This window comes from Gossypium arboreum, chromosome 8 (genome assembly GCF_025698485.1).
Source record: "Gossypium arboreum isolate Shixiya-1 chromosome 8, ASM2569848v2, whole genome shotgun sequence".
NCBI lineage: Eukaryota > Viridiplantae > Streptophyta > Magnoliopsida > Malvales > Malvaceae > Gossypium > Gossypium arboreum.
Genome location: NC_069077.1, coordinates 107,964,797 through 108,036,885, shown reverse-complemented (window position 1 = coordinate 108,036,885; position 72,089 = coordinate 107,964,797). Strand labels below are relative to the sequence as shown.

At 37.7% G+C, this 72,089-nt stretch overlaps 2 non-coding genes across 2 annotated transcripts; one reads left to right on the top strand and one right to left on the bottom strand.

The window, feature by feature from the left end:
- Positions 1 to 49,611: 49,611 nt before the first annotated feature.
- LOC128280299 (small nucleolar RNA R71) lies at positions 49,612 to 49,718 on the bottom strand. Its single transcript, XR_008270479.1, has one exon. It is a non-coding gene; the product is annotated as a small nucleolar RNA R71 (small nucleolar RNA).
- A 9,372-nt stretch (positions 49,719 to 59,090) lies between these two features.
- LOC128279712 (small nucleolar RNA R71) lies at positions 59,091 to 59,197 on the top strand. The gene has a single exon (XR_008269909.1). It is a non-coding gene; the product is annotated as a small nucleolar RNA R71 (small nucleolar RNA).
- Positions 59,198 to 72,089: the final 12,892 nt, after the last annotated feature.

The window sequence follows — 72,089 nt, the reverse complement described above, 5'->3', positions numbered from 1 at the left end:
CTGTCTCATGTGATTACACCAGAGGTGATAGCAATTCAACCATATTTGACTTATGAAGAAGAACTGATAAAGACACATTCTCAAAAGGTTAAAAAATTGTGAAATAAAAGAGTTCCATTAGTAAAAGGATTATGGAGACATCATAATACAAAAGAGGCTCCTTGGGAAATAGAGGAGACAATGAGACAACAGTATCCATAGTTGTTTATACCAGGTAAAATTTCGAGGAAGAAATTTTTATTAAGAGGGGGAGAGTTATAGCTACCACATTTTATCTTGAAAATAGGTACAGTGATGGATCGGGTCAGAAAATAGTGGAGAAATTTTGCAATTTACTAAATAGGGATTTTTAGTATAAAATTATCGATAGGAGATTAGAAAATATTTCTGAGATAGAAAATATTTAAATAAAAGCTTAGACCAAATTGAAAGTATAAAAATTATTGTGGTGTAAATAGGAATTTAAAAAGTTAGGAGATTAGTGGTAGTAGAAAGGAAGGAAGGATTAAGAAGAAATTTAACTAAGTGAAGTATGAGTCATCCTAGAAATTATAAAAGATGAATTGGGATGAAAAGGTAAATAGCCAAGTAGATATTTTAAAGTGTAATGATGATAGGTAAAAGTGTAAAGATGATGGCTTGATGACTTATTAGCAAATTGACCATTTAATAAAAAAAGGTGAGATATTTTTAGTAAAAGATGTGTAGAAAAGCAACGGAAAGATGAAACATATCATCTTTTCCAACATACCAACCGTTACTCACCCCCCCCAAATTTATCCAACTTTTCTTTTATCTCTTTCCATGTCCTTCTGCCATTGTTGAACCATCAAAGCTTCAAACCTTCATTTGTCTTTGAAATTTCTTTAGTACAAGCTAAAAAGAAGACTAATGAGCAACTTTATTATATGAGGAAACTTCCATAAAAGAGAGAAATACATGAGTTAGGGTTTTGGGTTTTCAAAAAGTTAAGGTAAGAATGATGGAAATTCTCATAACATACATGTTTATTTTCATAATCTAACATAGAAAAGTTATTTGATTTCTAGTTTTAACTTATAAATTTTATATGTTGTTATGAAACTAAAGAAAAAGAGAAGAAGTTTGAGGGCAAAAGTGAAGGGAAAGGGAAATAAGTGACCAAGGAGCAGAGGAGAAGAAAAACTCATCATCCAAATTTTGGTTTTAAGTACTTAGAGTAGTAATTTTGTTTAAGTTTTATTAATTAAATAATTATGTTAACTAAGTAGTTTAATTATTAAATTAATTATATCATAATAAGTATTTAGTAAGGGTAAGTAATGTAAATGTTATGAATTTTAACTTTAATGTACTATTATATGATGTATTGTGGTGATAATGAAAAGGACTAAATTGAAAGAAATTAAAATATTTTATGATATTATGAATATATGGAAAGTGAGTTTAGCTGCAGTGATGTAAAATATTATAGTATTCTAAGTGGTAAAAATGAAGAGAATTTACAGGTTTTAGTGTTATTATTATGATGAGGACTAAATTGTGAAAAATACAAAGTTATATTATTTTTTGTCAAGTGAACGAATAAAAAGATTCCACAATAAGAAAAGCCATGTAGACAAGTCCCAAACTATTGTGATTGTAACACTCCTTACTCGTAACTGAGACCGGGACAAAGTACGAGGCGTTATCGGACACATACTCAGACATTTCGAAAAATATGGGTTATAAAATTTCATTCTAAATTAAAACCACTCAAACAACATCATAGTGTCCCTATAATGGCCCTACAAGGTCCAAAAAATACATTAAAATTGATCTGGGACTAAACCGAGAACTATAGAAGATCTTAGGAAAATTCCTAGGTTTAAGCCTTACACGCCCATGTGGAGGCAATGCACACACCCTTGTGCTTAGGACTCGCCCGTGTTCCTTACCCATGTGGAATTAATTGAATTTATTTTCCATTTTGAATCTATAGGGTTTTCAAACGACTAAGCAGACGCCTGTATCTCTAGCCCGTGTCCTTCACACATCCTAGACATGCCCATGTCGTCGCCCGTGTCCAAAAACCTGAGTATTCTGTTTATGACGTCATCATGCATTTAGGCGCACACGGCCAAGACACATGCCCGTGTACTAGGCCGTGTCCTCCACACAGTTGAAACACATGACTGTGTCTCTGCCCATGTGTTTACTACCATGCATACTGACCTTAAAATTTTAGATGCAGGGGTCACACGGCTGTACCACACACCCACGGAATTGACCGTGTGTCACACATGGCCTAGACACACGCCTGTGTGTCTACTCGGGTGGACCTTTTTAAAGGCTACAATCCAAGCCAATGGTCACCCTGTATCTGTAAACTTCTATGGTATTTAACAGGGCCTAAATATGGCTAATGACTACCTTCAATGGTCTATTGGATGTTAACCTCATCCCATTGGTTTTATACATGCTAGATTATCCTCTTTGTATTAAGGATTACCATATCATTAAACACATTTAGACTTGGCTCATTTTATAACTCATTGGCAATTATGACCTAGCCGTCTCCAAGTCATTTGACCACATTCCACATGTCCATTCATGATATACCACATTTAACCATCTCATGAGCATTTAAACACCAACATGCATAATTAGTAAGTTATAACCTACATCAAAATGAGCCATGTCTTATGGCCATATACAAAAGGAACAGGTCTATCATTCAAGCCCTTACATTGGCTAACCAATGACACGTATAAAAAAATAACCAAATACCTATACATGCCATTGAAACAAAGTAAAGGTATCTACATACTAGAGCAAGATAAGATGATAGTGTTGACAATACTCCAATCATCTTTCAATCTTCACGAGTCCACGAACTCTGCAAAACAGGGAAAGAAAAAGGGGGTAAGCATTAACATGCTTAGTAAGTTCAGATAACAGGGAGGTAAACTTACCAGTTCTTTTGCATACAGCCATAAAAGATATTCATGCCAAACATGCATAGTATAAATCCCCTATCACATACACTCAATCATCACGTTACTTTACTCTCAAGCAATATAACATTAATCTTAAGTTAGCTCATCAATTCAAACATTTCCATTCTTATGTCTTATTATAGTCCCGTTGAGTTTCTCTAAAATCTCGATGGGTATCCCGTTTACCGTCAAGTCATGCTAGTGACCATTTTAAAAATACACTTCCGTAAACCTCACTCTTACGGCGAGATTACCAATTCAGGTTAAATCCCTCATAACATAAATTCAAGGAGTATTGTTGGGATTACCATTCCAAGCTAAATCCCTTACAACGAAAATTACTTCAATACGCTCGAATCTGAAATGCCAGTCCAGGCTAATTTCAGTTCTTAATCGTATTACCCATCCGGCTAAAACCACAATGCACATATATTCATCAGGAGGTTCGACCACTTAAGGAACACCCGTCCAGACTGGATCCTTACTACACTGAGATCATTGAATTACCCATCCGAGCTAAATCTCTTTCTGCAACACTTGCAGGATCTCATGTCATGTAAGCAAGAATTTACCCATCGAATCTCCCTTTTTCATTCAACCGAGACAATTTTCATCTTTTTCATTTTATACTACCACATTTCATGGATTATCATGCAATCAATATCTAAGTTAACATAAATTTAAGAATATGCATTTTCAAGTATATTTAAAGTTTTACTTTGAGTTACACGAACTTACCTGGTAATTGCTTTGGTTTCATATTTTGGTTAATCTGAAACCTTTCGTTTTCCATGGTCAACCTCTGAAATTATTTCTCGGGGTCTATATCAGTAAAAATGAATTATTAATACCTCACATTGTTCATTTCCGGCCTAAAACTCATCCTAGGGCAAATTAACCATTTTGCCCCTGACATTTCACACTTTTACAAATTAGTCCCTAGACTCGTATAATGAAATGCATGAAATTTCTTGAATACCCAAGCCTAGCCAAATATTTTTCAACTTATACTAGCCCATATTTTCTTTTATTTCACATTTCTACCCCACATTTTATGTCTTTTACAATTAGGTCTCTTTTTTGGTGTTTTTATGAGAAACCACTTAGCAAAAGATGTTTTTTTAACATCTAACTTTCATAACCCTCCATAAATCATCAAAGAACAACCATTTCATGCATGGGTCAAATTTCTAACATGAACCCTAGCTTGAAGTACGAGTAGAAATAGAGAGAACATGTTACGAGGATCTCAAAAATACGAGGAATGTTAAAAACGGGGCTAGGGAACACTTACTATTGAGCTTGAAATGTTGGAAAACCCTAGCTATGGAGACCTCTTCAAATTCAACAGCATGGAGAAGAATATGGCTGAATTTTGCTTCTTTTTTCCCCTTTTTATTAATTTTATTTCCAAATGACCAAAATGCCCTTCCTTACTAAACTTTCAAAATTTTCCATGCATGCCCATTTTTGTCCAAAAACTTAGAAATTAGGAAAATTACTCTTTAAGGACCCCTAATTAATATTCCAAAGCAATTTCATATAAATTGCTTCTAGAATCCAAGTTTTGTAATTTATTCAATTTGGTGCCTAATTTCCAATTGGACACCTTATAATTATAATTTCTTCATGAAACTTTAACACATGTTTATTTTCATATTCTAAACCTCATAACAATTATAAAACGAATATTTTTACATCAAATTTATGGTCCCAAAACTACTATTCCGCCTAGGCCCAATTTTGAGATGTTACAGGGATATTGATGGCATGCCATTAAGGAAACTTAGCGTGCTTGTCGTATTATTTTGCACTCCAGTTCTTATCATTGTAAAAATATGCACTTTGGTGCTTATCGTTATTTGTACTTTGTGCTTAGTGATATGTGATATGAATTAACAATGCATTATCAATTTATTTCCGTATATCCTAAGTGTTAAGCTAGTTTACATTGGATACAGTGTTGCAATTTGACTATTATCAATTAATGGGTTACGGTAAGTAATGGTAAGTGTGATTTTTAAGAAAAATATATTAAACTTTAGGGACTAATTTGACGAGAATTATATGTCTATAAAATGAATAAAATTTTATTTTATATTATTAATAACAAAAGATATTAAAAATCTTGAAATACTTACTAAGTCTTCATAGACTTACCGCGTTAATTCTCTAACACGTAGGTGAAGTAGATCTGGTTGGGCTAATATTAAGGTTGCATACATCTCATCTCATCACCATTCCAAGAGGCAAGGTTGTATGTATGAATTTTGGGTTTAGTATGGCATATACATAGGTTCTTTGTATAGGTGAATGTTAGATGGACTAAAATGCAAACTTTGGAAACCTTTTTATTTTGGTGATCTAATGGTATATTTCGTTAGATTTTGAATGAAATTTATAATAGATTAACATATGCATACATATAAGATGTTATTATATAGATTTTGTGGTGAATTTTAATGAGTTTGAGGGTAATTGAATTGGTTTGGAAGTGTTTGAATGCTTTGAATTAGTGCAGGGGGTTTTTTACTAATTTTTCCAAATTGTTTTTGTGTCACCATAACCCAAGGTATCGATACCTTAGGAAAAGGTATCAATGCCTTGACCGAAAAATCAAATTTTTTGAGAAAAAGAGAGCAGTTTTGGTATCTTTTTTGAGGTGGGTATCGATACCTAGGCCTAAAATATCGATGCCTCCATCAAAACTTGAATTTTTGGAGTTCCAGAATGCTATTTTGGTGTCGTTTTGTTTAGCAGTATAAATAATTTTCATAAAATACGGATACATTTTTTTAGTATCAATATGTTGCCCCTATTTTGAGTAAAATCAAATTTTAAATCATCTCCAAACGCAAACAAACATCCATTAATAAACTCGGATATTTATATTAATAATATTTGAGTTAAATAAGTTAAAAAACTATGTATGAATGATTGCATTATAGAATGTCTAGCCAAAATCGCTTTGATACCAATTAATAGTCTTGTACCAGGTCCATATAGTCAGACCAGGTTTAGGGTTGTTACATAATGAGCTTCTAATCAAGAATTTTGATGTTATTCCAATGGTTTTATGATTTATGTGTTATTTATGTTTTTGTTGAATAAAATAAGCTTTGTAGGATAGTTATCGACCAATTAGGCAAACTCGTGCCTAATGAAGTCTAACTAAGAGATTTAGTTGGTGCAGGAAACCACTTGGGCTAAATGGTAAAGATTTTAGGTGATTGCCCAAAAAAATGTTGCGACATCGAGGATGTGGAGTTGCGACATAGTAGCTGAGAATGCACCTGAGAGAAGCTTCTAGCAATATTGATACTACAAGTGGATTGTGGTTGAAGTTGCAACACTAAAGGCTAGAAGTTGCCGCATCAACAATGTAAAGTCGCAACATCTAATAAATAAAGTCACGACATTCACAATAGTAGCTAAAAATGAAAGTCAGTCATAATGTTGCAGTGAAGTCGCGACATTGATGGTAAAGTCGTGACACCCAAATCACCCTACAAAGACTCAAGCAAATTTCCAGGAAAGTCACAACACCAGACCTATGGTGTCATGACATTGAAGCTCAACGAACTTAAAATCTAAAGGGGGGTTTCAATCTGGACAACCTAAATGTTAAGTGTAGCTCAGGGCAGAGTTGTCCAAATTAGGTCAAATCTTAAAAGTAGTATAAAAACTACCTTGTAAACATGATTAAGGAATATTGGACACCCCATTAAAGAAATATTGAACTTTGGAAATTCTTTTGACTCAGCTTAGAAATTAAGTCAACAAAATGGACAGCCTGATAGGGAGATAGGAGGTCAAACTATACATTAAGGAGGGGAAGTCCCAGCCATCCATAGAGGTGCCCAAATCATCTACCCAATACTTGTTAAAATTTTCAAAATCAGCCACAAAAATTCCCAATGTGACCATTCAACTCCCCTCCCATCTCAAGGTTCTCTCCCATGAATCAAGCATTAAACTAACTAAATATAGCAAAGTCATCCACCCACTTTCCTTGAAGCAAAGGTCGACAATGGGAAGAGGGATTTTCAAGGCTCTCAATTGCTAAAAGTAACTAGCCTCTTCAAATATAAATACCCGCTTGCCATTCACTTATTTGACTCATCCCTCACTTACCATTTCTTTTCCCATTCTCTCTTCTTTCATTTCTCATTTGAGAGAGCAACACAAGAGTTGTAAGGAGCATTACAGAAGTTCTTGTAAGCAACAAAAATTTGGCATCTTGAAGGCAATTGTACGAATGAGAAAAGCTGGAGGAAGAAGGAAAAGTCAAACAAGTAGTGCAGTGGAGAAACATTGGATTTGTCTTCTAGTTCCTTTTCCTCAATTCTTTTTATTTTGTTCTAAATTTATGAACATGATTGCTAAATATATTTTTCTTTAAATTTAATTAAAATGGCATAATTTTTTTATGTTAAATTGATTGCATTCTTTTAGCTTAGATTACTAAAATTCTGTTTAATGATGTTAGGTGCCTTGGTTGCTTATTCATTCAGATAAAATTATGAACATGTTATTTGTGCATTATAAATGTAGGGAAGCAATTGAATTAATTATTAAATTAAAAACATATTGTAATTAATTGACACAATATTTGAATGGTGCATGTTTGATCTATTTATGATAAATTAGTCAAATTAATAATAATATCGAAAAAACTTTATTACGTTACATAACCTTAGGATTAATTTGATTAAATTGCTTTAGTATAGAAATATCATTGTTACCTCACATAAGCTGATGTATGCTTATTAAAATTACTAAGTTTATCAAACATAGACATATGCTAGAAAAATTTAATACTTTAATAAGTGTGATTTCTTAAGAACAATGCTTGGAAAGGTAATTTTGAAGTTAGACTCAACATAGACATATGCGAAGAGACTAAGAGGTTAAGCATAGGTCTTCGAGAGAACCCGGGTGCTCATAAAATCAAGTTTAATAATAGCTGAATTGCCACGGAATTCTTTCGTGACATCATTAGCATTGTTTAAGTAATTCTAAGTTAATGAAGACAATTAATCAAACTCGTTTATGCCATAGTAATTAAAACTTGTGAATTATTACTTATTACTCTGTGTTTACATCTTTCATTCATTTTTAGTGTAATGCTTGATTGTCACTAAACTAACTATAAATACGACAAAGGCAAGTGCACCTATCGAACAATAGTATAGCTATGGTGAGTAGGGAATATCGTATCCACGAGGACTAAAAGTACTCGTAATTATCGTCTTCTTATTATTTAGCTAAAAAATTGAAGTGATTGTTTTTAACCTAAATTTACTAATCTAATATAACTAAGAATGCAGCAGAGAATGAAATAGGAAAATGATCAAAGATAACGTATGAGATAGAAAATATCTAGGAAAGAATCCACCTAGACTTCACCTATTATTATAAATCTAAATTAAACGATTTATTTAGTTGTGTCTTGATCCATAAAAATCCCTAAATTATGTTAATTTCTCTTTTGAGAGTAAGAATAATTGACTCTAGGTTAATTAATTGAAATCTCTTTCTAATTAAAACCCCTATCGTTGCATTAACTCGATCTATAAATTCCCGTATTAGATTTGACTCTAATCCGGTAGATTTATGTCATCCAATTTCTAAGATTGCATGCAACTCCACTCAATTGTACTAGATTTACTCTTAAACAAGGCCTTCTGCTCTACTGAATTAAGAACAGTAAACATGAATTAATATCCCAGAACTATTAAAATAAGAAATTAGCACACATAATTGAGAACAAGAATCAAGTATTTATCATGTAAATTAGAAATCAAATAATAGGATTCATCATAGGTTTCATCTTCCTTAGGTATCTAGGGAATTTAGTTCATAATCCTGAAAGAAAATATCTCAAAGTCAGAATAACCATAAGATATAAAGAAACTCAATAAACCTTCGAAATAAATTAAAAGTAGATCTTCAATCTTGAAGGAGATCTGCTTCCGAGTTGATTCCGATCTTCGAGTGTTTTCTTCGATCTTCTCTGATTTTCCCCTTTATGTCCTCTTCTAATTGGTATTTATAGACTTTAGAATGCTTAGAAAGCCTAAAAATTGAGTTTTTTCGCGTATTTGGGAAGCAGGGTGTGATATCAACATGAGCTGGCACATGGGCGTATGGCCAGCCTGTGTGACTCACACGGGAGTGTGGCTTGCCCGTGTGGAAATGCCCAAGCCGTATGGATCCTGAAAATAGCTCTATTTGTCCAATTTTGGCTCATTTTTCTCTCTTTTCGCTCTCGAATGCTCTCCTAAGTATAGAAACATGAATTTAAAAGATTAGCAACATCAAATTCAATAATTTGCATAATTGATCATCCAAAAACGCATGAAGAATTATAGATTATCAAATATCCCCACACTTAAGCGTTTGCTTGTCCTCAAGTAAAACCCTCAACTCACATTAAAATTAATATTTCTCAACTTGTAATTCCCATTAATAATGTCTCAAAATAATTCATAAATAATCATGCATTGGCAATTTAACTAAAAGAGCACTAAAGTCTCAAATAATCCAAGCTAATATTTCTAAACGTGAAAACATAGGTGTCTCCTCTTATATAAGTAATTACTTGTAATTCAAAATCGACAAGAACTGACATCCTCATTAAAGATTCACTCAAATCACTCAAAGTGTTTAAGGTTCAAGTATAAGCACTCAATAGTCAAACAGGAAAAGTCATTACCATAGACTTGCTTGAAAATAAAATCTCCACCACTGTAAAATGATATGATACACAAATCGAAAGGTCTTTAAAAGGTTGTAATGGGGCTTAGGTTAAGGGTGTGGAGAGAGGCTAGCAAAGTATAGGCTAGAAGAGTTGGTTATAATCAAGATCAAATTGATAAATTACCAAACTAGAAAAAAAAACAAGTGCTGAATTAAAAACAATTGCATCAATCGAGAGCTATTCAAGAATAAAAATGAGTTTCTTGTCAAATGTGAATTTAATTGTTTAAGCTCAATCAACATAAACTAGATAATAATCAATATTTTTTTTCTCTTTTTCTTTTATTTAGAACAATCAGAAATAATTCAACAAATCGAACAAAAGAGCATAGTTAAGAAACTAATCAAATCAAATCTTGACAGGGAGTTAATAAAACGAGAAAAATTCTCAACAAATAAAAAATGAGTTATGGGTTAACATTAATGGGTAAATTAAGAAACCGTGTGCTAGGCTCAATGGGGCTCACTAAGGGTTAATTAAAAAGGTAGAATTTATATGGGATAAGTGGGTTAAAACCTAAGTGCCTTTATAATCTCAGTGAATCATATCAAATGTGTGGTCTCGACATGCATAATCGAAGCAAGTTCTAGAATAACAAATCAGGCTGACACACTCATAACCAATAATAAAATGAACAAGAAAAATGTATGCTCTAAAGGCTCAAAATCTCACCAAAAATCATGGTTTTTGATGTTAAACTTGTAAATCTCAAACTTCAAGATAATACTTCAATTTAGGGAAACAACCTAAAAATTTTTAATTACTGAAAATAACTTATGATGCTTGATTCTCTAATGTCTTAAAGTTTAAATCAACCAATATGCAATTATCGACAAATTAATCCAAAACACATCAATAAAAATCTCAAATCGATAAATATTCATTCTAATGAAAATATGAGAAAATTACTCAAACACAAGACATAATTCAGGGATTTTCTAATAATTATAAAAATAACCTCCCCACACTTAAGATGTTTATTACCCACAATTTACAAACAAATATAATCACAATATAAGCAGAATACTATAAGAGAGGGAGAAAATTGAAACTGCCTTGAATGTTGGATGAAATTGCCAAAATGATGAAAAGCGGCATTATAGACAAATTTAGATAGAGTGCATGATTCTGAGCAAACTAATAAGAAAATAAACACAAATAATGAAAAAGATTAAAAGATTACTATCTCAATTAAAAACAACCATAAAGATAAAAATATAGTTCAAAAGATAAGAAACAAAATAAGTCTAAGAAAATAATAAAAAGAAGTAAAAATAACAATAAACATAAACATAAAATAAAAATAAAAATAAAACAAATAAACTCAATGGTCCTTATCGTCAAAGGCACTGGCGCCGTGAGTCATCGACATTGAAGAGGAGATATAGAGATGCTAAAAGATTTGCTGTAATGTCACATCAATACTATCGAACCTCTGAAAGCAATGCTGCTCGAAGTGAGTGAATCACTCGAAGAGGTCCTTTAAGGTAGCAGCAGAAGAAACAAGACGGTGACTCAAAGGTGGAAAATGAGGTGGGTCCTCATGATGGAAAGGGACATCATCAGTGAAGTCCTCAGGCTCATCCTGAGGGTTAGAATGAGATAATCAATACTGAGGAGGATTCACTCCACGAAGTCACTCAATCATCCTCGTATGGGTCATACTTGATATGCCCTATGGTGATATCTGGTCGACAAGTGTAAGCGAGGAGGATTGCTTTGGTGTGTTGAGGAGATCGAAATGTCGAGGAAGTCAAGTCACGTAAGGGCCTAAACAAATAGGACCCTTCCTACTGTGGTCTGTCTGATGGTGGAAGGCGAGGGCAATGAAGTAGGCTAAATAAAAAATATGTCTTATGGACATGCTCCATAAAAAAATGCATCGATGGTACTGACAAATCCCGTGCTCTCCTTCCTATCGATTAATGTGTGAGCTAAAAGGCCATGAATATATTGTAAAGCTAAAGCGAAAGAAGTTGCGTTCGGGCAACCTACGTTTTAAGGTGTCGTACTCACTGTAAGATCTACCCAACAAAAAAATGGCGAGTAGTGGATGTGTTGATGCAGGTGTAGAAAGTTCTTAACATTCATAAACTATTTAGTGTACAATCCCAAAGCAACGCTGAACTTAGGGACACCCATATGTCGCGCCAAGCCACCGAGTCTGAAGGTGATGGTGCCCGGCTCATCATAAGTCATCATCACATGCTAGAGAGTAAATGTAGAGTAGAATTCCAAAGTCAGCTTCGTGATTGTAGGCTGGATAATAGAGAAGAACCGGTCCCACAGGGAGGTGGCAATAAAGGCGCACACATGATTAGCTAATTGGAAACGGCCCAATCAAAACATCGGCCTAAATCGAGTGGTCGCAATCAAAGTAGCTAATATAAATCCTCCTGGGGACCCACTGAAAATCGGATATAAGGGTGGTGGGCCTCAGCGGAAGCGCTCAAGGAAGAGGACGCACCAGGAGTCTTCCATTTTTTCGAAGTGAGGATAACGACCTTGTACTTACTATAGTAGCCCAAATTTGATCAGGTTGTAAGCCAAATAAATAAATAAATAAATAATTGTTTTTAAAATAGTCCATTTACATTGGCCCACCAACCAGTAGACCCAAAACCAATTGGCCTAAACCTTATGCCCGGTTACAACTCAGTAGACCCAAACCTGTTACATTACTGACTCATTTCTAAAATCTTACTCCTAAGACCCATTACAACAGACCCAAATGGACCCAAGACTAAAGTGGCCCAACTGGCCCAAACCATTACACTGAGGCATGAAACCCTAGGGTTTCTACCTCTCTTTTTCCTCGCGCTGCAAGCAGAAGATTCCAGAAGCCATCCCATCAGACATGTCGTTCCAGCTACTCTCCAGCAAGGCCACGATCCTAAGGCTCCAAGTCACGCCGAGATCAATGCCACCAGTGGACCATCGTCAAACTTTTGCCACCGCTGGATTTCTCGCAAATATCTACAAGACAAGACAAAGGACACGAATCAGAAAAGGAAACACAACAGATACATAGAGCAAGAAAAAGGAAACTAAAAAGAATCTCAGCAGATCACGGTCAAAGATACAGTGGACAAAAAATAGAATGAAATCGGAGATTTCTTTCCCAGAAGGGCGAATACAGATAGAGATACAGAGAAAAAGATAGGGAGATAGAGGGCAATTACACATAGATAGAAACAGAGAGAATACACAAAAGAGATAGAGAAACACATCACGAAATCATTGTACACCAAACCTTTGCAATAATATATCAGAAATATTTCGCGAGAAACGAAGGTGAACGATTGTTCTTACTCTACTTTTTATTCTCTTTTACTTTATTGTAAATAACATGCATATAATACATCAAAATAGAGGAAAGAAATATACCTTCTAGATTGTCTGAGAAAAACAAAGTGTTTCAGATCCCGACTGCCGTGTATAACGGAGTAGGCGAAGGCGCGTGAGGATTGGCATGGAGGCCCGATGAACGGAGCAGACCGGCCTAGGGCCGGAGCTCTAAAGGTTGGGGATTTTCAGAGGGTTTCTTTTAGTTTTTTTTTTAAATCACGTTTCTAAATGATTTTTAGGTTAGATTTTAACTTATATAGCCTATGAGGAACGGCGCCGTTTAGGCTTAAGTCAATAAGCCTAAAACGGTGTCATTTTAAAACATAGGATCCGCGCGTTGACCCGTGACCCGGGGAGGATCCGCGTGTTTTTTTGGAAAATGGGCAAATTGCCCAAGTGATCCTCCTGTGTTTCCTAAATTTTCAATTTGGTTCTATTTTATTATTTAATTTGACCCTAATATTTTATAATTGTTACAATTTAGTCCCAACAGTTCTTAGATTACATTATGGGAAACGGCATCGTTTAGGATTAGGGCAATTTGCCCAATGAGTCCTTTGTCATTTTTTTTACTTTTGCAAATTAGGCCCAGAATTTATATTATTTGGTGACTTAGTCTTATAATTTTATTTAAATTCAATTTTAACCCTTTCTTTATTATTTTTAAATTTTATTATTTTATTTTTATAATTTATTTATTATTATTAAAAATACCATTTATACATTTAAATTTTTTATCATATATTATTTTCCTACATATATTATATTTTATTATATAACATTTATTATATATATATATATTTATATATTATCTATCATATTATATATATATTTTATATTACTCATTATATTATTTATAATTTTAAAATTTGTAAGTTATCATTATTAAATTATATTTTAACTCATATTACATATATACTTCATTATTAATTATTTTTATGTGATATTTTTATTTATTATGTAATTATTTTGTAAATTATTTTATATGCTTTCTATTTTATATATTCTTTTTCTTAAAACACATATATTTTATTTTATAATAATTATTCTTTTGTATATTTTTTGTTATTGTATATTATATATTGTAACTAAGATGCTATTTTTAAATTATTAAATACCATATTTTTATTTGTATTATAAGTTTATTTCATTACAATTACTCATTTTATTTTATATTTTCTATATATACTAATTCTTTTATATATTTTATATATATTTTATGTATTAAATGTTATCTTATAATTATTATTTAATGTTATATTTTATGAATATGTATATTGATAGTATATTTCTTTTAATTGTGTAAATGCATCATTTCTTAATTATTACTATGTATGTTTGTATGTTTGGCTTATCCATCTTCAATATAAGCTATGTGTATCTTTGTATATATGATGTACTTTTAAACATGTATGTATCTAGTATATGATATTTGTATTATTGCTATTATATCGTTTAAATGTATGTTTTATTCACTTATTATTCAATATTCTATTCCATAATGATAATGTGATTTCCCATGCATTAATTAAAAACAAAATTCCAAAGTTTTCTAAAAAGTATAAAGGCAATGCTTGGTGTTTGGGAATTTCGAGAAAAGTAGCACCCTAACTTATTGGGTTGTGACTCTTCTCGTTAAGTTCGAATAATCAAGTACCCTTCTAAGTTTTTAAAGGTTTTCTAAATGCAAGCAACTGCCTTGGAATTTCAAAGCAATATGTCCTAACTTATTGGATATGGCATTTTGATGTTTCGAGATAGGTATTTCAAAAAAAGCTAACTTAGTGTCAATACTTTGATACGAGAAAACCCTAATTTTCAAAACCAAAATATTTTAAAGACGACTACATCTTAAAATTGTTGAGTTTCCGACATTAAAGACACTTGATAATCAATTAGGTACCAATTTTTGGGCGTTACGAGGGTGCTAACCCTTCCTCATACGTAACTGGCTCCCGAACCCGTTTTCTGATTTCGTAGACCAAAACTGATGATTTTAAAACAAAATGTTTTAAAGGTGATCCAATCACACCTAAAAAGATTGGTGGCGACTCCTGTTTTCATTTTAAAGTCGATTCCCATTTTCCTAAAACCCGATTTAAAAGTGGTCTCGACAGCTTGGCGACTCCACTGGGGACTAATAAGAGAGTCAAGCCATGTAATTGATTATCTCTTGTCTTAATGTCGAAAATTAAAAATTTTAAAATTTAATCCTCTTTGCATTACATGTGTTTGTATTATTGCATGTGTTGCTATATTCTGAGACGCATTGCATTTGCATGACCGTTGTGGTCACACCCTTAAGTGGGGGTGAGAAGCTACACCTTCGTGAGGTTTTCGCCACCGTGCAGGATAGTGGATCACTTTCGGGATACATCCGTACCTATGGTTTCGTGAGATTTTCATCTCTGTGTAGCCATAGGGAAATGTATTCCCCTAAACTGAACTTGATTCAAATGAGCCTATAATGGGTGAAGATCGAGGAATCTGCTGGTTCAGGTACCTCAAACTTTAAAACCAACCTTATATAGAAAAACCGTAAGAGCCCAACTTGGTTAGAGTTAAACTTTAGATATTACCCTTATAAATTGTCGTTGAAATTTATTGATATCATGTGATAGTAACTATTTCTTTTCTTTTGTTCGCATGTCATTTTGCATTTACAAACGTATCGATTCACGGTCAATTTCTAAGTTAGGAAGTTTTATTATGGAGAACGGACTTCTTGATAGAGTGGAAGGCAACGCCAACGTCCATAGATGGTCTGAGCAAACTCAATTAGAAAAGGGAGATAGTATAGCTGTGGGATACGTGTCGGAGCTGTCAGATTACACTCGTATTAGTGTCATGCAGAATAATCTCCAAGAGCTTAAGGAGATTTGGGATCAGTGGGGAAAAAAGACCAAGCAATTATTCTAAGATAATTACGGAGATTTACCTCACTTGCTCGATGTTCAGATAGATGAGCACTTATTCCGAGCCCTTGCTTAGTTTTGGAACTTGGCGTACAGTTGTTTCACTTTTGGGGAAGTAGACTTGGTACCTACTGTGGAGGAGTACACTGCCTTGCTTCGTTGTCCCAAGTTTCAAAACGATAGGATCAATTCTCGAGCTGCTTGTGTCCTTACCTTTTGGAAGAAACTGATGATTATTACGGGGATGAGCGAGCAGTGGGCCACGGCCCAAATTAAAGAGAAAGGTGAGTGCAAGTGTATTTTGTGGGACGCTTTGAAAGATTTGATTCTGACACACCCTGACGAGACGAAAAAGGTAAATGCTTTTGCCTTAAGTTTGTATGGATTAATGGTTTTCCCTAGGGCTTTTGGATATGTGGATGAGGCAACCACGGATCTTTTTCATCGACTCAGTAAAAAGTCACTTCTGTCCCTGCAATTTTGGCGGAAACATTCAGGTCTTTAGGTACATGTAGGAGGGCTGGTGCCGGCAGGTTTATAGGGTGTGCTCAGTTACTTTTAGCTTGGTTCTACAGTCATTTTTGGTTGATAGATAGGGTGGTTTTTCGGGTCTTCTTCGAGGGTTATTCACCGTTGAAAGACATAGTAGCTTCAACTAGGAGAGTTGATGTTCCAGAAGAGAATTGGATAGTGCTACTTCAGAACCTTCAGTCGAAAGATGTCGAGTGGAGGGCTCCGTGGATGATTCTTGGTGAGGTTCTTTATCGATGCGGCAGTTTTGATTGGGTCCCCCTGTTGGGAATTTGGGGTGCCATTGGTTATGCCCCTTTGCTCTCGCTGAGGCAGCATAGATTAAGACAATTCGTACCAGCAACTCAGGGGTTGGCTTAAAGTGAGTTCGTATATAGAGGAGCCGATTACAAGAGGAGGGTTAGTGAAGTTTCTAGTGCTTGGAAGAAGACTTTTCGGTTGAAAGGAGTAGCTATTAGCCCTGCTACAGTACCAGAATACGTAGAATGGAGAGGTAGAAGGGTTAATGATAATATCCCTAAGCCAAGTGTGGAAGGAGCTCGACCAATAGAGGAATATTTGCAAGTAAGGCCCTCAGAGTTAGAAATTATGAAGCAAGAGTTCGAGAGAAAAAACTTGGAGTTTGAGAAGAGGATAGCAAAGCTTGAAGAAGAAAAGATGTACTTGAGTTTGGACGTCGATGCTCAAAAGATGGAGGTCGAGAAATAGAGGAAAGAAAAGAGGAAGATTGAGGAAGATCGAGATGATCTAAAGGAGCATTACAAAAGGGCACAAGTATCCTTGAGGAGGGCGAGAGTAGGAGGATCTTCAAATCAGTTGCAGAAAGAGGTCCAAGAGGAAAAGGCTAGAGTCGAGTATTGGGAGAGAAAGTTCCAAGAGATGCAGGTGCAGAATTTGGCATTAGAGGAAGAAAGTAAAGGGTTGAAGACTAGGGTAATTGACCTTGGAAGAGCCCTACATTGGCACCAAAACCATAACTCTATGGTCGAGTTAAAGGAGTTAAAAAGTAAGGTTGAGGATTTGGAAGTAGCATTGCACGATGGTGAACTCCAGGTTGAGTAACTCGAGGCGCAAGAAGATTATCTGAAGGGAGAGCTTCATCAGGCTAGGGGACAGGTCAGAGAAAGGGATCATGTTATTGGTGAGGCCATAGCTCAGATTCGAGAGGTCACTGAATATGTACAAGACTTGGCAATTCGAGCTAATGTATTGAGTCTAATGTATTCATCATCGTTGGATATAGGACGAGAGTTAGCCCTTTTATTAGATAGAGTTAAAGCTTTGGGCCTTAGGGCGAAAGCGTATTTGTAATCCTCTTATATGTAAAGATATTCTTTTTATGAATAAAATTTTCTAAATGAAGTTGAACCAGAATCGATACCTTTTTAGCATTCATGCATTGGCATCTCATGGCATTTCATCAAATCGTTTGCATTCAAAGTTATAGAAAGACCCTGATTAGTTAAAGTCTACTTCCAAAGGTAGAAAACAAAAACTGGAAATCACACATCCTTACGACACTCGCACTAAAACTAAGAGTATGGATCAAAGGTTCGAGCAATTACAAAAAGATATGCAAGACCAAATGCAAGAGCAGTTGGCCAAAATGCAGAATGAAATGAGGGAGCAAATGCTAGAGGCTCAGAGGAACATGATGGCTGAAATGGCTCAGCTGCTGAGAGCCACTGATAAAGGAAAAGATCCCATGGCAATCACTGAAGAGGAGAATGAAGGTCCTCCTCCGGGTTTTACTCCACCTCATGTGCCACTGCAAACCGAGGCACCTCCTAGAAGACCATCTATCACCGTGAGGCCTTAACATAGGCCAGTGGATGCTGGAATTCCCGTAAATTTCCCATCTAGGTTGGGAAATACTTTGGGTGATAGCTCGATCAACCCTATCACTCCTGATTTGGATTTGATAGAGAAGGAAAGAATGGCAACTGAATCCACGAAACAATTGGAAGATCGTTGCAGGTGGTTAGAGGAGAAGTTTAGGGTTTTGGAAGGCGCAGGCAATCATCATGGGATTGATGCCAAAGACTTAAGTTTGGTTCCCGATTTGGTGCTTCCTCATAAATTTAAGATGCTGGAGTTTGAAAAGTACAAGGGGACTACTTTTCTAGAGGCACACATAACAATGTTTTGTAGGAGGATGACTGGATATGTGAACGATGATCAATTATTGATCCATTGTTTTCAAGACAGCTTAGTAGGAGCAGCGGCTAGATGGTACAATCAGTTGAGCCGTGCAAGAATCGGTTCATGGAGAGATCTGGCACAGGCCTTCATGCAACAGTACAACCATGTGACTAATATGACGCCAGATAGGATCACACTTCAAAATATGGAGAAAAAGCCTAATGAAAGTTTTAGGCAATATGCACAATGATGGAGGGAGGTGGTGATGCAAGTACAACCACCATTGTTAGAAAAGGAGACCACGATGTTATTTATTAATACTTTGAAGATGCCATTCATCACTCATATGATTGGAAGTACCACGAAAAGTTTCGCTGATATAGTTATGGCAGGTGAGATGATTGAGAATGTCATGAGGGGCGGTAAGATCGATGGGGAAGTGGCTAAAAGGTTGGCCTCAAGGAGAAAGGACAACGAGGTGAATAGCCTCAACTCGAGAGCAGTTACAATTGGTCAACCCAAAGCTAAGCAACAAAGTACTCAAAGACAGGAATCGAGTACAGGACAGAATTCGGAGAGGATACAATTCACGCCTATCCCTGTGACTTATCGTGAGCTTTATCAAAGCTTATACGATGCATATGCCATCACTCCATTTCAGTTGAAACCATTGCAGCCACCGTTCCCCAAATGGTATGATGCAAATGCTAAGTGTTAATATAACGCGGGAATACCGGGGCATTCAATTGAAAACTGCACCGGATTCAAGAATGTCGTGGAGAGGCTTATTAATATGGGGGTTGTGAAATTCGATAGTACCCCTAATACTAAAAATTCGTTACCAGATCATGGCAATCAAGGAGTGAATGCCATCGATAAAACAAGGGAAGGAAAGATCAAGAAAGATGTTGCTAAGGTGAAGACACCTATGAAAATAATACGGGAGGAGATGGTGAAAAGGGGTATGTTGACCTCCGGAAAAGGTAGAAGAGCAATAGAGAATTATTTCAAATTCCATGGAGAGATGGGTCATATGATCCAAAATTGTGAGAAGTTTAAGGCCATGGTGCAAGGCCTTATGGTTAACAAAAAACTACAGATTTTTAAGGGTAGTTCTGGCGAAAGACAAATATATGTACTGGGAAATAAACGACAAGAAACCCACCGGCCGTGAATTATTATTTCCTTACCGGGGAATAATGAAGTGGGGGCGCAAACCGGGCACAGGGTTGTCATCCATAAACCCAATCCTTTCCTTTACAAGGATGACAAGAGGGTACCATGGAGTTATGATTGCAGTGTAACAATACCTGAGGGGGAGAGTATAGCCAGTGCATCTAGAGGTGTGCAAAATGAAGGTTCCCATACATAGAGTGGGAAACGTTATGATACGGGGGGCATCAGAGTGGAGCCCACAAAGACAAAAGGCGTCAAGGTTGAGAAGTAGAAAGAGACTGAAATACCCATCAATGAGCCAGTTAAGGAGGAGGAGGCTAAGGAGTTCTTAAAGTTCTTTAAGCATAGTGAGTATAGTGTGGTCGAGCAACTGCGTAAACAACCAGCGCGTATATTAGTATTAGCGCTACTGCTGAGTTCTGAGGTGCATCGAGATGCATTATTGAAGGTGCTTAACGAAACATATGTCACCTACGACATATCTGTTAACAAATTGGATAGGTTGGTAAGTAACATCAGCGCTGACAATTTCATCTATTTCAGTGATGATGAAATTCCACCTGGGGGCATAGGGTCAACCAAAGCCTTGCACATCACTACCCGGTGCAAAGGATACATGCTGCCAAGTGTACTCGTTGATAATGGGTCTACTTTGAACGTCCTGCCGTTATCCACCTGGAATGGATTACCCATTGACAGTTCGCATATGAAGACATGTCATAATGTGGTAAGAGCCTTTGATGGAATTGAAAGGAAAGTGATGAGACGAATCGACATCTCTTTGGAAATTAGGCCAAATACATATGAAGTTGATTTCTTGGTGATGGATATCAAGCACTTCTATAATTGTTTATTGGGGAGGCCATGGATACACTTGGCAGGAGCAGTACCTTCCTCATTGCACCAAAAATTGAAGTTAGTGACAGATGGATGGTTAATAACCATCAATACGGAGGAAGACATTATAGCAGCAGTCACTAGCAAGGCCCCTTATGTCGAGGCAAATGAAGAGGCTATTGAATGTTCTTTTCGCTCCTTAGAAATCATCAATGCAACATTCATTTTGGAAGGAAGTGAGGTGCTGATACCCAAAATGTCTAGAGCCACAAGGATGGCCCTGCAAATGATGATGGGAAAAGGGGCATTGCCAGGAAAAGGACTAGGAAGACAGTTGCAAGGAGGGATTCAAACCCCAAAACTGATCGAGAAGAAAGATCACTTTGGTTTGGGCTTCAGGCCAGACCATAAGCACAAGAGGCAAGAGATGGAGAAGCGTCAAGCGAGAAGAAAGGCGCATCTGAACGGAGGAGAAGTGGAGTGGGAACCGATGACATTCCCAACTATATCCAAATCCTTTAAGTCGGGGGGATTACTGGTAGAAGAAAGTCATCAAATTAATGCTGTACACGATGAGGGATTTGAGCAAGGAAACCTCAAGGGCATTCACCCTTACGAACTGGGGAGCTCTCTGAACAATTGGACTGTGGAAGACCTTCCTGTTCTCTTTAGGAATTTTTCAGAGTAATTCTCAAAACATGTCTGTTACTCTAGGGCCTAGGAGTAGTAAGATTACATTTGTGAAATAGGTTTATGTTCATCTATTATTATTTAAATAAAACATAACTTTTATCAATTTAAACGAGTATTGCTTTATTTTTTATCAACCAATATTCCTTTAAATTTTGGAAATTCTTATTCATAGCACATAAACAATCATTCCTAGATTCATTCATTTTTTTTATATTCTTTAATACCCCCACAGGTCCCTAGATATCAATGATATGAGCACCGATACTGCAACTCTTGATTTCTCTTGTGAGCAAGACATATGTTCAGAGGAACCTCAGGATTTTGAAGATGTTCAAGATTATGCCGTATCTCTTGATTTGTTAAAAATGATAAAGCAGGAGGAAAAACAAATCATGCCCCACGGGAAAGAGGCAATAGAGAATATAGCCCTAGAGGAAGGGAAGGAGTTGAAAATTGGAACACTGATTATCGAAGATACAAGGCGTGGTCTGGTTGGGTTGCTTCTAGAGTTCAAGGATATCTTCGCCTGGTCATATCAGGATATACCCGGATTGAGTACCGATATTGTAGTACATCGTCTTCCGATAAGACAGGATTGTAAGCCAGTCCAACAGAAGTTGCGAAGAATGAGGCCAGATATTGTTCCAAAAATAAAGGATGAAGTCAAGAGGCAGTTCGATGCAAGAATAAGATAATTTCCCTCTGCCGCACATAGACACTTTGGTGGACAACACAGCAGGATATTCGTTGTTTTCCTTCATGGATGGTTTCTCAAGATACAATCAGATAAAGATGTATCCAGAGGACATGGATAAAACCACCTTTATAACCTTATGGGGTACCTTTTGCTACAAAGTAATACCGTTTGGATTAAAAAACGTAGGGGCAACATACCAACGGGCCATGGTAAACTTATTCCATGACATGATGCATAAGGATATTGAGGTATACGTTGATGATATTATTGCCAAGTCGCGTATAGAAAAAGAGCACATTAAGGTCTTGAGAAGATTGTTCTTGAGGTTGAGAAAATTTTAGTTGAAGCACAATCCAGCAAAGTGTACCTTTGGAGCCAGATCGGGAAAGTTATTAGGCTTCGTGGTCAGTGAAAAAGGAATTGAAGTCGACTTAGACAAGGTCAGAGCCATACGAAAGTTACCTCCACCACGCACTTAGAAGGAAGTTCAAGGATTCCTAGGAAGGTTGAATTACATCGCTCAGTTCATTTCACAACTGACAGAGAAATGCGATTGTGACATCCCTAAAGTGACCCTAGTCGGAAAGCGGTTTCGGGACCGCTAAACCGAGTCACTAAATCATTTGAGTATGATAGTTACTGTCTAAATATGTGAAAATGCATGTGTGAATTTTTAATTCTTTGATTTAGTTAATTTGAATGTGAATTGAAAGAAAAGGGACTCATGTGAAAGGATTCAATTATATGTGGCTAATTTTAAGAGGTTAATAAAGGAATGAAGTAAAATAAATGGAGTTGCATGTCAAATAATCCATTTGACAAGGATAGTGGCCGCCATGACAAAATTATGGGCAAGGAAACATGTTTCCAACATGTTATGTTAGTGGGGTATGTAGAAAACAATAGAATAAAAGCTAGTAATAAAGAAAGGGAAAAAAGGAAAATGATGATAGCAAAAAAAGTGTGTGGATGCCTCCCCCATTTGCCGTGAAGTGAACAAAGAAAAAGAAAAAAAAGTGTTCATCTTTGAACATGCTTGGCGAATTGAAGAAGAAAGCAAGAGAAGGTTTGGTCACCCTTGAGCTTGAATTAAGGTAAGTGAGTTCATGTTGGTTCTTGAAAGGTTAGCATACTTTAAGCTAGCTACAAAATTTCCTACTTAGCCATGTCAAAATCTTGGTTGTGTGGTAATATTGGGTGTCGGCCATGGAAGAAATTGAGGAAAAGGATTGTTGTCTTTGTGTTGTAATGAGTATTTGTGGATAGGTGAAGTTTGAGTTAGTTAAGTGTTCATGTAGATGGTTTGGGTGATAGGAAAAAAATCGGATTGTGTGTGTATGGATAGTTGCGAATGTGTGTATAGTCAAAGAAGAAATCCTTAAAGTGTCTAGTTAATTGATGTTAGGTAAATGGTGTGTGTAAATTATTTAAAATAAAATAATTGTATGAGTATTAAGGATGGTACATGAATTGGCCTTAGAAGAAATTTTAGTATAATATGCTTGGATGTTAATAGGTTATTGCTTTAATGACCGGGTGTGTCAAGGGATAATGCATGGACTAATTGATTAATATGTGTTAAGGGAAGGTGAATAAATGTCTATTTGATAAGTTATATATATATTCGCTATGAAGGCTGAAGGTTAAGTCATAGAGATTTTGGTGATATTCATATTCGGTCATAAGGGTTATATGTGTAACTTGGCTATGTGGGTTCTGAGTTAAGGTAAATTGCTTATTTGATATGGGTATTCGCCATAAGCTAGCATGATGGGACTTTAATAAGATAAATTTGTTTGAATTAGCCCAAGAGCTTAGAGGATCGAAGTTGGACAAGGGGAAAGAAAAAGTAATTGAATAGCCGTTGAAGACATTCGACAACATCCGAGGTAAGTCATTAAGCATATATTTGGTATTGATTTAAATGATCATAATATATATGCAATTGTGTTTAATGAATTGATGTGTAAATGGAAATGTATGTGTATGGAATGATGCCATCGTTGAATATATAAAGGTGGTAAATTGCATAAAGTATTGGTCTCGGCACTAAGTGTGCGGGTATAAATGGACACGGTGACAAGATTGGCACTAAGTGTACGGGTATAAATGGACACGGTGACAAGATTGGCACTACGTGTGCGGGTTTAAAATTGTACAGCACTAAGTGTGCGAATTTGATTATATAGCACTATGTGTGCGAGCTGATTTTATAGCACTAAGTGTGCGGATTCACTATATGCTCTTGCATTACAATTGGCACTTGAGTGTGTGACATTATCGAGTTAATCCGGACAGCGGATCGGGTAAGTACCTTGAGCTCATGACGAATAGGCAATATGTTCATGCTCGGGGTTGAGCTTGGTAAGCTTTAAATCTATGTGATGATTGCAATTGTGTGATTGTGGTGAAAATGAGTTAGTGTGTGAAAATGCCTCAAATATCTTATTGTGTAGAATATGAAATGTGGATGTATGACTTGGTATGAGATTGAACCGAAAGGTCAGAGGAATTGTGGTATAGTTTCGGTATGGATGAGTACCTAGCCTCGTTTATTGTTTCATGTTGTGATAACTTTATTAATGGATGGTGGTTGAATGCTTATGACTTCTGAGTTATAAACTCACTCGGTGTTTTCTTGTCACCCTTTTAGGTCTCTTGGACTCGTATTGTTTATGCTCGGAACCGTCGTTGAAGTCATCACACCGGCTGGAAATCTTTTGGTATTGTCTTCGTAGTTGAACTAGGAGAACATTTGGCATGTATAGGCTATTATGTTTTGTTGAATTATGGGTTGTAAACTTTAAGCCATGTGAAAATGGCCTATGTGGTTGTTGACTGGGATGCTAGAACCTATAGCCACGAGTCTTAGAAACTTTAATTTTGATAAGGTGGCCATAATTTGTGTCATGTATGATGGATGATTAGTAAGGTCAAGGAAAGATTCATGAAATTGGCATAGTCTACTGCAGTAACTGTTGCGGACAGCAGCAGTGATATGAGATTGAAAAATCACTAAAAATAGTAGAAGTAGAATTAAATAGTGAATAAATTATGAAATTGAACCTTGATGAATCTATTTTCATATGGATGAAACGAAACGACCATATGAGCAGTATACTGAGACATATTAAAGTTCTCGTGAGACAGGGCCAGAGCAGTTTCTGGATCCCCTGTCTCGACTTTGAAAATTTACTATAATTTATCCAGAAAAAATTAGAAGTCATGCCTTATATGTGAAGATTCCATTTTGAGTCTAGTTTCATTAGAAACAAACGGCACCAGTATTAAAACCCTGTACAGAGAGATATTCAAGTTGTAACGCGCGAAGGTCAGTGTAGTCGACCCCTGTAACATGGGTGACTTTAACTAATAAACTGTACCAATTGGCCCAACCAAAAATTCTAGAAATAAATCCATGGATGGATATATGAGTATAGTTTCAGGGAAAATTTATGGAATTGGTTTTCGAGTTCTGGAACTCGAGATATGATTTTTAAGGTAACAGTGATGCAGTTAGCTAGCCTGCCTGAAACAAAAATTTCATAATTTCCAAGAGGGAAATAAGGGAAGTAAGCCCGGTAACACCTCGTGGTCGAATCCGGTGACGGTCACGGGTTTGGGGTGTTACAGCGATCTTATATTTCATCTCCTCAGAAAGCACAATCAAGGTACTTGGGATGAGGAGTGCCAGAATGCTTTTGAAAAGGTCAAGCAGTATTTGTTGAATGCTCCAGTATTATCTCCACCAAGCCCAGATAAGCTTTTAATACTGTACTTGTCAGTGTTCAGTAATTCCATGGGATGTGTGCTTGGCCAGCATGACGAGTCAGAGAAGAAGGAGAAGGCAATTTATTATCTCAGTAAGAAATTCATTGACTGTGAGATGAGGTATCCACCGATTGAAAAGTTGTGTTGTGCGTTGATTTGGACAATTCAGAGATTAAGACAGTACATACTATACCATACCACTTGGCTCATCTCAAAGCTTGATCCATTGAAATACATGATGGAGTCAACGGCTCTAAATGGGAGAATGGCGAGATGGAAAGTTTTGCTTTCAGAGTTTGATATAGTTTACATAAGTCAGAAGGCTATAAAAGGAAATGCGGTAGCAGACTTCTTAGCCAGTAGGGCTCTAGAGGATTATGAGCCACTGAACTTTGATTTTCCAAATGAGGAGTTAATGTGCATAGCAATGACTGAGGATTCTCTTTGGAAGCTAAATTTTGATGGGGCTTCTAATGCAGTCAGAAATGGAATTGGGGCAGTCTTGGTATCCCTGAATGGTGATATTACCCTTTCACGTGCAAGTTGGACTTTGATTGCACGAACAATATGGCTGAGTATGAAGCATGCATCATGGGACTTCAAGCAGTTATAGAGCGAGGTATAAAAACCCTAGAAGTATATGGAGATTCTGCGTTGGTAGTTTATCAACTTAGAGGCGAATGGGAGACAAGGGACCCTAAATTGATCAGTTATTGAAAGGTAGTTTTGGGGTTACTTAAGGAGTTTGATGACATCACCTTCAATTATCTCCCATGAGACGAAAATCAGATGGCAGATGCTTTAGCAACCTTGGCCTCAATGATCAAGGCGAATAAAGAAGAAGAGATGAAGCCAATTCAAATGAGTGTCTACGAGGCTCCAGCTCATTGTTGTAGCATTGAGAAGGAAGGAAATGACTGTAACCCATGGTATCAAGATATATTGCGATATGTGAGAGATCGTAAATACCCTGAACAGGCCAGTGAAAATGACGAACGAACTTTGAGGAGGTTAGCTTGTGACTATGTCTTGGACGGGGATATCCTATACAAGAGAAGGAAGGACCAAGTACTTTTGAGATGTGTCGATACTGTTGAAGCTAAGTTAATTTTAGAAGAAGTTCATGAAGGTGTATGTGGGACGCATGCAAATGGGTTCACAATGGCAAGGCAAATCATGATGTGTGGCTATTATTGGGCCACTATGGAAGGAGACTATATTAACTACACCAAGAAGTGCCATAAATGTCAGATTTATGGGGACAAAATTCATGTTCCACCTTCACCTTTGCATGTTATGACTTCTCCATAGCCCTTCTCCATGTGGGGCATGGATGTTATTGGACCAATATCACCGAAAGCTTCAAATGGACATCGATTTATCTTCGTGGTAATTGACTACTTTACAAAATGGGTAGAAGCCACCTCTTATGAGAATGTTACTAAGTCAGCTGTGAGCCTATTCTTGAAGAAGGAGATCATTTGTCGGTATGGAATGCCTGAGAAGATCATATCTGACAATGCATTGAACTTAAACAACAAAACGATAGCAGAGGTTTGCGACCAGTTCAAGATCAAACATCACAATTCTTCTCCCTATCGTCCAAAAATGAATGGGGTAGTGGAGGCTGCTAACAAGAACATTAAGAAAATAGTGGGGAAGATGACTGAGACTTATAGAGATTGACATGAGAAATTACCGTTTGCACTCCTCGCCTATCGAACATCTGTCAGAACCTCTACTGGGGCAACTCCGTTCTCGTTAGTTTATGGGATGGAAGCAGTATTACCTATTGAAGTGGAAATACCTTCTCTTCAAATTTTGACAGAGGTAAAGTTAGATGAAGCTAAGTGGGTTCAATCACGATATGACCAGTTGAATTTGATTGAGGAAAAGAGGCTAAGAGCCATTCGTCATGGTCAGATGTATCAGAAGCGAATGATGCGAGCTTATGATAAGAAAGTTCGACCAAGAGAATTCCAGGAGGGGGACCTTGTACTGAAAAAGATCCTTCCTATTCAAAAGGACTTTATGGGAAAATGGATGCTGAATTGGGAGGGGCCGTATGTCGTGAAGAAAGCTTTCTTCGATGGTGCATTGATCTTAACGGAAATGGATGGGAAAAGTTTACCCAATCCAGTGAACTCAGACTCAGTTAAAAAATACTTTGTCTAAAGGAGAAGAGAATCTAAGGTGAAAACCCGCAAAGGGCGCCTTGAGATTTCAAAAAAAAAAAACGGAGAGACCAAGGGGAAAACCCACAAAGGGTACCTTATGACCAAAAGGGTTTTGAGTTGAAAACTCGAAAGGGCAGCTCAGATTTTAAAGAGTACCCAGTGATCTTACTATAAAGAGTGAAGCACGTTGCATACTAGGGCATCAACAAAGTACTTTGAATCTTTTAAACAGATGTTGAACTCAAGAGAGACTTCATGGAGCTGGTGTATAGACACTCAAGTGGCGATATCTTAGGCACATAACTTCTATCCTGTTTGCTATCTTTAGATTCTATTTCTTCTTAAAGATAGGTTTTCAAATTATCTTCCTTTGTATCTTCTTGATAATTCATTTTAATCCAATAAAGTTTATTCATCTTCCATTATTCTTTAAGTATGTTGCACTGAAATAATAATAGATGAATTAAATATGTTCACAAACGAGGTTTTGTGCATTACTCTGGAATTTCTAGATAATACAAGAAACTAAAACAGGACAATTGTTCGAGAAATTCACGTAAGTAAAGGATGAAGGAACTCGAGGAATTTCCTCCAGTCTAAAAGGAAAATGGACAAAACCAATGATTCAATTTTAAGGAAAGATTGTTTTACAGACATCCTCAGTGGATAGTAGCATTGGAGGAAGGGAACAGGCCTACAAGTTGAGCAAGAATGATACTTTATAAAAGAAGGAATGAGTGATGACGTCTAGGATAGGGGTCATGTGCACAACATTTTGCATCATAACATGTTTAATTAGGAACATTCAACTCATTTCGAGCATGGCATCCTAATTATCAGGCATAATCATCAACAGGTTATCAAAGATGGGGCACTTTAATTCCCTAAACAGTAGGGTAATAAGTCGCAGCATAGCAAATCTCACCTTCAGATGTTTATGCTGAAGCAGATCCAGGATGGTTTGGTATCCTTGTGCTTTTAAGGAACAAATCGAAGACATAGCTGGTTTGGCTTTCACGTGTTTACGATGAAGCAAATCTAAAATGATTTGTCATCTCTGTATTGTCAGAGAACAAATCGAAGTTTGGCATCTCCACTTTAATGAAGAGCAGATATATAGCAGATCTGACCTTCAGACTGTGACATCCCTAAAGTGACCCTAGTCGGAAAGCGGTTTCGGGACCGCTAAACCGAGTCACTAAATCATTTGAGTATGATAGTTACTGTCTAAATATGTGAAAATGCATGTGTGAATTTTTAATTCTTTGATTTAGTTAATTTGAATGTGAATTGAAAGAAAAGGGACTCATGTGAAAGGATTCAACTATATGTGGCTAATTTTAAGAGGTTAATAAAGGAACAAGTAAAATAAATGGAGTTGCATGTCAAATAATCCATTTGACAAGGATAGTGGCCGCCATGACAAAATTATGGGCAAGGAAACATGTTTCCAACATGTTATGTTAGTGGGGTATGTAGAAAACAATAGAATAAAAGCTAGTAATAAAGAAAGGGAAAAAAGGAAAATGATGATAGCAAAAAAAGTGTGTGGATGCCTCCCCTCCATTTGCCGTGAAGTGAACAAAGAAAAAGAAAAAAAAGTGTTCATCTTTGAACATGCTTGGCCGAATTGAAGAAGAAAGCAAGAGAAGGTTTGGTCACCCTTGAGCTTGAATTAAGGTAAGTGAGTTCATGTTAGTTCTTGAAAGGTTAGCATACTTTAAGCTAGCTACTAAAATTTCCTACTTAGCCATGTCAAAATCTTGGTTGTGTGGTAATATTGGGTAATCGGTCATGGAAGAAATTGAGGAAAAGGATTGTTGTCTTTGTGTTGTAATGAGTATTTGTGGATGGGTGAAGTTTGAGTTAGTTAAGTGTTCATGTAGATGGTTTGGGTGATAGGAAAAAATCGAAACTTGTGTGTGTATGGATAGTTGCGAATGTGTGTATAGTCAAAGAAGAAATCCTTAAAGTGTCTAGTTAATTGATGTTAGGTAAATGGTGTGTGTAAATTATTTAAAATAAAATAATTGTATGAGTATTAAGGATGGTACATGAATTGGCCTTAGAAGAAATTTTAGTATAATATGCTTGGATGTTAATAGGTTATTGCTTTAATGACCGGGTGTGTCAAGGATAATGCATGGACTAATTGATTAATATGTGTTAAGGGAAGGTGAATAAATGTCTATTTGATAAGCTATATATATATTCGGCTATGAAGGCTGAAGGTTAAGTCATAGAGATTTTGGTGATATTCATATTCGGTCATAAGGGTTATATGTGTAACTTGGCTATGTGGGTTCTGAGTTAAGGTAAATTGCTTATTTGATATGGGTATTCGCCATAAGCTAGCATGATGGGACTTTAATAAGATAAATTTGTTTGAATTAGCCCAAGAGCTTAGAGGATCGAAGTTGGACAAGGGAAAGAAAAAGTAATTGAATAGCCGTTGAAGACATTCGACAACATCCCGAGTAAGTCATTAAGCATATATTTGGTATTGATTTAAATGATCATAATATATATGCAATTGTGTTTAATGAATTGATGTGTAAATGGAAATGTATGTGTATGGAATGATGCCATCGTTGAATGTATAAAGGTGGTAAATTGCATAAAGTATTGGTCACGGCACTAAGTGTGCGGGTATAAATGGACACGGTGACAAGATTGGCACTACGTGTGCGGGTTTAAATTGTACAGCACTAAGTGTGCGAATTTGATTATATAGCACTATGTGTGCGAGCTGATTTTATAGCACTAAGTGTGCGGATTCACTATATGCTCTTGCATTACAATTGGCACTGAGTGTGCGACATTATCGAGTTAATCCGGACAGCGGATCGGGTAAGTACCTTGAGCTCATGACGAATAGGCAATATGTTCATGCTCGGGGTTGAGCTTGGTAAGCTTTAAATCTATGTGATGATTGCAATTGTGTGATTGTGGTGAAAATGAGTTAGTGTGTGAAAATGCCTCAAATATCTTATCGTGTAGAATATGAAATGTGGATGTTTGACTTGGTATGAGATTGAACCGAAAGGTCAGAGGAATTATGGTATAGTTTCGGTATGGATGAGTACCTAGCCTCGTTTATTGTTTCATGTTGTGATAACTTTATTAATGGATGGTGGTTGAATGCTTATGACTTCTTGAGTTATAAACTCACTCGGTGTTTTCTTGTCACCCTTTTAGGTCTCTTGGACTCGTATTGTTTGCGTGCTCGGAACCGTCGTTGAAGTCATCACACCGGCTGGAAATCTTTTGGTATTGTCTTCGTAGTTGAACTAGGAGAACATTTGGCATGTATAGGCTATTATGTTTTGTTGAATTATGGGTTGTAAACTTTAAGCCATGTGAAAATGGCCTATGTGGTCGTTGAGTGGGATGCTAGAACCTATAGCCACGAGTCTTAAAACTTTAATTTTGATAAGGTGGCCATAATTTGTGTCATGTATGATGGATGATTAGTAAGGTCAAGGAAAGATTCATGAAATTGGCATAGTCTCTGCGCAGTAACTGTTGCGGACAGCAGCAGTGATATGAGATTGAAAAATCACTAAAATAGTAGAAGTAGAGTTAAATAGTGAATAAATTATAAAATTAAACCTTGATGAATCTATTTTCATATGGACGAAATGAAATGTCCATATGAGCAGTATACTGAGAGATATTAAAGTTCTCGTGAGACAGGGCCAGAACGGTTTCTGGATCCCCTGTCTCGACTTTGAAAATTTACTATAAATTATCCAGAAAGAATTAGAAGTCATGCCTTATATGTGCAGATACCATTTTGAGTCTAGTTTCATTAGAAACAAACAGCACCAGTATTAAATCCCTGTACAGAGAGAGATTCAAGTGGTAACGCGCGAAGGTCAGTGTAGTCGACCCCTGTAACATGGGTGACTTTAACTAATAAACTGTACCAATTGGCCCGACCAAAAATTCTAGAAATAAATCCATGGATGTATATATGAGTATAGTTTCAGGTAAAATTTTCAGAATTGGTTTTCGAGTTCTGGAACTCGAGATATGATTTTTAAGGTAACAGTGACGCAGTTAGCTAGCCTACCGAAACAAAAATTTCATAATTTCCAAGAGGGAAATAAGGAAGTAAGCCGGTAACACCTCGTGGTCGAATCCGGTGGCAGTCACGGGTTTGGGGTGTTACATTTAATTGGTATCGAGCTATGGTTTAGTCGGTTCTAGGACTACCATAGCGTGTGAGTCTAGCTATACATGCCAAATTGTTAGTGCTTAATAATGTGATGACTTGACGGTTGAAATTTTTGTTTTGATTAGCAATGGAACCCGGTAGAGACCCTTGGCGGATGACGTTGAAAGTGTAGCGGCTGCTCCGCGCAAGGACACCGCCGTTGAGCCTCGATCATCCGAATAATCAAAATGAAGGGGCAAAACAAGCCTTCTTCACCATGATGAATGAGTGGGTCGCATAATATGCCCGAACCAATCCGGTGTCCAACCATTCCCGAATTTAAATACTCCACCCCAAGAGCCCGCAATGCCTCCGATTCTTGATCCTGTGAGGCTGAGTAAACCACCGTGGACTTGATTAGGAAGCGTGGGGCGAGGAGTTCAAGGCCATAGTTCTTGATGATGCTTAAAAAGTAGAGTTACGCTCGATAACACCATTAAAGTGTTAGATGAACTGTTATGCACACCCAATGAATGTCTTAAGTGTGCTATATCCTTGTTGCAAGACTCGACTTACTATTGGTGGAGGACTTTAATTTCCATAGTCCCAAATGAGCGAGTTACTTGGGATTTCTTTCAATCCAATTTGAAAGAAATACATTAGTCAACGGTTCATCGATCGAAGCGTAAGGAATTCTTGGAACTCAAGCAAGGCGGATGATCAGTGTCTGAATCTGAACATGAGTTCGTAAGACTTAGTCGGTATGCTCGGGTGTGTGGCTGATGAGGTTGCGATGTGCAAAAGATTTGAAGAAGGATTGAATGAAGAGTTAAAGTTACTAGTGGGAATTTTGGAGATAAAGGAGTTCGTGACACTAGTCGAGCGAGCACTGCAAGGTGGAAGAACTTGGGAAGGAGAAGAAGAAGGCTGAATTTGAAGCAAGAGATTACCGTAAAAGATCGACGAGTAAAGCTCCGTTCTCGGTGTAAAGAGGTTCGGGGAGGACACCATGAAAGTCGAGGACGATGCGGGAATTTCCATTAGAGCCCAACCATTGACGGACTCCAGAGCTACTTGGTAGCTAGTGTGGGCAATAATCGTCAAGAGAGACACAGAATGCCCCAATGTGGAAGGCGACACCTAGGTGAATGTTGGGGTAAGTCATTAATAGGGCTGTTATGGATGCGGTTCGAAGGACCACTTCATTAGAGATTGCAGAGCTAGATGAGAGGAATAAGGCGCAAGGTGCAAGACCTAGTGGAGCGACGGCTAGAGGTAGGCCCAGAGAATCTCTGGAGGTAGGGGTGGTAATCGAGAGGAGCCTCTAATCTGGTGTCCGATCCGAGACCCGTGCTCTGCTAGAGCATATGCCATCCGCGCACGAGAGGAGGCATCCTCCCCGACGTTATCACTAGTACTTTTACTCTCTTTGATACTAGTGTGATTGCATTGATTGACCCGGCTCTACTCACTCATATGTATGTGAAACCTTAGCATCCAATAAGACTCTACTGTTGAGTCTCTGAGTTTATAATTCAGTGTCAAACCCTTTGGGTCAATCGTGCTCGTTGATAAAGTGTGCAAGAGATGCCCCTAATAATTCGAGAATCTGTTTCCTACCGATCGATGCTTCTACCATTTAATGAATTGATGTTATTCTTGGTATGGATTGGCTAACCGTACATGATGCGTTGGTGGATGCAAAAGGAAAACCATTGATTTGAGGAGTGCAAATAATGAGGTAGTCCGAGTCGAGTCTCTTGATTTAAAAGGCGCGCCGGCGATAATATCTTCTATGATTTGCGGAGGTATGTGAAAAGGGTGTGAAACATACCTTGCGTATGTGTTTGAAAGTAAAGAGACGGAAAGGAAACTTCGAATCGGTACCAGTGGTTTGTGAGTATTCGGATGTTTTTCACGAGGAGTTCTGGGATTGCCACCGGTTAGAAGTGGAATTGACATCGAAGTTGTACCGTACTACGCCGATTTCAATAGCCCGTGTCGTATGGCATTAACGGAATTAAAGGAATTGAAGGTTCAATTGCAAGAATTGACGGATAGAGGTTTCGCTCGACCGAGTTTTTCTCCATAGGCGCTTTGTATTGTTTGTGAAAAGAAGGACGGAACCATGAGGTTGTGCATCGACTATCGTCAACTCAATAAAGTGACGATAAAGAATAAATATCCATTGCCACGAATTGACGATTTGTTTGATCAATTAAAGGGAGCCTCGGTGTTTTCAAAGATAGATTTGAGGTCGGGTACTATCGGTTGAGGGTCCGAGAATCGGACATACCTAAAACCGCTTTTAGAGCGAGTGCGGTCACTCTGAATTCTTGGTGATGCCGTTTGGGCTTACTAATGCCCTACGGTATTTATGGATTTAATGAATAGAATTTTCAGGCCATACTTGGATCGGTTCGTAGTTGTATTTATCGATGACAGTTTGGTCTATTCGAGATGAAACCGAACATCTTTGAGCACCGAGGCTAATGTTGCAAATTTTACGAGATAAGCGATTATCATAAAGTTCATAAATGTGAATTTTGGTTGAAAGAGGTTAGCTTTTGGGGCACGTGGTGTCCGCATCGGTGTCGAGGTGGACCCGAACAAAATTTCGACCATATTCGATTGGAAACCTCAAGGAATGTTACCGAGGTTAAGAGCTTTTGGGGCTTGCGGATACTATCGACGATTTGTGAAAGGTTTTTCGATGATAGTTGCACCGATGACAAAACTACTTCAAAAGATGTTAAGTTTGAGTGGTCGAACGCTGTCAAGAAAGTTTCGATCGACTAAAACCTGTTTAACCGAGGCCCGGTACTAGTACAACCGAGTCCGTAAAGAGTTTGTCATATCTGATGGCGCATCCTTGCTTGGGTTAGGTTGTGTGTTGATGCAAGAAGGTCGAGTTGTGGCTTACGCGTTGAGACAACTAAAGCCGCATGAGAGAAACTATCCGACCCATGACCTTGAACTAGCACCATAGTGTTCGCCTTGAAGATATGGCGGCATTACTTGTTTGGAGAAAGGTGTCACATTTATTCGGACCACAAGAGTCTAAAATATTTGATGACTCGAGAGATTTAAACCTGCGACAAAGGCGTTGGCTTGAGTTGTTGAAAGACTATTAACTCATCATTGATTATCACCGGAAAGGCCAGCGTGGTGGCCGATGCTTTAAGTCGCAAGGCACTGTTTGCTTTGAGGCGATGGATGCTCATCTATCCGTTTCACCCGATGAGGTGTTAGTAGTCGAATTAGAGACCAAACCGATGGTCAATCCGAGCGGATAATTCAAATACTCGAGGATATGTTGAGATGTTGCATCCTTGAGTCTAGTGGTTCATGGGAACGATAATTACCTTTGATTGAATTCACTTACAACAATAGTTTTCAATCAAGTATTAAGATGGCGCCTCACGAGGCTTTATACGGTCGTAAATGCCGTACCCCATTATTCATACTAAACTTAGTGAAAGTAAAGTCTTGAGGTTGATTTGATTAAGGATGCCGGCGAAAAGTTCGAGTAATTCATGAAGGTTTGAAAGCGCCGGATCGCAAAAAGTCGTATCGGGTTTGAAAAGAAAAGACATGGAATATCGGGTTGGAGACAAGGTATTTCTCAAAGTCTCACCGGAAGAAGGTGCTTAGATTTGGCCGTAAGGGCAAATTGAGTCCGAGATTCATCGGTCCGTATGAAGTATCTCGAACGAGTTGGGCGATGGCGTCGATTAATTTTACCCCGAGCTTGAAAAGATTTACAACGTTTTCCATGTCTTGATGCTTGACGATATAGATCCGGCCGTCGCACGTAATCACTCCATCGAGATTGAGATTGACCTAATTTGAGTTATGAAGAAGAGCGGTTAGCATTACGATGCGTGAAGTAAAAGAGTTGCGAAATAAGAAAATCCCATTAGTGAAGGTGGTGTGGCATAAACACGAATTGAAAAAGCCACTTGGGAACCCGAGAACTCTATGAAAGAGCGATACCCAAACCTATTTACGGTAAGATTTTGGGGACGAAAATTTCATAAGTGGGGAGAGTTGTGACATCCCTAAAGTGACCCTAGTCGGAAGCGGTTTGGGACCGCTAAACCGAAATCACTAAATCATTTGAGTATGATAGTTCTTGTCTAAATATGTGAAAATGCATGTGTGAATTTTTAATTCTTTGATTTAGTTAATTTGAATGTGAATTGAAAGAAAAGGGACTCATGTGAAAGGATTCAATTATATGTGGCTAATTTTAAGAGGTTAATAAAGGAATGAAGTAAAATAAATGGAGTTGCATGTCAAATAATCCATTTGACAAGGATAGTGGCCGCCATGACAAAATTATCGGCAAGGAAACATGTTTCCAACATGTTATGTTAGTGGGGTATGTAGAAAACAATAGAATAAAAGCTAGTAATAAAGAAAGGAAAAAAGGAAAATGATGATAGCAAAAAAAGTGTGTGGATGCCTCCCCCATTTGCCGTGAAGTGAACAAAGAAAAAGAAAAAAAAAGTGTTCATCTTTGAACATGCTTGGCGAATTGAAGAAGAAAGCAAGAGAAGGTTTGGTCACCCTTGAGCTTGAATTAAGGTAAGTGAGTTCATGTTAGTTCTTGAAAGGTTAGCATACTTTAAGCTAGCTACTAAAATTTCCTACTTAGCCATGTCAAAATCTTGGTTGTGTGGTAATATTGGGTAATCGGCCATGGAAGAAATTGAGGAAAAGGATTGTTGTGTTTGTGTTGTAATGAGTATTTGTGGATGGGTGAAGTTTGAGTTAGTTAAGTGTTCATGTAGATGGTTTGGGTGATAGGAAAAAATCGACTTGTGTGTGTATGGATAGTTGCCGAATGTGTGTATAGTCAAAGAAGAAATCCTTAAAGTGTCTAGTTAATTGATGTTAGGTAAATGGTGTGTGTAAATTATTTAAAATAAAATAATTGTATGAGTATTAAGGATGGTACATGAATTGACCTTAGAAGAAATTTTAGTATAATATGCTTGGATGTTAATAGGTTATTGCTTTAATGACCGGTGTGTCAAGGATAATGCATGGACTAATTGATTAATATGTGTTAAGGGAAGGTGAATAAATGTCTATTTGATAAGCTATATATATATTAGGCTATGAAGGCTGAAGGTTAAGTCATAGAGATTTTGGTGATATTCATATTCGGTCATAAGGGTTATATGTGTAACTTGGCTATGTGGGTTCTGAGTTAAGGTAAATTGCTTATTTGATATGGGTATTCGCCATAAGCTAGCATGATGGGACTTTAATAAGATAAATTTGTTTGAATTAGCCCAAGAGCTTAGAGGATCGAAGTTGGACAAGGGGAAAGAAAAAGTAATTGAATAGCCGTTGAAGACATTCGACAACATCCGAGGTAACTCATTAAGCATATATTTGGTATTGATTTAAATGATCATAATATATATGCAATTGTGTTTAATGAATTGATGTGTAAATGGAAATGTATGTGTATGGAATGATGCCATCCTTGAATGTATAAAGGTGGTAAATTGCATAAAGTATTGGTCACGGCACTAAGTGTGCGGGTATAAATGGACACGGTGACAAGATTGGCACTACGTGTGCGGGTTTAAAATTGTATAGCACTAAGTGTGCGAATTTGATTATATAGCACTATGTGTGCGAGCTCATTTTATAGCACTAAGTGTGCGGATTCACTATATGCTCTTGCATTACAATTGGCACTGAGTGTGCGACATTATCGAGTTAATCCCGGACAGCGGATCGGGTAAGTACCTTGAGCTCATGACGAATAGGCAATATGTTCATGCTCGGGGTTGAGCTTGGTAAGCTTTAAATCTATGTGATGATTGCAATTGTGTGATTGTGGTGAAAATGAGTTAGTGTGTGAAAATGCCTCAAATATCTTATCGTGTAGAATATGAAATGTGGATGTATGACTTGGTATGAGATTGAACCGAAAGGTCAGGAATTATGGTATAGTTTGGTATGGATGAGTACCTAGCCTCGTTTATTGTTTCATGTTGTGATAACTTTATTAATGGATGGTGGTTGAATGCTTATGACTTCTGAGTTATAAACTCACTCGGTGTTTTCTTGTCACCTTTTAGGTCTCTTGGACTCGTATTGTTTGTGTGCTCGGAACCGTCGTTGAAGTCATCACACCGGCTGGAAATCTTTTGGTATTGTCTTCGTAGTTGAACTAGGAGAACATTTGGCATGTATAGGCTATTATGTTTTGTTGAATTATGGGTTGTAAACTTTAAGCCATGTGAAAATGGCCTATGTGGTCGTTGAGTGGGATGCTAGAACCTATAGCCACGAGTCTTAGAAACTTTAATTTTGATAAGGTGGCCATAATTTGTGTCATGTATGATGGATGATTTGTAAGGTCAAGGAAAGATTCATGAAATTGGCATAGTCTACTGCAGTAACTGTTGCGGACAGCAGCAGTGATATGAGATTGAAAAATCACTAAAAATAGTAGAAGTAGAGTTAAATAGTGAATAAATTATAAAATTAAACCTTGATGAATCTATTTTCATATGGATGAAATGAAATGACCATATGAGCAGTATACTGAGAGATATTAAAGTTCTCGTGAGACAGGGCCAGAACGGTTTCTGGATCCCCTGTCTCGACTTTGAAAATTTACTATAAATTATCCAGAAAGAATTAGAAGTCATGCCTTATATTTTCAGATTCCATTTTGAGTCTAGTTTCATTAGAAACAAACAGAACCAGTATTAAAGCCCTGTACAGAGAGATATTCAAGTGGTAACGCGCGAAGGTCAGTGTAGTCGACCCCTGTAACATGGGTGACTTTAACTAATAAACTGTACCAATTGGCCCAGCCAAAAATTCTAGAAATAAATCCATGGATGGATATATGAGTATAGTTTCAGGTAAAATTTACATAATTGGTTTTCGAGTTCTGGAACTCGAGATATGATTTTTAAGGTAACAGTGACGCAGTTAGCTAGCCTGCCTGAAACAAAAATTTCATAATTTCCAAGAGGGAAATAAGGGAAGTAAGCCCGGTAACACCTCGTGGTCGAATCCGGTGACGGTCACGGGTTTGGGGTGTTACACAGACGATTATGCTGAAGCAAGATCCAAGATGATTTGGCATCCTTGTGCTTACAAGGAACAAATCGAAGACATAGCTGATTTGGCTTTCACGTGCTTACGATGAAGCAAATCTAAGATGATTTGGCATCTCTGTATTGTCAGAGAACGAGTCAAAGTCTAGCATCTTCACTTTGATGGAGCGCAGATACATAGCAGATCTCACCTTCGGATGTTTATGCTGAAGCAGATCCAAGATGGTTTGGTATCCTTGTACTTACAAGGAACAAATCAAAGACATAGCTGATTTGGCTTTCACGTGTTTACGATGAAGCAAATCTAAGATGATTTTTCATCTCTGTATTGTCAGAGAACAAATCGAAGTCTGGCATCTCTACTTCAATAGAGAGCAGATACATAGCAGATCTGACCTTCAAACGATTAGACTGAAGCAAGATCCAAGATGATTTGGCATCTTTGTGCTTACAAGGAACAAATCGAAGATGTAGCTGATTTGGCTTTCACGTGTTTATCCTGAAGCAAATCTAAGATGATTTGTTATCTCTGTATTGTTAGAGAGCAAATCAAAGAAGCAGATTTGGCGTCTCTGTGTTCGGTGGAGAGCAGATCGAAGGTATCAACATGACAATCTTGAGTTTGCAAGAAGCAGATTGAAGACCGTAATAAGATCGGTCAAATTTGGTCTTTCTAAATCTTTGCTCGATTCCCGTTATACAGTAATGAGCAAAGAGGGGCAGCTGTAGTAGCCCAAATTTGATCGGGCTGTAAACCAAATAAATAAATAAATAAATGTTTTTAAAACAGTCCATGTAACAATACATTTACATTGGCCCACCAACCAGTAGACCCAAAACCAATTGGCCTAAACCTTATGCCCAGTTACAACTCAGCAGACCCAAACCCGTTACATTACTAGCCCATTTCTAAAATCTTACTCCTAAGGTCCATTACAACAGACCCAAATGGACCCAAGACTAAAGTGGCCCAACTGGCCCAAACCGTTACACCGAGGCATGAAACCCTAGGGTTTTTGCCTCTCTTTCTCCTCACGCCACAAGCAGAAGATTCCAGAAGCAATCCCAACAGACGCGTCGTTCCAACTACTCTCCAGCAAGGCCACAATCCTAAGGCTCCGAGTCACGCCGAGATTAACTCCACCAGTGGACCATCGTTAAGCCTTTGCAACCGCCGGATTTCTCGCAAATACCTGCAAGACAAGACAAAGGACACGAAGCAGAAAAGGAAACATAGCAGATAAATAGAGCAAGAAAAAGGAAACTAAAAAGAAACTCAGCAGATCACGGTCAAAGATATAGTGGACAAAAAATAGAAAGAAATTGGAGATTTCTTTCCCAGAATATGTAAAGGATTAAGGCTATAAAGCCTTCCCTTTCATTTGTAAAAGGGGGGCGAATACAGATAGAGATACAGAGAAAAAGATAGGGAGACAGAGGGCAATTACACATAGATAGAAACAGAGAGAATACACAAAAGAGATAGAGAAACACATCACGAAATCATTGTACACCAAACCTTTGAAAGAATATATAAGAAATATTTCACGAGAAATGAAGGTGATTGATTGTTCTTAGTCTACTTTTTATTCTATTTTACTTTATTGTAAATAACCTGCATATAATACATCAAAATAGAGGAAAGAAATATACCTTCTAGATTGTCTGAGAAAAACAAAGTGTTTCAGATCCCGACCGCCGTGTATGACGGAGTCGGAGACTGCGTGTGAGGATGGGCACGGAGGCCCAATGAACGGAGCAGACCGGCCTAGGGCCGGAGCTCTGAGGGCTGGGGATTTTCAGAGGGTTTCTTTTAGTTTTTTTTTTTAAATCAGGTTTCTAAATGATTTTTAGGTTAGATTTTGACTTATATAGCCTATGAGGAACGGCGCCGTTTAGGCTTAAGTCAATAAGCCTAAAACGGTGTCATTTTAAAACATAGGATCCGTGTGTTGACCTGTGACCCGGGGAGGATCCGCTTGTTTTTTTGGAAAATGCGCAAATTCCCCAATTGATCCTCCTGTGTTTCCTGAATTTTCAATTTGGTTCTATTTTATTATTTAATTTGACCATAATATTTTATAATTGTTGCAATTTAGTCCCAACAGTTCTTAGATTACATTATGGGAAACGGCGTCGTTTAGGATTAGGGCAATTTGCCCAATGAGTCCTTTGTCATTTTTTTTACTTTTGTAAATTAGGCCCAGGATTTATATTATTTGGCGACTTAGCCTTATAATTTTATTTAAATTCAATTTTAACCCTTTCTTTATTATTTTTAAATTTTATTATTTTATTTTTATAATTTATTTATTATTATTAAAAATACCATTTATACATTTAAAATCTTTTATCATATATTATTTGTAACACCCCGAACCCGAGACCATCGCCGGTGTCGGACACGAGGGGTTAACGAGACAAATCCTCTTAAAGTACCGACCAATTTGGCATTTCCAGACAGGCTGGAAAACTGCGTCACTGTCGCCTTAAAAATCATATCTCGAGTTTCTAAACTCGGAAACTGATTCCGTAAATTTTCCCTGAATTTAGACTCATATATCCATCCATGGATTTATTTCTAGAATTTTTGGTCCGGCCAATTGGTACAGTTTATTAGTTAAAGTCACCCATGTTACAGGGGTCAACTACACTGACCTTCGCGCGTTACAACTTGAATATCTCTCTGTACAGGGCTTTAATACTGGTGCCGTTTGTTTCTAATGAAACTAGACTCAAGATGGAATCTGCACATATAAGGAATGACTTCTAATTCTTTCTGTATAATTTATAGTAAATTTTCAAAGTCACGACAGGGGACCCAGAAACCGTCCTGGCCCTGTCTCACGAGAACTTTAATATCTCTCGGTATACTGTTCATATGATCGTTTCGTTACTTTCATATGAAAATAGACTCGTCAAGGTTCTTTTACGTAACTTATTCACTATTTAAGACCAATCCTACAAATTTTGACGATTTTTCAAATCTGCACCACTGCTGCTGCCAGCATCTATTTTCAAGGTAAACTTTACCTATCTCGTGGTTTCCATGGGCCAACTAAAATTTTGACATACATAGGTCCACATATGATCATATTTAGCCATTCCAATGGCTGATCATGTGACCAACACTCTCATTCCAAACCATAATCACATCATGAAACCAAATATAATTACAAAGCACAAATGGTCAAATTCCATCCTCCACTTTTACGAACCATTTTCGCATGGCCGTACACATATACATCACAAAGAACTTAAAAACAATCGAGAGTAGTCCTATACATGCCATATCCAAAGTTCAACCAAAAGAGTACCAAAAAGGGGGTTTGATAGTGTGGATGACTTCACTTCAATGATCCCGAATCCGATCGCTAACGACCAAAATCTATAAAACAGAGAAACAAAGGAACGGAGTAAGCAATTTATGCTTAGTAAGTTTCGAGCCATAATTTACACACAACCAAAGCATAGCATTCAAGTAGCTAAACAATAATTCATATGCACAATTTCTCAATGACATGCTTACTTCACAATCCCAACTCTTATATTCATACACAAATAACGGCTTAGTTAAGGCCGATAACTCGTTTATCATTGGAGCAAATATTCATAGGCAATTACTCCTAGTGTGCAAAGCACACACAACACATACCTTGTTGTTGGGAATTTCACAAGTGCATTAACTGAAAATTTTCCAGCAAGCTTATAATTTTCAAATCACATACCTTCGGAGTTTAACCGGATATAGCTACTCGTTCAAACGCATTCGGGACTTATGCCTTCGGGACTTAACCCGGATATCACAACTCGCACAATTGCCTTCGGGCTTAGCCCGGATATCATAGCTTCGCACCATTGCCTTGGGCTTAGCCCGATATCACAACTCGCACAATTGCCTTGGGCTTAGCCGATATCACAATCGCACATTCATACACATCTTTGTTTCAATTTCCTAACAAACTTTTATGCACAATTTACTTAATCAAGTATATCATTTCGCTCAATGGCCACATACAAGGGCACAATTTCGATTGCTTATTACTTCGTTCAATCGAATCAAAATCTAAGTTTCGATACTCGAAACTTACCTTGGAGATTATCGGCGCTTCCAACGGCTATTCAATTACCTTTTCTTTTCCTTTATTGGAGCTAGTTCCCTTTGCTCTTGAGCTTAATGTTAACAAATAAATTGATTTAATCGTTTTGAATATCAAAGGGAATCCAAGGTACTTAGCCCTTATAAGGCCGCTGCGCTTACATCCACATACTTAAGCTCAATAATTATAACATAGCATCAAGCACTCATATGGCCGATTATACTTAGTCATACTTGCACAAAATCAACAATAAATTTCAAGATTTTCACACCATATAAGTACTAGGCCGAATATACATGCAAGTTTCACAAACATTCTTCAACCATTTCTTCTTTAAACAAACATATTTATCATTTACTTCATAACCAAATCATCATGTGCAAACACATATACACATATAGGTGCAAGGCTGAATTTCAAGGTGTTCATAACCATCCAAAACACAAATTTTAACTAACATGCAAGAAGCATAAACCATGCTCATGAGCATGCCATGGCCAAATACCTCACACACCATACTCCTTTTAAATTTTTGGTCATGGTTAAACAAAGGACTCAATGCCCTACTCAAGAATACTAAAAAGAAATTTCAAGAGTAGTCAATCCATCATTACATGCATCATTAGCAAGCTTCACATTTAGCATGCAATGGCTTCAACACAATATCAACCTTGGCCAAATACCATTTCTATGGCATAACAAGGATTTGAACCATGGCTAACATGAACATCAAGTTAGCAACTAAAACATGCATAAATCTCATGACACAACCTCATACATACCTTAATCTTGATGCAAGTATAGCCAAATCTCCTTCTAATTCTCTTCCAAAACAAACATGAAGCAAAATTCCTTCCTTCCTCTAGTATTTTCGGTCAAGAGAGAATGAAAAGATGGATGAACAATTTTTTTTTCTTTTCTCTTCCACAATGCACGGCAATGGGGGTTTCACTCACACACACACATTTTTTTCTTTCTTTATTACCCATACTTATTTGTTTATTGTTTCTCCCTAATGCACCAACAAAACATGTTTCATGACATGTTTAGCCCATGATTCCTTGTCATGGCCGGCCACTACAACTTGGGGGAATTTGACATCGAGTCCTCCTTTGACTACATGCACTATTAGGTCCTTATAGATTAGCCTTTCACTTTTCAAAAGTGTCACACAAGTCCTACTAACTGAATTCACATGCAATCGGCTAAATCGGAACTTGAAATTTTCGCACATTCATAATTACATATTCTAGACAATAAATATTACATTCAAACGTTTCGGTGACTCGGTTTAGCGGTCCCGAAACCACTTCCCGACTAGGGTCAATTTTGGGCTGTCACATTATTTTCTTACATATATTATATTTTATTATATAACATTTATTATATATATATTTATATATTATCTATCATATAATATATATGTTTTATATTACTCATTATATTATTTATAATTTTGAAATTTGTAAGTTATCATTATTAAATTATATTTTAACTCATATTACATATATACTTCATTATTAATTATTTTTTATGTGATATTTTTATTTATTATGTATTTATTTTGTAAATTATTTTATATGCTTTCTATTTTATATATTATTTTCTTAAAACACATATATTTTATTTTATAATAATTATTCTTTTGTATATTTTTGTTATTGTATATTATATATTGTATCTAAGACGCTATTTTTAAATTATTAAATACCATATTTTTATTTGTATTATAAGTATATTTCATTACAATTACTCATTTTATTTTATATTTTCTATATATACTAATTCTTTTATATATTTTATATATATTTTATGTATTAAATGTTATCTTATAATTATTATTTAATGTTATATTTTATGAATATGTACATTGATAGTATATATCTTTTAATTGTGTAAATGCATCATTTCTTAATTATTACTATGTATGTTTGTATGTTTGGCTTATCCATCTTTAATATAAGCTATGTGTATCTTTGTATATATGATGTAGTTTTAAACATGTATGTATCTAGTATATGATATTTGTATTATTGCTATTATATCATTTAAATGTATGTTTTATTCACTTATTATTCAATATTCTATTCCATAATGATAATGTGATTTCTCATGCATTAATTAAAAACAAAATTCCAAAGTTTTCTAAAAAGTATAAAGGCAATGCTTGGTGTTTGGGAATTTCGAGAAAAGTAGTACCCTAACTTATTGGGTTACGACTTTTCTCGTTAAGTTCGAATAATCAAGTACCCTTCTATGTTTTTAAAGGTTTTCTAAATGCAAGCAACTGTCTTGGAATTTCAAAGCAATATGTCCTAACTTATTGGATATGGTGTTTTGATGTTTCGAGATAGGTATTTCAAAAAAAGCTAACTTAGTGTCAATACTTTGATACGAGTAAACCCTAATTTTCAAAACCAAAATATTTTAAAGAGGACTACATCTTAAAATTTTTGAGTTCCCGACATTAAAGACGCTTGATAATCAATTAGGTACCAATTTTTGGGCGTTACGAGGGTGCTAACCCTTCCTCGTACGTAACCGGCTCCCGAACCCGTTTTCTGATTTCGTAGACCAAAACTGATGATTTTAAAACAAAATGTTTTAAAGGTGATCCAATCACACCTAAAAAGATTGGTGGCAACTCCTGTTTTCATTTTAAAGTCGATTCCCATTTTCCTGAAACCCTATTTAAAAGTGGTCTCGACACTTACTTCGAGTGATCGTCATGGTGTCCCTGTAAGAAAAAATGACCAAATAACAATTTCGGTGTCCAAAGCAAGGGTACGAGTCAACACAATGGATCAATGGAAATAGGCACAAAATGAAACTCGAATTCAACTAAAATCTAAAATCATAAAATCGAATACGCAGCTAAAAAGAATATAGTTGAATCTAAACGTCACATACAATGAGTAGCAAGAAGTAACAACAAAATAATAAAAACCAAAAACCCAACATAATCAACTACTAATATAACTACAATAGTACCAAAATTATGCATAAAAAAATAGTAATGAAACTAAAGAATAAGAATGAGAATTAATAATAATAAAGAAAAATAATGAAACCAGAAACACATAAGAAAGAGACGAATCTGGGTAATCAAAGCAATATGACTACAACAAAAATAGTAGGGTAAAATCGATCAAAATTAAGAAGCATAATAAGAATAAAAAATGATAAAAAAATATAAAAATAATAACAGAAGGAAAATTACTAAATAGTAATAATAATAATAATAAAAGAACAATAGGAGAAAGGGACGACCGACGGCGGGTAGGGGCAGTGGCTGGACTGAAGGTTGCACATGGTGGTCGAGGTACAATGCAACTGGGCCATGGTTCAAGGGTGTTGGATAGACGGTAAAAAAGGGGAAGGAGATCGGGTAAGGGAGTGATGGAAGAAGAGGGAGTTGGGTTTAGGAGGGTGCAGAGCATGATGAGAGTGGAGGAAGGCTGGTCTGGTGAGGTTAAACGTAGGGAAGAGAGGGGAAAGGAGAACAGGGACAGTCGTGTAACTTGAAGGAGAAAAGGGTGGGCCGTGGTGGTTGGTGCAACTCAAAGCAAGGAGGGACGAAGTAGGGGTTGTGTTTGTGGTTCAGGGGAAGGCCGAGTAAGTTGAAGGTGTGATGATGGCCATTGATTGGGAAGTGAATGGTGGTTAGTAGCATTGGGGTGTTAAAGAATGGTGGCTAGGGTTTGGGGCTAGTTGGGGAATAAGATAAAACGAATGAAAAAAAGGGGGTTAGGGTTTTTAAAGGTGAGACAATCGTGTCACATGCCTTTGTGGGGCTTTTTTAGCCAGTGTGCGATAAAAAATACAGGCCCAGTCTTCACATAGCCTAGGACATGCCTGTGTGACATGTCCTTCGCTTCTCTCATGCCTATGTGGATTCCCACACGCCCGTATGGCCTGGTTGTCTCTCGTACACGGCCGTGTGCCTTGCCCGTGTAACTCTCTGACTTGATTTAAAATTGAAAAAAAAAATTAGCTCTAGGAGTCACACGGCCTAGGACATGCTCGTATGTCTAGGCCCCTGTGTGCCACACGATCGTATCGCACGGTCGTGTAGACTATTTTAGGTCGTGTGATAAATCGTAATTTATACATATTTTACCCCATGTTTAACGCATTTTATGGATGGTTTTCCATTAGAATTGGTGAATTTGATGCTCCTAATGCTTTAATTTCATGTTTTATACTTAGGAGAGCATAGGAGAGCGAAAAGAACGAGAAACGGGCCAAAAACAGAGAAAATGGGACAAACTACGAACTCAACATAGCCTAGACTTCCTCACACGGGCAGCCCACACGGCCGTGTCAATCTGGCAGAATCGAAGCACGACTCACACAGGTATAGCACACGCCCGTGCCATTTTAACAGGCTCAAACACGGCCTGGACCTCTTCACACAGGCAGACCACACGGCAGCGTCAATTTGGCAGGTTCGAGCACGGCCTGAAGTAATCAAACACGGGCGTGTGCCACGGGCGTGTCCCTGCCGAGCCCAAGTTGAGTCCAATTCTGAAAAGGATAATTTTGAGGGCTTCTAGTCATTCCAAAGCCTATAAATACACCCTAAAGGAGGAAGAAAAGGAAGACAGAGAAGGCGGAGTAAGGAATTACTCCAAGGAAGCCGATTGATCCATCTCAGAAGTTGGATTCATCATCAAGATTGAAGATCTCTCCTCAATTTCCCTTCAGGAGTTTTGGATTTTCTTTATGTTTTGTATTCTTTATTCTTCTGAGATGTTTTATTATTTAGTTATGAACTAAAACCCCTAAATACCTATGGGAAATGAAACCTAAGATGAATCTTGTTATTATTTTCTGAATTGTATGATAAATATTTAACTTGCTCTTAATTATGTGTTCTTATTTCTTGTTTTGATATCCCAGGATACTGATCAAGACATGTTCTTATTCAGAGGAGGAATTGACCCTATCTAAGAGTACATTTGCCATAATTAAGCAGAGTTGATTGCACGCTTAGACATAGGGTGAAAAGATTTTACCGGATTAGGGTGAAACCTAATAAGGGGATCCATAGATCGAGTTGATGCAACCCTAGAGAGTTAATTAGAGAAAAGTCTCGGTTAATCAATCTAGGGATTAGACGTTATTAGTCTTGAATAGGGATAATAAAATAACTTAGGGATCTCTACGGAACAAGTTGAATGAATAAATCGTCTGATTCGGAGCCAGAATAACAAGTAAAGTCTAGGTGGATTTTTTCTTATGCATTGTCATAAGTCAATCAATTTTTCCCAAAAGCAATTCCCCAATTATTTTCTCTGTGCGTTCTTAGTTTAGATAATTAGTTAATTAAAACAAAACCTCTTTATTCTTAGGCTAGATAATAGAAAGACAATCATTACTAGTGCTTTTAGTTCCTTTGGGTTCGACAATTCGGTCTTGCTAAAACTATACTGCTGTTCGATAGGTACACTTGCCTACATCGCGATAATAGTTAGTTCAAGAACGAGTAATTATAAATATTTAAAACCTATCACGAAATAATGCAATCAAGTTTTTAGTGCCGTTGCTGGGGAACTAAGATATTAGGAACACTTAATTTTTATTACTTTAGCCATTTTTTTTCTTGCAATTTAATTTAATTTAATTATTATTTATTACCTTACTTTTTCCTTCTCTTGGCAGGTTTTCATAGTTTATGACTAGAAGAAACTCGTCGGGACCATTATTTTTTGTCAAAGAAATCGATCGCACAATATGTAGAAACTAAAGAGAAATAAGGCAAAGCTTAAGATACATGGAGAACGAGCAAGAAGACGATACTCAAACCCCAACCGAAGAGATGGCTGAAAACCAAGGCAATCAGCTACCTCCTGCAATTGCGGTTAATCAAAATCCTGCTCCACGCACTATGTATGATTATGCTAAACCCTCTTTAACAGGAACTGAATCGAGCATAGTTAGACCTTCTATAGCTGCAAATACTTTTGAATTAACCTAACGCTATTCAAATGATACAGCAATTTGGTCAGTTTGATGGTTTGCTGGATGAGGATCCCAATGCTCATTTAGCAAACTTTTTAGAACTATGCGATGCATTTAAAATCAATGGCATTTCTGATGATGCCATTCGTCTTCAGTTGTTTCCCTTTTCATTAAAGAATAAAGCTAAACAGTGGTTGAACTCTTTACCACGAGGGTCAATTACTACTTGGGAACAAATGACCGAAAAAATTTTACTAAAATATTTTCTGCTGACTAAAATGGCTAAATTACGTAATGATATCTCTTCTTTCGTTCAGATGGATTTAGAAACACTCTACGATGCATGGGAGAGATACAAGGACCTTCTGAGAAGGTGCCCTCACCATGGGTTACCACTTTGGCTCCAAGTACAAACATTTCACAATGGTCTAAATCCTTCAACTCGGCAAATGGTTGATGCAGCGACGGGCAGAACCATCAATAATAAAACACCGGAAGATGTCTATGAGTTTATAGAGGAGATGTCACTGAATAACTATTAGTGGAAAGTCATGAGGACAAAGCCAATGAAAATAGCCGGTGTTTATAACGTCGATTCGGTCACCATGCTCTCTAATCAGGTGGAACTATAAAATAAAAAGATTGATAGTTTTCTTAATTCTTCACAGGTTGACCAAGTAATGCAGTGCGAAGCAAGTAGTGGTGGAACAAACCATTCGGAATACCAGCCTTATGACCATAACATGGATAACGAGCAATTAAACTACATGGGTAATAATCCTCGACCTCAAAACAATCCATATAGTAACACTTATAATGCAGGTTGGAGGAACCACCCCAATTTCTTGTGGGGCGGTCAAGGATATCAAAGACTACAACATCCTCCAGGCTACCAACAACCACCCTACCAACAGGAAAAGAAGCCAAATCTTGAAGAGATGCTCTCAATGTTCATATCAGTGTCAGAAACCCGTTTTTAGAACACCGAGATAGCACTTAAGAATCAACAAGCATCAATCCAAGGGCTAGAGACTCAGATAGGCCAGCTTTCTAAACTAATCTCTAAACGACCATAAGGTAGTTTGCCAAGTAATACCGAACCTAACCTAAGGGAACTGCTCAACGCAATTAATATTCAAGATGACGAAGGAGTCATTGAGCCTGAACTAGAACCAAGGCACGAAACTATGGTAAGCAAAGGTCAAGGTGAGGTAGATTATAATAAAAACAAACCAGTGACTGTCGAATATAAACCTCATGTGCCATACCCCAACGAGACAAGGAAAGACCGCTCAGATGAACAATTTGGTAAATTCCTTAAACTCATAAAAAAATTACACATTAACTTACCGTTTATTGAAGCTCTATCGCAGATGCCAAATACAATGAAATTTTTAAAGGATCTTTTAGCAAGTAAGCGAAAGTTGGACAAGGCGTCGCATGTGGAGCTGAACGCAGTTTGCTCGGCCATTCTCCAAAATAAACTACCCAACAAACTAAAAGATCCAAGGAGTTTTATGATTCCTTGTTTAATTGGTAGTTTAGATGTTAATTATGCATTGGCTGATCTAGGGGCTAGTATCAACGTCATGCCTTACAAAATGTTTAAACAACTAGGTCTCAGGAAACCCAAACAAACTAGGATGAGGATTCAATTAGTAGATAAAACTATAAGATTCCCTTGGGGTATTATTGAAGATGTGCTAGTTAAAATTGATAAATTTATATTTCCCGTTGACTTTGTTGTTCTAGATATAGAAGAGGATAACAACACTCCCTTAATTCTAGGAAAACCCTTTTTAGCAACTGCTAAAACCATCATTGATGTTGGCACAGGTGAACTCACACTCTGGGTGGGAGACGAAACAATCACCCTTCAAGCTCGAAATTCTGGCAACACATCAGGGATTGAAGGTAATTATTTAAACCATCCTACTAAAACTAACAATATGGTGCAACCTACTTTGCAAAAAATGAGTCTGAAGGAAGCACACGATTCATTCTCAAGCAATAGTATAGGACCTGTTCATGAAGATAGAAGACTACAAATCGAGGAACTCGATGAATGGCGAACACACAAACCAAGAACACCTGACAAACCAAAACTACGCCAAAACGAGCCCGATACCTCTCCAAATAAACTTAAGGTTGGTGATAAGGTTGATTAGATGTCGCAGATCCCCACATTGTCACTACCACACCGAATGAGGAAATACCTCTTACAGTACTCAGTATTTTTCCATTCGGTACGGTGGAGGTGAGTCATCCCAAGTTCGGCACTTTTAAGGTAAACAACACCCGATTAAAACCCTATTTTGATGAGATTGATAGCAGGAATGAGGAGTATAAACTCCTTAAACCACCATGACCAGTCACTAGAGAGGTAAGTTGAACTTAGACTATAAATAAGCGCTTCTCGGGAGGCAACCCGAGCACTAACAATATTAATTTCTTTAAATTTTGGTATTTAACTCCTAACTTACTAATAGAAATCTTGAATACAGGTGTTTCCACAGAGACACGGTTGTGCTTAAGGTCGTGTGAAAACAGGGCAAGGATTTCCCTAACACAGGCTATGATAAAACGCCACGGTTGTGTGATATGGCCGTGGTTGAGCCTAACAAAACAACACGGGCATGTGACACGCCCGTATGGAAGAATCGTGGTTGAGCCTGCCAAAATAGCACGGGCATATGACACGCTCGTGTCTAACACCTGTGGTCGAACTTGCCCAATTAACATGAGCATGGAGCTTGAACACACAGGCGTGGGAGAAGCAAACAAAGCTAGACACGGCCGTGTGAACCCACACGCTCGAGAAACACAGGCGTGTACTGAATGTGAGACGCGCCCAAATTTGAAATTCGCGAATCACACGGGCTAAAATTGGGGGACACGGGCGTGTTCCATGGTCGTGTGCCCAAAAATCTATAAATACCCTACACTATTCACTTTCTTCTTCATTTAAAAACCCTAACCCTAGCCGCTACTACTCCACACGGCCTCCCTGCCACGCCCACACGCCCACACGGGCTTTTTAATTAAAAATTGTATTCCTTCTACTTTGACCACTCATCAAGATGACTTGATGATTTTGGTCGCAAGTAGGAAAGAAAATCGCCGTACTAGCCTCGAAGAAGAGGAAGGGAGCATCCTCTTCCAAGGGTCCAACTGTGAAAATTCGTCACCCTCTCCTGCAGTTCCCCCGAGGGCTCTAAGAAGAGCTTTTTCAAATACTACGGTCCCAACCCTTAATTGAGGGCCGCTGCATCAAATGGGCTGCCATAGAACAAGTTCAGATGGCTGACGCGATTTGGGCTCTTCTAACCACTGACCCTTGGGAGCTGTTCTTCGGGATTATCGAGCCGACATACCTCGAGCGTGAATGGAACTCTGCTCAACATTCCATCTTCAGACCGTAATGACAAGGTACGATGATCCCGGAACGGTCCAGTTTCGTTTAAGTGGGTTAATCCGCCAGCTAAGCATTCCAGAGTTGGTGCTGCACTAGGCTTATATACGGAGGAGTTCGAGAAGGAGAATGAACTACATGCTCTCAGTCGCCACATACATTTCTCTCCCTCAAAATGCTGGCACACGTTGGCCCCTAGCATGGCCTCCTACAATCCTAGCCGCTCCAAGGCATCAGTTCTCCCACCATCCCTGAGGTACTTACCCGCTATTTTAGCTCACACAATTACAGGGAGGCAAGAGAGCACTAGCGTCGTCAACACCCACGACGTCTTCTTCTTATGGTGCATGTCGCAAGGGCACGTCATCAACCTTGCCTATTTCATCACCCTTGTGATTCAGCACCAAACGGAGCGGCATCAGAAGGGGGTCATCTCTATTGGCCCCTACGTGACCCGGCTGGCGCGACATTTCGGGCTCCTCAACACCGCAGCCTAAGAATCATCCCTCACCTGATTCGAGCATGCTTAGTATAAGGATGATCGAGAGGCGCCAAGGAACCTACCCTCCCCAATATCGTCTTACCCAATCTACTGAAGAGGAGGCCTACAAGGATATTCCTGATGATGTCCCCTCACAGCACGAGGACCCACCAACTCAGCCACTACCACCCTCTCGTCCAGTTCATGCGGCAGCTTCATATGCTGACATCTCTGAGCGCCTCACCCGATTCGAGCAGCAGTGTTTTCAACGATTTGACAACATTGATGCTACTCTACAGCAGATTTGTCAGCACCTCCACATCTTATTGCTAGTCCCACCTCGCGAACCATCCAGCGATGAAGATGTTTAGAAACATTTATTTATTATTTTATGTTTTTAATTTTTATTGAAACTACTTTTTATTTTTATTAGATTTTAGAAATTTTATTTTTAATTATTAAATTAGGTTATTCCTTTTTGAGTAATTATTCTTCCTAATATCTCCTAAAAAGTTCCTAATTTTCTCACAGTTATATAGACTTCTTAAGCTGATCGTCACATTGGAACTAAAACTCCACCAGGAAAGGTTCTCCACGACTGCCATGTCCTGATCGACCACGACCATAGCTAGCACTAGATATAATATTCTTTTGGTGCAGGACTTATGGTTTAATGAACCTCTACGACCGCTGGAGTATCCTCCTCCACTCTCGAACCAATTACTCTCCAAAACTCCAGTTCGAGAAATTCATCATACAGGAAGTTTCACTTCTCTCCCTATCTTATTTTTATATTCTATAATGCCTATCTTTGTACATTGAGGGCAATGTACATCTAATGTGTGGGAGGGGGGCGTTCATTTCATTATCAGAAAAATCCCTGAATGATTACCTTATTCTCTTGAAAAACTCTCATATCATATTTAGGAAAAATTTTAATTGATTTATGATTTTGATTGATATATCTTGAATTAAAAAATAGGGATTTATGTATTGATGGTTTAAATTTTAAGATATTAAAGAATCAAGCATGATAAGTTGATTTTTAAGAATTTAAAATTATAGGTTGTTTCCCCAAGTCTAGGTATTACTTTGAATTGGAATCCACGAGTCTAAACATCAAAAAGCCATAATTTTTGTGAGATTTTTGAGCCTTTTGAGCATCTATTAATCCTTTCATGCTCACTTTTATTATTGCTTTGAGTGCATCAATATTGAACTGTTATTCTAGAACTTGCTTGGTTATGCATGTCGAGACCACACCATTTGATTTGATATATCAAAATGATTAAGGCACTTAGGATTAACCCACTCATGCCATGAAAAGCCTACCTCCACAATTAACCCTTAGTAAACCCCTTTGAGCCTAACAAGCCATTCTTTGTAATAACCTCAATATTGACCCTTAACCAATTATTGTTGAAATCCCCTAAATTTGATCCTTATTTTTGTCGATATTTGAGTTGAAAAAATTGCTTAGCTATGTCTTGTTTGTAATAAGTTAGTCTATGAATATTTAACTTGTTATTAGAAAAACAAAAAAAAAAACACTATGTATACATATTTGTAATTTCATATTCTGAGAGAAACTCTGTTGTACGCAAGTGAAGATTAACTCTTTTTCTAGTTAGGAAATTTTTCAATTCAATCTCGATTCTAACCCTTTCTTTCAGGTTATGACTACACCCCCTAACCAAGCCTCACTACAACCCTCTAAAGACCTTTTGATTGATGTATCATATTAAATTATAGTGGTGGAGATTTTATTTTCATGCAAGCCTATGGTAATGACTTTTCATTATTGACTATTGAGTGCTTCATTTATTGTCCTTAAACACCTCAAGTGATTTGAGTGAATCTTTAGTGAGGATGTGAAACTCTGTGATATTCTGAACTAAAGGTAATTACTTGATGCGAAGAGACACCTATGTTTGCATGATTAAATATTCAACTTGGAAGGTTTGAAACTTTTATGTTCTTTTAGTTGAATTCTCAATGTATGATTACCTATGGATTATTTTGAGATATTATCGATAAGAATTATAAGTTCAGGAGAATTTATTTTCATTATGACTTGAGGATTTTGCTTGAGGACAAGCAAATGCTTAATTGTGGGGGTATTTGATAAACCGTAATTTATATATATTTTTATCCCATGTTTAACTCATTTTATGGATGATTTTCCATTAGAATTGTTGAATTTGATGCTCCTAATGCTTTAATTTAAAGTTTTATACTTAGGAGAGCATAGGAGAGCAAAAGGAACGAGAAACGGGCCAAAAACGGAGAAAATGGGCCAAAGTACGAACTCAACACAGCCTGGACTGCCTCACACAGGCAGCCCACATGGTCATGTCAATCTGGCAGAATTAAAGCACGACTCACACGGGTATAGCACATGCCCGTGCCATTCTAATAGGCTCGAACACGGCATGGACCTCCTCACACGGGTAGACCACACGGCCGTGTCAATTTGGCAGGCTCAAGCACAGTCTAAAGTAATTGAACACGGGTGTGTGCCACAGGCATGTCCCTGCCGAGCTTAAGTTGAGTCCAATTTGAAAAAGACTAATTTTGAAGGCTTCTAGGAATTCCAAAGCCTATAAATACACCCTAGAGGAGGAAGAAAATGGAGATGGAGAAGGGGGAGTAAGGAATTACTCCAAGGAAGCCGATTGGTCCATCTCAGAAGGCGTATTCATCATCAAGACTAAAAATCTCTTCTCAATTTCCCTTCAGGAGTTTTGGGTTTTCTTTATGTTTGTATTCTTTATCTTTTGAGATGTTTTCTTATTTAGTTATGAACCAAAACCACTAAATACCTATGGGGAATGAAACCTAAGATGAATCTTGTTATTATTTTCTGAATTGTATGATAAATATTTAACTTGTTCTTAATTATGTGTTCTTAATTCTTGTTTTGATATCCCAAGATACTGATTCAAGACATGCTCTTATTCAAAGGAGGAATAGACCCTCTTTAAGAGTACATTTTCCATAATTAAGCGCAGTTGATTGTGCGCCTAGACATAGGGTGACAAGATTTTATCGGATTAGGGTGAAACCTAATAAGGGGATCCATAGATCGAGTTAATGCAACCCTAGAATGTTTATTAGAGAAAAGTCTGTATTAATCAATCTAGGGATTAGACGTTATTAGTCTTGAATAGGGATAATAACATAACTTAGGGATCTCTACGGAACAAGTTGAATGAATAAATCGTCCGATTCGGAGCTAGAATAACAAGTAAAGTCTTGATGGATTTTTCCTTAGGTATTGTCTTAAGTCAATCGATTTTTTCCCAAAAGCAATTCCCCAATTATTTTCTTTGTGCGTTCTTAGTTTAGATAATTAGTTAATTAAAACAAAACCTATTTATTCTTAGGCTAGATAATAAAAAGACAGTCATTACTAGTACTTTGAGTTCCTTTCGGTCCAACAATCCGATCTTGCTAAAACTATGCTATTGTTCGATAGGTACACTTGCCTACATCGCGATAATAGTTAGTTCAAGAATGAGTAATTATAAATATTTAAAACCTATTATGAAATAACACGACCATCATGTAACAGTTGAATTTTAGAAAAATGAAGTCCTAGAATCAACACAACTAAAGACATGCCTGTGTGTCCAGACCGTGTGGGTCACATGGTCATGTCGCGAGGCTGTGTAACTCACTGTCGGACCCCTTATAGTGCACACAACCTGGGATACACCCGTGTGTCCAAGCCGTGTGGGTTTAAAACTTTCTTTTTCAAAATTAATTAGTTTAAAAATAATATGAAATAGAATTAATAGAATTAGCAATATTAACACTCGGGTTGCCTCCCGAGAAGCGCTTATTTAAAGACTAAGCTAGAATCACCTCGTATTTGCATGGTCATGGTGTTTTGGAGTTGAAACTTCTATTTCTCATTATCAATTCTATCAAAATAAGGTTTAATTCGAGTACTATTTACCTTAAATATACCAAAATCAGAATGAGTTACCTCAATTGTACCGTATGGGAAGACATTTAGTACCGTAAAGGGATTTGATCTGTTTGCATCAAGCTCCGAAGTGGCAATTTGAGGATCCATTTTATCTAGCAGTACCTTGTCCCCAACCTTAAATTGGTTCATTCCATCCACGTGCTTATCATGGCGTCTCATTAACTCTTCATCGTGCTTTTTCGGTTTCTCCTTAACATGTGTTCGCCATTCATTTAGTTTATTGATTTGCAACATTAGTTCATCGTAAATTGTGCTATTTTTATCGTATTGACTGGAACATGGTGTTTTTCAAGGGGTTTCCTACAAAGAAGTTTGAACCACATGGTTACTCATATTAACAGAACTTGTAAAATCATCTTGATCACTAGATGTCTTAACCGAATCACGAGCTTGGAGAGTAATCGTTTTGTTATATACACTAAGTACTAATTCACCTATACCAACAACAATTATAGTTCTAGTAGTTGCTAAAAAGGGTCTTCCTAAAGTTAAAGGTACTTCATTACCCTCATCCATGTCTAAAACAACAAAATCAACTAGGAATGTGAATTTATCAGTTTTGATAAGAACATCTTCAATAATACCCTTAGGAAATATAATGGTTCTATCTGCTAATTGAATACTCAACCTAGTTTGTTTAGGTTTTCCAAGACCTAATTGCTTAAGCATTTTATAAGGCATGACATTAATACTAGCCCTTAAATCATCCAAAGCATTATTAATATTCAAACTACCAATTAAACAAGGAATAGTAAAACTCCTTCGATCTTTCAATTTGTTGGGTAGTTTATTTTGCAATATGGCTGAGCAAACTACATTTAGCTCTACAATCGACGAATCATCTAACTTTCTTTTGTTCGCAAAAATCTCCTTTAAAAATTTAACGAAATTGGGCATCTGCAAAAGAACTTCAACAAATGGTAAGTTAATATGTTTTTTTTTAGAAGTTTAAAAAATTTACCAAATTGTTCATTCATGTGATCTCTTTTGGTTGCGTTAGGATATGGCACTCGAGGTTTATATTCCTTAACAACCGACTTTTGCTCATTTTGGCTTACCTCAACCTTATCGTTACTTACAACAATTTCTTGCCTCAGTTCCTATTCAAATTCAACTAATCCTTATTCATCTCGCATAGTAATTTTATGAAGTTGCTCCCTTGGGTTAGTTTTGGTATTTCTTGGCAAACTACCTTATGGTCGTCTTGAAATTAACTTAGCAAGTTGACTAATTTGGTTCTTGAGCTCCTGAATCGATGCTTGTTGATTTTTAAGTGCTACTTCAGTGTTTTGAAAGCGGGTTTCTAATACCAAGATGAACTTGGTCAACATTTCCTCAAGGTTCAACTTCTTCTCTTACTGGTAAGGTTGTTGTTGGAAACTTAGAGGGGGTTGTGCTCTTTGATTTCCTTGACCACCTCAGGGAAATTGGGATGGTTCCTCCAACCTGCATTATAGGTATTACTATAGCATTTATCTTGAGGCCTAGAATTATTACCCATATAATTGATTTGTTCGTTCTTTATGCTAGGACCGTACGGTAAACATTCTGGATTGTTCATTCCTTCTCCAATCATATCGCATTGCATCACCAGATCTACCTGCTTTGAAACATATAAACCATCAATTTTCTTATTTAATTCTTCTACTTGATCGATAACATGGTGATTGCTTCTAAGTTCTAAGCACCAACTACTTTTATCGACTTTGTCCTTATGACTTACCACTGATAATTATTCAGTGAAAATTTCTCAATAAATTCATAAGCCACTTAGGGTGTTTTATTGTTCAGAGTTCCACCAGTCGCTTTATCGATCAACTACCTAGTTGAAGGATTCAAACTGTTGTAGAAGGTTTGAACCTATAGCCATAGAGGTAACCCATGGTAAGGGCACCTTCTCAATAAATCCTTGTATCTCTCTCGTGCATCATATAAGGTCTTTAAGTCGATTTGAGCGAAGAAAGATATATCATTCCTCAACTTGGCTGTCTTAGCCGGTGGGAAGTGCTTCAGTAGGAATTTCTTAGTTATTTGATCCCACATAGTGATAGAACGTCGTGGTAAAGAATTTAACCACTGTTTAGCCTTGTTCTTCAACAAGAAAGGAAATAACCATAAGCGAATGGCATCGTCAGGAACACCATTTATCTTGAAAGTATCACAGACTTCCAGAAAACTAGCCAAATGAGTATTTGGATCTTTGTCTTGCAAACCATCGAACTGAACAAATTGTTGTATCATCTGAATAGTGTTAGGCTCCAGTTCAAAATTATTTGCAGCAATATGGGTAGCACAATACTCGATTCAGCCCCAGTTAGAATGGGCTTGGTATAATGTACATATTAGAAAGAACAGGATCTAGATTTACAGGATTTGCAGAAACTGGAGGAGGTAGCTGATTATTTTGATTATCACCCATCTCCTAAATAATAATAATGTCCTCTTGCTCATCTACTATATTCTGGTGACTTTGCCTTGCTTCTCTACGGTTTTTATGAGCAGTACTTTCAATTTCACTGTCAAATAGTACTGGTCCTGATGGGTTTCTTCTAGTCATAAACCAAAGGAACCTGCCAGAAGAAAAATTAGAAAATATTAGAATGTAAAAATTAAACTAAAAACAAAAACAAAATAAATTAAAAATGGCTAAGTTAATAAAAATAAAGTGTTCCTAATATTTTAATCCTCAGCAATAGCGCCAAAAACTTGATGGTCACTAAACTAACTATAAATATGACAAAAGCAAGTGCACCTATCGAACAATAGTATAGCTATGCTGAGTAGGGCTATCGTATCTGCGAGGACTAAAAGTACTAGTAATTATCATCTTCTTATTATTTAGCTAACAAGTTGAAGTGATTGTTTTTAATCTAAATTTACTAATCTAATTTAGCTTAGAATGCATCAGAGAATGAAATAGGAAAATAATCAAAGATAACCAATAAGATAGATAATACCTAGGAAAGAATCCACTTAGACTTCACCTATTATTATAAATCTGAATTAAATGATTTATTCACTTGTGTCTTGGTCCGTAGAAATCCCTAAATTATGTTAATATCTCTTTCGAGAGTAAGAACAACTAACTCTAGGTTGATTAATTGAAATCTCTTTCTAATTAAAACCCCTATCATCGCATTAACTTTAACTATGGATTCCCCTATTAGATTTGTAACACCCCAAACTCGGCCTAGACGCTATGGCCAAAATTTGGCGTGTCACATTGAAGTTCTTTTTGAAAACCATGTTCTCATTGAAAACCCTTCTTATTATTTAAAACCTCTGGCCATTTTAAAACTTGTGAAAACCTCAGTTTTCGTTGGTTTATTAAAAGTCATTCTCTTGTAAAACATTATTACCTTTAACACTTTATTTGCTACGGAAGCTTAATTTAAAGTTTTGCGAAAATGTGATATTTTGAAAAACTGTTATTGTTTTGGAAAAGAAAACTGTGTTTTGCTCCAACAGTTATAAAACAATATATAAAATTCCAAATTTAGAACCAGAAATTAAAAGAGGCCTTGTTACAACCCAGATCAAATATAAGTACTTGTAAATAGATAGCTTAAAAGAAAGTCGGAAACAATAGTAGTTGTGTGGCCACCTCCGAGTCCCTCACAACACCGATCCTTCTAATGTTGGGGATTACCTGCACAATTAATAAACAGGGTGAGTTTATGAAAACTCAGTGTGTACTCCCCTCCTAAACTAAAACCGTTAGTAAACAAGCGAAATTGAGAATCAATCAGGCGAGCCCTATCTGATAATAGTGCATACGATGTGATGCAGGCTTAAGCCCTATTCAATAATAGTACAGTCTGGACCTAAGCCCTATGCAGTGACAGTGTGGGCCTATACCCAAAATAGTATAATCACAACATAGGCATGCAACCCAACCCAATCCAACCAGCTTACCACCCATACCAACAACCTCACCATGTGGGGATAAAATCGACCCACCTAGCCAACACACCAATCTTAGCACTAGTTGCGACACCAAGTCAATAGGACGGCTCAATGCCTTAGACAGGATGGCTAAAGGCCGTAAATATCACAGTAATGCTGCCAGTTAATAGAATGGCTATAAGCCATAAGAATCGCAGAAAGGCTGAAAGCCTTATATAGGACGGCTACAGGCCGTACACTTCCTCCGTCCATAATAACCCAACCCCATGCAATATGTCATGTCATAAATATTACATGTATGCAAATTCATACTCAGTACAATCATATATGTCAATCATAAGTACATCAGTCATACGAAACATAAAGCATAATCATCATTTTACCATACAGGGGTATTACGATCATTTTACACTACAAGGGCATTACGGTCATTTTACACTACAAGGGTATTTCGAAAATTTTACCAATATTGGGGTCTTAGCCCAGATAGTGACCACTCTGAAGGTCTACAGTTGCCTCAATAACACAGATAACCTAAATGATTATAACAGTGTAAATGGGCCCAAGGCCCATTACTCGGCCCAAGTGGGCCAATACCCTCGTGTGGCCTATTTAGCCTAAATTTATATACGGCTATGTGGCCTATATAGCCCAGTCCAATAATTATCACAAGTTGCAGATTCAATCCGTGTGGGCCCACGAGCACATTGGGCCCACATGGCCCGTCTAGGCCCAACGTGGCCCAGAAGTACCTAAGTCGTGTGTGCGTCATGGCAAGTTTATCTACGTCCCACTTAACAGTGAAGTTTACATAAGCGAGCCCACGGACCCATCAAGCCCATCGAGGCCCAGAGCAGCCCCAGCACACGAGAACGCTCGTGGCGGCCTCTACAGTCTATCACCCATGATTTCTAGGCTCGGTTCACCCCTCGTGCGTTGGCACACTCGTGAGGCCCCGAATGCTGAGGTTTTGGGTTTTTGGCTTTTGCCTACTTCCGACAAAGAAGGGCGTGAATACACACCTATTGATGAGAACGTGCCGAAGTCCACGATCACCAACCTTGGCACATCCTACAATGAGTCTTAATCACTTTCCTTCTCACCAACTCATCTAGTTCACTCTATTTAAAGCCAGCTTCTCACCAATGCTCATGTTAGCTTCCCGATATGGGATTACTTTCAACCATTAGGAAAAATTCTTATTTTTATATGACCACTTCAACCACAGAGTTCCAGTCCAACTCCACCTCCTACATAGCTCAAACGGAAAAATAAATACCTCATTGCTCATCCCAAGACTTGAACCTTAAACCTTATAGTTACACAACACGCCACCTTTGTGACATCCCAAAATTGACCCTAGTCGGGAAGTGGTTTCGGGACCGCTAAACCGAGTCACCGACATGTTCGAACGTAATATTTATTGTCTAGAATATGTGAAAATGCATGTGTGAATTTTAAATTCTTTGATTTAGTTAATTTGATTGTGAATTGAAAGAAAAAGGACTCATGTGAAAGGATTTAAAAATATGTAGCTAATTTTAAGAGGTTAATAAAGGAATGAAGTAAAATAAATGGAGTTGCATGTCAAATACTCCATTTATTTTGGATGAGTGGCCATACCATGTCTAGATTATGGGCAAGGGACATGTTTCCAACATGTTTAGTTAGTGCATTATGTAGAAAGAATTAAGAAATGAAAAAAAAAAAAAGAAAAAAATGAGCATGGATGCCCCCCCATGGTGCCGTAGCTAGAGAGAAAGAAAGAAAAAAAAAGTTGTTATTCATCCTTTCTTTGAGCAAAGACTAGGAAGAAAATACAAAGAGAAAAGAAAAGCTTCACCCTTTGGTTCTTCTTGGCCGGTTTGAAAAGAGAAAAGTTGAAGACATTCGGCCATATTTGCATCTAAGTTAAGGTACGTTTGATGTTGTGCCATGAGATTCAAGCATGTTTTAGTAGTTAACTTGAGTTCTAAACTAGCCCATGGTTCAAATCTTCACTATAACATGGAGATAAGGTTCGGCTAAGGTGGATTTGTGGATGTTATTTGCATGCTAAAAGTAAAGCTTGTAATGATGCATGGTATGGTGTTGTATGACATTCGGCCATGGTAGGAAATAAAAGGAAACTATGTTCGTTGTTCATGTCATTTGAATGAGAAGTGCTAGTAAGGTGAAGTACAAATGTTAGTGTTGATTTACTAGTGTATATGTGCATATTAGCCTAGTTGTGAACTTGAAACAAATTGGTGTTTAGTCGATACAAGCGACCTTACTTGTAGAATGTATCAAGTGTGGAAATCGGCCTTAACATGGATGTGTATGTTCGGCCACATGAACGAATACATATGTTGATGTGTATATTCGGCCTTAGGTAGCCTATTGATGGCCTTAACTTTCCTTGATGCTTGAATGAATTGTATTGAATTGCTTGATGTAATATAAAATGTGCATGACCATTGTGTATTCAAGCTAAAGGGTGGCCATATGACCATTTAAACTCCTTGTCATATTCGGCCATAAGCTAGCATAATGAGGTTTTAATAAGTTAAATTTGTGTGAATTAGCTCAAGAACTCAAAGGATCAAAGTTGGACAAGGGGAAAGACAAAATAATTGAATAGCCGTTGAAAACGTGCGACAACATCCGAGGTAAGTCATTAAGCACATATGCTTGATATTGCTTAAATGATTGTAAAATCTATGCAATTGTGTTTAATGGGATGCTATATATATATAAATGAAATTGTATGTGTATGGAGTGATGACAATTGTTGAATGTAAAAGAAATAGTGAAATGTGTAGAAAGTTTGCTTTCGGCACTAAGTGTCTTGAACAATACGTGTATGCGGTGGCGAGATTGGCACTAAGTGTGCGTCTGGAAATATATGGCACTAAGTGTGCATGCTGGAAATATATGGCACTAAGTGTGCGTCTTTGAAATATATGGCACTAAGTGTGCATCTTTGGAAATATCTGACCTTTGGGTGTGCGAGCTCGAAGGCTATGGCACTATGTGTGCGGGCTTAAATCGAATGGCACTAAGTGTGCGAAATCGAGTATTAAGCCTTGTGTGCGTACTCTATATATATGGAGGTGTGTCTCCATCGAGTTGAGTATGGACAGCGGATCGGGTAAGTACCTTGAGCTCATGACGAATAGGAAATACGTTCATGCTCGGGGTTGAGCTTAGTAAGCTTTAAATCTATGTGATGATTGAAATTGTATGGTTGTGGTGGAAATGAGTTAGTGTGTGAAAATGCCTTAAATATCTTGTTGTGTGGAATATGAAATGTGGATGTATGACTTGGTATGAGATTGAACCGAAAGGTCCGAGGAATTATGGTATAGTTTTGATATGGATGAGTACCCGGCCTCGTTTATTGTTTCATGTTGTGGTAACTTTATTAATGGATGGTTGTTGAATGCTTATGACTTCTTGAGTTATAAACTCACTCGGTGTTTTCTTGTCACCCATTTTCGGTCTCTTGGACTCGTATTGTTTGCGTGCTTTCGGAACCGTCGTTGAAGTCATCACACCGGCTGGAAATCTTTTGGTATTGTCTTCGTAGTTGAACTAGGAGAACATTTGGCATGTATAGGCTATTTTGTTTTGTTGAATTGTGGGTTGTAAACTTTAAGCCATGTGAAAATGGCCTATGTGGTCGTTGAGTGGAATGCTAGAACCTATAGCCACGAGTCTTAGAAACTTTAATTTTGATAAGGTGGCCATGATTTGTGTCATGTATAATGGATGATTAGTAAGGCCAAGGAAAGATTCATGAAATTGGCATAGTCTCTGCGATGGCTATTGCGGACAGCGGCGGTGATATGAGATTGAAAAATCACTAAAAATAGTAGTAGAATTAAATAGTTAATAAATTATGAAATTGAACCTTGATGAACCTATTTTCATATGGACGAAAGCGAAACGACCGTATGAGCGGTATACTCGAGAGATATTAAAGTTCTCGTGAGACGGGGCCAGAACCGTTTCTGGATCCCTGTCTCGACTTTGAAAATTACCATAAATTATCCAGAAGGAATTAGAAGTCGTACTTTATATGTGCAGATTCCCCTTTGAGTCTAGTCTCATTAGAAACAAACGACATGAGCATTGAATCTCTGTACGAGAAGATATCCAGGTCGTAATGTGTGAAGGTCAGTGTAGTCGACCCCTGTAACATGGGCGACTTTAACTAATAAACTGTACCAATTGGGCTGACCAAAAATTCTAGAAATAAATCCATGGATGGATATATGAGTATAGTTTTAGGGAAAATTTACGGAATTGGTTTTGAGTTCTGGAACTCGAGATATGATTTTAAGGTAACAGTGGCGCAGTTAGCTAGCTTTGCTGAAACAAAAATTCATAATTTCCAAGAGGAAATAAGGAAGTAAGCCAGTAACACCTCGTGGTCGAATCCGTGACGGTCACGGGTTTGGGGTGTTACATTTCATTGGTATCGAGCTATGGTTTAGTCGGTTCTAGGACTACCATAGCGCGTGTGAGTCTAGCTATACATGCCAAATTGTTAGTGCTTAATAATGTGATGACTTGACGGTTGAAATTTTTGTTTTGATTAGCAATGGAACCCGGGGTAGAGACCCTTGGCGGATGACGTTGAAAGTGTAGCGGCTGCTCCGCGCAAGGGACACCGCCGTTGAGCCTCGATCATCCGCGAATAATCAAAATGAAGAAGCGAAACAAGCCTTCTTCACCATGATGAATGAGTGGGTCGCGCAATATGCCCGAACCAATCCATTTGTCCAACCATTCCGAATTTAAATACTCCACCCAAGAGCCCGCAATGCCTCCGATTCATCGATCACGTGAGGTGAGTAAACCACCGTGGACTTGATTAGGAAGCGTGGGGCTGAGGAGTTCAAGGCCATAGTTCTTGATGATGCCGAAAAGGCGAGTTACGCTCGATAACACCATTAGAGTGTTAGATGAACTATCATGCACACCGATGAATGTCTTAAGTGTGCTATATCCTTGTTGCGAGACTCGACTTACTATTGGTGGAGGACTTTAATTTCCACAGTCCCAAATGAGCGAGTTACTTGGGATTTCTTTCAATCCGAATTTTGAAAGAAATACATTAGTCAACAGTTCATCGATCGAAGCGTAAGGAGTTCTTGGAACTCAAGCAAGGTGTATGATCAGATGTCTGAATCTGAACATGAGTTCGTAAGACTTAGTCGGTATGCTCGGAGTGTGTGGCTGATGAGGTTGCTATGTGCAAAAGATTTGAAGAAGGATTGAATGAAGATTTGAAGTCGCTAGTGGGTATTTTGGAGATAAAGGAGTTTGTAACACTAGTCGAGCGAGCCTACAAGGCGGAAGAACTTGGAAAGGAAAAGAAGAAGGCTGAATTTGAAGTAAGAGATTATCGTAAAAGATCGTGAGTAAAGCTCCATTCTCGGCGGTAAAGAAGTTCGGGGAGGACACTAATAAGTCGAGGCGTGCGGGAATTTCCATCGAGCCGACCATTGGCGGACTCCGAGCTACATCGGTAGCTAGTGTAGGCAATAATCGTCAAGAGAGACACAATGCCCCAATATGGAAGGCGACACCTAGGTGAATGTTGGGGTAAGTCATTAACAAGACTTTATTCGGATGTGGTTGAAGGACCACTTCATTAGAGATTGCAGAGCTAGATGAGAAGAATAAGATGCAAGGTGCAAGATCTAGTGGGGCGACGGCTAGAGGTAGACCCCAGGATTTCGGGAGGTAGGGGTGGTAATCGAGAGGAGCCAGCGATCGGCTATTCGATCCGAGACCCGTGCTCTGCTAGAGCATATGCCATCCAGCGCACGAGAGGAGGCATCCTCCCGACGTTATCACTTTGGTACTTTTACTCTATTTGATACTAGTGTGATTGCATTGATTGACCCGGCTCTACTCATTCATATGTATGTGAAACTTTAGCATCGGTAAAACTCTACTGTTGAGTCTCTTGAGTTCATAATTCAGTGTCAAACCCTTTGGGTCAATACGTACTCGTTGATAAAGTGTGCAAGAGATGCTCCTAATAATTCGAGAATCCTATTTTCCGCCAATCGATGCTTCTACCATTTGATGAATTCGTTGTTATTCTTGGTATGGATTGGTGACCAGTACATGATGCGTTGGTGGATCGCAAAAGGAAAACCATTGATTTGAGGAGTGCAAATAATGAGGTAGTCCGAGTCGAGTCTCTTGATTTAAAAGGAGTGCCGCGATAATATCTTCTATGACCGCTCGGAGATATGTGAAAAAGGGTGTGAAACATACCTTGCGTATGTGTTTGAAAGTAAAGAGACGGAAAAAGAAACTCGAATCGGTACCGATGGTTTGTGAGTATTCGATGTTTTTCCGGAGGAGTTCTGGGATTGCCACCGGTTTGAGAAGTGGAATTGACATCGAAGTTGTACCGGTACTCGCCGATCTCAATAGCTCCGTGTCGTATGGCATTAACGGAGTTAAAGGAATTGAAGGTTCAATTGCAAGAATTGACGAATAGAGGTTTCGCTCGACCGAGTTTTTCTCCATGGGCGCTTTTGTATTGTTTGTGAAAAGAAGGACGGAACCATGAGGTTGTGCATCCACTATCGTCAACTCAATAAAGTGACGATAAAGAATAAATATCCATTGCCACGAATTGACGATTTGTTTGATCAATTAAAGGGAGCCTCGGTGTTTTCAAAGATAGATTTGAGGTCGGGTACTATCGGTTGAGGTCCGAGAATCGGACATACCCAAAACCGCTTTTAGAGCGAGGTGCGGTCACTCTGAATTCTTGGTGATGCCGTTTGGGCTTACTAATGCCCTACGGTATTTATGGATTTAATGAATAGAATTTTCAGGCCATACTTGGATCGGTTCGTAGTTGTATTTATCAATGACATTTTGGTCTATTCGAGAGATGAAACCGAACATCTTTGAGCACCGAGGCTAATGTTGCAAATTTTACGAGATAGCGATTATCGCAAAGTTCGATAAATGTGAATTTTGGTTGAAAGAGGTTAGCTTTTGGGGCACGTGGTGTCCGCATCGGTGTCGAGGTGGACCGAACAAAATTTCGACCATAGTCGATTGGAAACCTCCAAGGAATGTTACCGAGGTTAGGAGCTTTTGGGGCTTGCGGATACTATCGACGATTTGTGAAAGATTTTTCGATGATAGTTGCACCGATGACAAAACTACTTCAAAAAGATGTTAAGTTCGAGTGGTCGAACATTTGTCAAGAAAGTTTCGATCGACTAAAAACTGTTTAACTTAGGCCCGGTACTAGTACAACCGAGTCCGGTAAAGAGTTTGTCATATCTGATGGCGCATCCTTGCTTGGGTTAGGTTGTGTGTTGATGCAAGAAGGTCGAGTTGTGGCTTACGCGTCGAGACAACTAAAGCCGCATGAGAGAAACTATCGACCCATGACCTTGAACTAGCACCATAGTGTTCGCCTTGAAGATATGGCGGCATTACTTGTTTGGAGAAAGGTGTCACATTTATTCGGACCACAAGAGTCTAAAATATTTGATGACTCGAGAGATTTAAACCTGCGACAAAGGCGTTGGCTTGAGTTGTTGAAAGACTATGAACTCATCATTGATTATCACCGGGAAAGGCCAGCGTGGTGGCCGATGCTTTAAGTCGCAAGGCACCGTTTGCTTTGAGAGCGATGGATGCTCATCTATCCGTTTCACCCGATGAGGTGCTAGTAGTCGAATTAGAGACCAAACCGATGGTCAATCCGAGCGGATAATTCAAATACTCGAGGATATGTTGAGATGTTGCATCCTTGAGTTTAGTGGTTCATGGAGCAGTAATTACCTTTGATTGAATTCACTTACAACAATAGTTTTCAATCAAGTATTAAGATGGCGCCTCACGAGGCTTTATACGATCGTAAATGCCGTACCCCATTATTCGGACTAAACTTTGTGAAAGTAAAGTCTTGAGGTTGATTTGGTTAAGGATGCCGAGCAAAAGTTCGAGTAATTCGTGAAAGTTTGAAGGTCGCCGGATCGCCAAAAGTCGTATCTGGTTTGAAAAGGAAAGACATTGAATATCGGGTTGGAGACAAGGTATTTCTCAAAGTTTTACCTTGGAAGAAGGTGCTTAGATTTGGTCGTGAGGGCAAATTGAGTCCGAGGTTCATCGGGCCATATGAAGTATCTGAGCGAGTTGGGCGATCGCATATCGATTAATTTTGCCCCGAGCTCGAAAAGATTCTAGCGTGTTTTATGTCTCGATGCTTGACGATATAGGTCTGATCCATCGCACGTAATCGCTCCATCGAGATTGAGACTCGACCTAATTTGAGCTATGAAGAGGAACCGGTTTGCATTATGAGGCGTGAAGTAAAAGAGTTGCGCAATAGGAAAATTCCGTTCTTGAAGGTGTTGTGGCATAAACACGGAATGGAAGAAGCCACTTGGGAACTTGAGGACTCTATGAAAGAGCGATACAGAGCCTATTTACGGTAAGATTTTCGGGGCGAAAATTTCTTAAGTGGGGAGAGTTGTGACATCCCAAAATTGACCCTAGTCGGGAAGTGGTTTGGGATGCTAAACCGACTCACCGACATGTTCGAACATAATATTTATTGTCTAGAATATGTGAAAATGCATGTGTGAATTTTGAATTCTTTGATTTAGTTAATTTGATTGTGAATTGAAAGAAAAAGGACTCATGTGAAAGGATTTAAAAATATGTAGCTAATTTTAAGAGGTTAATAAAGGAATGAAGTAAAATAAATGGAGTTGCATGTCAAATACTCCATTTATTTTGGATGAGTGTTGACCATGTCTAGATTATGGGCAAGGGACATGTTTCCAACATGTTTAGTTAGTGCATTATGTAGAAAGAATTAAGAAATGAAAAAAAAAAAAATGAGCATGGATGCCCCCATGGTGCCGTAGCTAGAGAGAAAGAAAAAAAAAAAGTTGTTATTCATCCTTTCTTTGAGCAAAGACTAGGAAGAAAATACAATGAGAAAAGAAAAGCTTCACCCTTTGGTTCTTCTTGGCGGTTTGAAAAGAAAAAGTTGAAGACATTCGCCATATTTGCATCTAAGTTAAGGTAAGTTTGATGTTGTGCCATGAGATTCAAGCATGTTTTAGTAGTTAACTTGAGTTCTAAACTAGCCCATGGTTCAAATCTTCACTATATCATGGAGATAAGGTTCGGCTAAGGTGGATTTGTGGATGTTATTTGCATGCTAAAAGTAAAGCTTGTAATGATGCATGGTATGGTGTTGTATGGCATTCGCCATGGTAGGAAATAAAAGGAAACTATGTTCGTTGTTCATGTCATTTGAATGAGAAGTGCTAGTAAGGTGAAGTACAAATGTTAGTGTTGATTTACTAGTGTATATGTGCATATTAGCCTAGTTGTGAACTTGAAACAAATTGGTGTTTAGTCGATACAAGCGACCTTACTTGTAGAATGTATCAAGTGTGGAAATCGGCCTTAACATGGATGTGTATGTTCGCCACATGAGCGAATACATATGTTGATGTGTATATTCGGCCTTAGGTAGCCTATTGATGGCCTTAGCTTTCCTTGATGCTTGAATGAATTGTATTGAATTGCTTGATGTAATATAAAATGTGCATGACCATTGTGTATTCAAGCTAAAGGGTGGCCATATGACCATTTAAACTCCTTGTCATATTCGGCCATAAGCTAGCATAATGAGGTTTTAATAAGTTAAATTTGTGTGAATTAGCTCAAGAACTCAAAGGATCAAAGTTGGACAAGGGAAAGACAAAATAATTGAATAGCCGTTGAAAGCGATGCGACAACATCCGAGGTAAGTCATTAAGCACATATGTTTGATATTGCTTAAATGATTGTAAAATCTATGCAATTGTGTTTAATGGGATGCTATATATATATAAATGAAATTGTATGTGTATGGAGTGATGACAATTGTTGAATGTAAAAGAAATAGTGAAATGTGTAGAAAGTTTGCTTTCGGCACTAAGTGTCTTGAACAATCGTGTGTACGAGAACGAGATTGGCACTAAGTGTGCGTGCTGGAAATATATGGCACTAAGTGTGCGTGCTGGAAATATATGGCACTAAGTGTGTGTGCTGGAAATATATGGCACTAAGTGTGCATGCTGGAAATATCTGACCTTTGGGTGTGCGAGCTCGAAGGCTATGGCACTATGTGTGCGGGCTTAAATCGAATGGCACTAAGTGTGCGAAATCGAGTATTAAGCACTGTGTGTGCGTACTCTATATATATGGAGGGTGTGTCTCCATCGAGTTGAGTATGGACAGCGGATCGGGTAAGTACCTTGAGCTCATGACGAATAGGAAATACGTTCATGCTCGGGGTTGAGCTTAGTAAGCTTTAAATCTATGTGATGATTGAAATTGTATGGTTGTGGTGGAAATGAGTTAGTGTGTGAAAATGCCTTAAATATCTTGTTGTGTGGAATATGAAATGTGGATGTATGACTTGGTATGAGATTGAACCGAAAGGTCCGAGGAATTATGGTATAGTTTTGATATGGATGAGTACCCAGCCTCGTTTATTGTTTCATGTTGTGGTAACTTTATTAATGGATGGTTGTTGAATGCTTATGACTTACTGAGTTATAAACTCACTCGGTGTTTTCTTGTCACCCATTTTAGGTCTCTTGGACTCGTATTGTTTGCGTGCTCGGAACCGTCGTTGAAGTCATCACACGGCTGGAAATCTTTTGGTATTGTCTTCGTAGTTGAACTAGGAGAACATTTGGCATGTATAGGCTATTTTGTTTTGTTGAATTGTGGGTTGTAAACTTTAAGCCATGTGAAAATGGCCTATGTGGTCGTTGAGTGGGATGCTAGAACCTATAGCCACGAGTCTTAGAAACTTTAATTTTGATAAGGTGGCCATGATTTGTGTCATGTATAATGGATGATTAGTAAGGCCAAGGAAAGATTCATGAAATTGGCATAGTCTACTGCAGTAACTGTTGCGGAC